This window comes from Ranitomeya imitator, chromosome 2 (genome assembly GCF_032444005.1).
Source record: "Ranitomeya imitator isolate aRanImi1 chromosome 2, aRanImi1.pri, whole genome shotgun sequence".
In the NCBI taxonomy this organism is placed as follows: Eukaryota; Metazoa; Chordata; class Amphibia; order Anura; family Dendrobatidae; genus Ranitomeya; species Ranitomeya imitator.
The window spans coordinates 43,135,410-43,196,357 of NC_091283.1; the positions used below are offsets into that span (position 1 = coordinate 43,135,410).

At 44.7% G+C, this 60,948-nt stretch overlaps 1 protein-coding gene across 2 annotated transcripts; it reads left to right on the forward strand.

The window, feature by feature from the left end:
• The first annotated feature begins 21,832 nt into the window (after nucleotides 1–21,832).
• Nucleotides 21,833–60,578, forward strand: LOC138661692 (calpain-1 catalytic subunit-like). 2 transcript variants are annotated; one of them, XM_069746545.1, is made up of 21 exons: nucleotides 21,833–21,947; nucleotides 23,596–23,757; nucleotides 24,735–24,804; nucleotides 25,422–25,540; nucleotides 25,616–25,773; nucleotides 25,854–26,025; nucleotides 26,902–26,973; nucleotides 29,445–29,530; nucleotides 29,618–29,689; nucleotides 30,905–31,071; nucleotides 31,443–31,603; nucleotides 33,690–33,898; nucleotides 34,666–34,702; nucleotides 35,442–35,504; nucleotides 37,349–37,409; nucleotides 39,361–39,419; nucleotides 41,174–41,242; nucleotides 48,234–48,312; nucleotides 55,444–55,560; nucleotides 59,279–59,337; nucleotides 59,947–60,578. In XM_069746545.1, exons 2-21 carry the CDS (start codon nucleotides 23,599–23,601, stop codon nucleotides 59,971–59,973), a joined length of 2,016 nt encoding a protein of 671 aa, XP_069602646.1. In that variant the 5' UTR covers nucleotides 21,833–21,947; nucleotides 23,596–23,598; the 3' UTR covers nucleotides 59,974–60,578. The 2 variants fall into 2 exon arrangements, with proteins under 2 accessions (XP_069602646.1, XP_069602647.1); XM_069746546.1 differs by having other exon boundaries at nucleotides 25,727–25,773; nucleotides 59,947–60,107.
• The last annotated feature ends 370 nt before the right edge of the window (nucleotides 60,579–60,948 follow it).

Below are 60,948 nucleotides of genomic sequence, written 5' to 3' on the forward strand. Positions count from 1 at the left end.
CGCAGACAGGCATCGAAGGCCTAAAATAATAACACATGGCTGTAGGCAATTTTAAATTGGTTACAGGGGTACACGGGCAGCAGTGGTGTGGTCAGTGGAGGCCTAGTGGAAGGAGTGACCGCAGACAGGCATCGAAGGCCTAAAATAATAACACATGGCTGTAGGCAATTTTAAATTGGTTCCAGGGGTACATGGGCAGCAGTGGTGTGGTCAGTGGAGGCCTAGTGGAAGGAGTCACCGCAGACAGGCATCGAAGGCCTAAAATAATAACACATGGCTGTAGGCAATTTTAAATTGGTTCCAGGGGTACACGGGCAGCAGTGGTGTGGTCAGTGGAGGCCTAGTGGAAGGAGTGACCGCAGACAGGCATCGAAGGCCTAAAATAATAACACATGGCTGTAGGCAATTTTAAATTGGTTCCAGGGGTACACGGGCAGCAGTGGTGTGGTCAGTGGAGGCCTAGTGGAAGGAGTGACCGCAGACAGGCATCGAAGGCCTAAAATAATAACACATGGCTGTAGGCAATTTTAAATTGGTTCCAGGGGTACACGGGCAGCAGTGGTGTGGTCAGTGGAGGCCTAGTGGAAGGAGTGACCGCAGACAGGCATCGAAGGCCTAAAATAATAACACATGGCTGTAGGCAATTTTAAATTGGTTCCAGGGGTACACGGGCAGCAGTGGTGTGGTCAGTGGAGGCCTAGTGGAAGAAGTGACCGCAGACAGGCATCGAAGGCCTAAAATAATAACACATGGCTGTAGGCAATTTTAAATTGGTTCCAGGGGTACACGGGCAGCAGTGGTGTGGTCAGTGGAGGCCTAGTGGAAGGAGTGACCGCAGACAGGCATCGAAGGCCTAAAATAATAACACATGGCTGTAGGCAATTTTAAATTGGTTACAGGGGTACACGGGCAGCAGTGGTGTGGTCAGTGGAGGCCTAGTGGAAGGAGTGACCACAGACAGGCATCGAAGGCCTAACATAACAAAAATGTCAATACAATGGTATTGTCAGTGGCAGGCATTGAAGGATGTCAGCGCATAGACTAAACATTGGTGGAGCTGTGAGATAATTTTGCAAGTGGTAGAGCACTGTTTGAGCTGGGGTGGGGGGAAACTGTCTTGTGGCCGGCGGTACAGGCCCAGGGCGCCTCATATTACAACGGTGTGTCTGACGTTGGGTGCGCACCACCACCGCCAGAGACACTTTATTGTACTAGGAGGGACCCAGTGGCAGTGCCGTCGACCAAAAGCGGGCTCACCCACCTCTTCAGACAAACAGTACTCTCACGGGTGCTGTCGCCAAGTGTCGATACCACGGCCCCGTGTGGGGAGTTTGGCCATTTAGTGAGGTGTAAACATGTCGTATGCTGGACAATCAGGTGCAGAAAATTACGAGATTGGAAAAGGCATTCAGAATAGTCCACAGGCAAGACCTTTTTATAGGAAAGCTAGGTGTCAGCCGGGCAAGGTGGGGCAAAAGATTTCGAAATCCAGTTGTGGTTCATTTTAATGAAGGTTAGATCATCTACATTTTGGGTAGCCAGACGAGTCCTTTTTTCTGTTAGTATTGAACCTGCAGCACTGAATACTCTTTCTGATAGGACACTAGCTGCCGGGCAAGCAAGCTCCTGCAATGCATATTCTGCCAATTCTGGCCAGGTGTCTAATTTTGATGCCCAGTAATCAAATGGGAATGACGGTTGAGGGAGAACATCGATAAGGGATGAAAAATAGTTTGTAACCATACTGGACAAATGTTGTCTCCTGTCACTTTGAATTGATGCTGCAGTACCTGTCCTGTCTGCGGTCATAGCAAAATCACTCCACAACCTGGTCAGAAAACCCCTCTGGCCAACGCCACTTCTGATTTCTGCCCCTCTAACTCCTCTGGTCTGCTGGCCCCTGCAGCTCGTGTGAGAACGATCACGGGCGCTGTGTGCAGGGAATGCCAGAAGCAAACGGTCAACAAGAGTTGATTGTTTGGTTGCTAATATTAGTTCCAAGTTCTCATGTGGCATTATATTTTGCAATTTGCCTTTATAGCGAGGATCAAGGAGGCAGGCCAACCAGTAATCGTCATCATTCATCATTTTAGTTATGCGTGTGTCCCTTTTGAGGATACGTAAGGCATAATCCGCCATGTGGGCCAAAGTTCCAGTTCTCAAATCTGCGGTTGTGCTTGCTTGAGGGGCAGTTTCAGGCAAATCCACGTCACTTGTGTCCCTCAAACAACCAGAACCCGGCCTTGCTGCGCCACCAATTTCCAGTGGCCCCGGAAAAGCTTCCTCATTAAAAATATAATCATCCCCATCATCCTCCTCGTCCTCCTCCTCCTCTTCACCCGCTACCTCGTCCTGTACACTGCCCTGGCCAGACAATGGCTGACTGTCATCAAGGCTTTCCTCTTCCTCAGCTGCAGACGCCTGATCCTTTATGTGCGTCAAACTTTGCATCAGCAGACGCATTAGGGGGATGCTCATGCTTATTATAGCGTTGTCTGCACTAACCAGCCGTGTGCATTCCTCAAAACACTGAAGGACTTGGCACATGTCTTGAATCTTCGACCACTGCACACCTGACAACTCCATGTCTGCCATCCTACTGCCTGCCCGTGTATGTGTATCCTCCCACAAAAACATAACAGCCCGCCTCTGTTCACACAGTCTCTGAAGCATGTGCAGTGTTGAGTTCCACCTTGTTGCAACGTCTATGATTAGGCGATGCTGGGGAAGGTTCAAAGAACGCTGATAGGTCTGCATACGGCTGGAGTGTACGGGCGAACGGCGGATATGTGAGCAAAGTCCACGCACTTTGAGGAGCAGGTCGGATAACCCCGGATAACTTTTCAGGAAGCACTGCACCACCAGGTTTAAGGTGTGAGCCAGGCAAGGAATGTGTTTCAGTTGGGAAAGGGAGATGGCAGCCATGAAATTCCTTTCGTTATCACTCACTACCTTGCCTGCCTCAAGATCTACAGTGCCCAGCCACGACTGCGTTTCTTTCTGCAAGAACTCGGACAGAACTTCCGCGGTGTGTCTGTTGTCGCCCAAACACTTCATAGCCAATACAGCCTGCTGACGTTTGCCAGTAGCTGCCCCATAATGGGAGACCTGGTGTGCAACAGTGGCAGCTGCGGATGGAGTGGTTGTGCGACTGCGGTCTGTGGACGAGCTCTCGCTTCTGCAGGAGGACGAAGAGGAGGAGGAGGGGGTGCGAACGGCTACAGCCAATTGTTTCCTAGACCGTGGGCTAGGCAGAACTGTCCCAAACTTGCTGTCCCCTGTGGACCCTGCATCCACCACATTTACCCAGTGTGCCGTGATGGACACGTAACGTCCCTGGCCATGCCTACTGGTCCATGCATCTGTTGTCAGGTGCACCTTTGTGCTCACAGATTGTCTGAGTGCATGGGCGATGCGCTCTTTAACATGCTGGTGGAGGGCTGGGATGGCTTTTCTGGAAAAAAAGTGTCGACTGGGTAGCTCGTAGCGTGGTACAGCGTAGTCCATCAGGGCTTTGAAAGCTTCGCTTTCAACTAACCGGTAGGGCATCATCTCTAACGAGATTAGTCTAGCTATGTGTGCGTTCAAACCCTGTGTACGCGGATGCGAGGCTAAGTACTTCCTTTTTCTAACCATAGTCTCATGTAGGGTGAGCTGGACTGGAGAGCTGGAGATCGTGGAACTAGCGGGGGTGCCGGTGGACATGGCAGACTGAGAGACGGTGGGAGATGGTATTGTTGCCGCCGGTGCTCTAGATGCAGTGTTTCCTACTACGAAACTGGTGATTCCCTGACCCTGACTGCTTTGGCCTGGCAAAGAAACCTGCACAGATACTGCAGGTGGTGCGGAAAATGGTGGCCCTACACTGCCGGAAGGGATGTTGCGTTGCTGACTAGCTTCATTGGCCGAGGGTGCTACAACCTTAAGGGATGTTTGGTAGTTAGTCCAGGCTTGCAAATGCATGGTGGTTAAATGTCTATGCATGCAACTTGTATTGAGACTTTTCAGATTCTGTCCTCTGCTTAAGGTAGTTGAACATTTTTGACAGATGACTTTGCGCTGATCAATTGGATGTTGTTTAAAAAAATGCCAGACTGCACTCTTTCTAGCATTGGATACCTTTTCAGGCATTGCAGACTGAGCTTTAACCGGATGGCCACGCTGTCCTCCAACAGGTTTTGGCTTTGCCACGCGTTTTGGGCAAGATACGGGCCCGGCAGATGGAACCTGTTGCGATGTTGATGCCTGCTGCGGCCCCTCCTCCTCCGCTTCAGAACTGCTGCCGCCTGCACCCTGTTCCCCCAATGGCTGCCAATCGGGGTCAAGAACTGGGTCATCTATTACCTCTTCTTGTAGCTCGTGTGCAACTTCGTCTGTGTCACCGTGTCGGTCGGTGGTATAGCGTTCGTGATGGGGCAACATAGTCTCATCAGGGTCTGATTCTTGATCAGCACCCTGCGAGGGCAATGTTGTGGTCTGAGTCAAAGGACCAGCATAGTAGTCTGGCTGTGGCTGTGCATCAGTGCACTCCATGTCAGATTCAACTTGTAATGGGCATGGACTGTTAACTGCTTCACTTTCTAAGCCAGGGACGGTATGTGTAAAGAGCTCCATGGAGTAACCCGTTGTGTCGCCTGCTGCATTCTTCTCTGTTGTTGTTTTTGCTGAAGAGGACAAGGAAGCGACTTGTCCCTGACCGTGAACATCCACTAACGACGCGCTGCTTTGACATTTACCAGTTTCACGAGAGGAGGCAAAAGAGCTAGAGGCTGAGTCAGCAAGATAAGCCAAAACTTGCTCTTGCTGCTCCGGCTTTAAAAGCGGTTTTCCTACTCCCAGAAAAGGGAGCGTTCGAGGCCTTGTGTAGCCAGACGACGAACCTGGCTCCACAGCTCCAGACTTAGGTGCAATATTTTTTTTCCCACGACCAGCTGATGCTCCACCACTACCACTACCCTCATTACCAGCTGACAATGAACGCCCCCGGCCACAACCTCTTCCACCATACTTCCTCATTGTTTTAAAAACGTAAACAAACTAACGGTATTTGTTGCTGTCACACAAATTACACGGTGAGCTATAACTTCAGTATGATTTAGCTACCCCTTTACAGGTGAGTGAGACCACAACGAAAATCAGGCACAATGTTACACACTCTGTTGTTGGTGGCAACAAATGAGAGAGATGCCACACACGCAGGACTGTCACTGAAGCACAAATGTAAATATTAATCTCCCACTGATTTGATTTTTTTTTTTTTTTAAGGGAGACTTTAGGAAAAAAAAAATAATAGAATAAAATGATTTTTTCAGGAAGAATTTAGAAACCAAAGAAAATAAATTGATTTTTTCAGGGAGAATTTAGAAAACAAATAAAACAAAAAAAGGCTTTCTATGGCCCACTGAGTGAGAGATGACGCACACAGGAGTCAGGAGTGGCACACAAGCCCAGAGGCCAATATTTATCTCCCACTGATTGATGTAGTGATTTTTTCAGGTAGATTTTGGAACCCAAATCAAGCTAAAAAAAATAATAGGCTTTCTATGGCCCACAATTGGAGAGAGAGAGAGAGATGGCACACCCAGGAGTCAAGACTGGCACACAAGCAGAAAGGGCAATATTAATCTCTCACTGATTTGTTTTTTTTTTTTTTTTTTTCAGGGAGACTTTAGGAAAAAAAAAATAGAATAAAATGATTTTTTGAGGAAGAATTTAGAAACCAAATAAAATAAAATGATTTTTTCAGGGAGAATTTAGAAAACAAATAAAACAAAAAAAGGCTTTCTATGGCCCACTGAGTGAGAGATGACGCACACAGGAGTCAGGAGTGGCACACAAGCCCAGAGGCCAATATTTATCTCCCACTGATTGATGTAGTGATTTTTTCAGGTAGATTTTGGAACCCAAATCAAGCTAAAAAAAATAATAGGCTTTCTATGGCCCACAATTGGAGAGAGAGAGAGAGATGGCACACCCAGGAGTCAAGACTGGCACACAAGCAGAAAGGGCAATATTAATCTCCCACTGATTTGTTTTTTTGTTTTTTTTTTCAGGGAGACTTTAGGAAAAAAAAAATAGAATAAAATGATTTTTTCAGGAAGAATTTAGAAACCAAATAAAATAAAATGATTTTTTCAGGGAGAATTTAGAAAACAAATAAAACAAAAAAAGGTTTTCTATGGCCCACTGAGTGAGAGATGACGCACACAGGAGTCAGGAGTGGCACACAAGCCCAGAGGCCAATATTTATCTCCCACTGATTGATGTAGTGATTTTTTCAGGTAGATTTTGGAACCCAAATCAAGCTAAAAAAATAATAGGCTTTCTATGGCCCACAATTGGAGAGAGAGAGAGAGAGATGGCACACCCAGGAGTCAAGACTGGCACACAAGCAGAAAGGGCAATATTAATCTCCCACTGATTTTTTTTTTTTTTTTTCAGGGAGACTTTAGGAAAAAAAAAATAGAATAAAATGATTTTTTCAGGAAGAATTTAGAAACCAAAGAAAATAAAATGATTTTTTCAGGGAGAATTTAGAAAACAAATAAAACAAAAAAAGGCTTTCTATGGCCCACTGAGTGAGAGATGACGCACACAGGAGTCAGGAGTGGCACACAAGCCCAGAGGCCAATATTTATCTCCCACTGATTGATGTAGTGATTTTTTCAGGTAGATTTTGGAACCCAAATCAAGCTAAAAAAAATAATAGGCTTTCTATGGCCCACAATTGGAGAGAGAGAGAGAGATGGCACACCCAGGAGTCAAGACTGGCACACAAGCAGAAAGGGCAATATTAATCTCCCACTGATTTGTTTTTTTGTTTTTTTTTTCAGGGAGACTTTAGGAAAAAAAAAATAGAATAAAATGATTTTTTCAGGAAGAATTTAGAAACCAAATAAAATAAAATGATTTTTTCAGGGAGAATTTAGAAAACAAATAAAACAAAAAAAGGTTTTCTATGGCCCACTGAGTGAGAGATGACGCACACAGGAGTCAGGAGTGGCACACAAGCCCAGAGGCCAATATTTATCTCCCACTGATTGATGTAGTGATTTTTTCAGGTAGATTTTGGAACCCAAATCAAGCTAAAAAAATAATAGGCTTTCTATGGCCCACAATTGGAGAGAGAGAGAGAGAGATGGCACACCCAGGAGTCAAGACTGGCACACAAGCAGAAAGGGCAATATTAATCTATCACTGATTTGTTTTTTTTTGTTTTTTTTTTCAGGGAGACTTTAGGAAAAAAAAAATAGAATAAAATGATTTTTTCAGGAAGAATTTAGAAACCAAAGAAAATAAAATGATTTTTTCAGGGAGAATTTAGAAAACAAATAAAACAAAAAAAGGCTTTCTATGGCCCACTGAGTGAGAGATGACGCACACAGGAGTCAGGAGTGGCACACAAGCCCAGAGGCCAATATTTATCTCCCACTTTTTTTTTTTTGTTCCAGGGAAAATTTATAAACCCAATAAAAAAAATAATAAATAGGCTTTCTATGGCCCACTATCTGAGAGACAGAGAGAGATGGCACGCTTAGGACTGGCACACAAGCCCAAAGGCCAATATTAATCTTCCTTTTTTTTTAAGGGAGAATTTATAAAACCAAAAAAAAATAAATAAATAGGCTTTCTATGGCCCACTATTTGTGAGAGAGATGGCACGCTCAGGACTGGCACACAAGCCCAGAGGCCAATATTAATCTCCCACTTTTTTTTTTTTTCCCAGGGAAAATTTATAAACCCATTAAAAAAAAATAAAAATAAATAGGCTTTCTATGGCCCACTATCTGAGAGAGAGAGATGGCACGCTTAGGACTGGCACACAAGCCCAAAGGCCAATATTAATCTCCCACTGATTGATTTATTGATTTTTTCAGGTAGAATTTAGAACCCAAATAAAGCAAAAAAAAAAAAAAAAAGGGCTTTCTATGGCCCACTGAGTGAGTGATGATGCACACAGGAGTCAGGAGTGGCACACAAGCCCTGAGGCCAATATTTTTCTCCCACTGATTGATGTTGTGATTTTTTCAGGTAGATTTTAGAACCCAAATCAAGCAAAAAAATAAATAGGCTTTCTATGGCCCACTGAGTGAGAGATGACACAGACAGGGATGGCACTCTAGCAGAAATGTCAATCTTAATCTCCCACAAAAAAAAAAAAAAATAGGGAGTGTCCTACAATTACTATCTCCCTGCAGTAATCTCAGCCAGGTATGGCAGGCAGCAATAAGGAGTGGACTGATGCACAAATTAAATAAAAAGTGTGTACAAACCAAAAAGATAGCTGTGCAGAAAGGAAGGAACAAGAGGATTTGTGCTTTGAAAAACGCAGTTGGTTTGCACAGCGGCGTACACACAGCAATGCAGCTATCAGGGAGCCTTCTAGGGCAGCCCAATGAGCTACAGCGCTGAGGGAAAAAAAGAAAAAAATGTAGCTTCCACTGTCCCTGCACACCGAAGGTGGTGTTGGACAGTGGAAATCGCTACAGCACAAGCGGTTTGGTGGTTAATGGACCCTGCCTAACGCTATCCCTGCTTCTGACGAAGCGGCAGCAACCTCTCCCTAAGCTCAGATCAGCAGCAGTAACATGGCGGTCGGCGGGAACACCCCTTTATAGCCCCTGTGACGCCGCAGACAGCAAGCCAATCACTGCAATGCCCTTCTCTAAGATGGTGGGGACCAGGACCTATGTCATCACGCTGCCCACACTCTGCGTTTACCTTCATTGGCTGAGAAATGGCTCTTTTCGCGTCATTGAAACGCGACTTTGGCGCGAAAGTCGCGTACCGCATGGCCGATCCCGCACAGGGGTCGGATCGGGTTTCATGAAACCCGACTTTGCCAAAAGTCGGCGACTTTTGAAAATGAACGACCCGTTTCGCTCAACCCTAGTGAGGACCTTACCGAGTTGCTCAGCAGGGAGGTACTACAACGCACGAGCGCTATAGGAAGGCTATTGAATTCCACCTGGATAAGGGGACTCTGGACTTGCCTTCAGATCGGCCGGACTCTGCCCACCCTGTAATCTGGTACTCTGTACTGTGGATGCTGAAGCCTTCAGTAAAGGTAAAGAGACTGCACCCTTTGTGTCCTCGTTATTCACCGCGCCTTACATCATCCACCATCACCATCTACACTTCTGGGAAGCCCTGGGGATACACTTCACCTGTGGGAAGGTATACCATCTAGCTGCCATCACATCACCCCAGTGGACCCCTAAGCAGTATCGGTCACCCTGACCGAATAACACAGGTGGCATCACGAACACTATCAATCCATCCAAACTCTGCCTTTTATTGGGCGCCCCTCATAGGGCCACGGGCCGGGTCGGGCCACTGTGACATCCCCGCTGAAGAACCGAAGGACCCGGTACCGAGTACCTCATTGCCCTTACGTGGGGGCGCTCCACATAGGCCTCATTGTTCCCCTCTGTGTTGGTGCATCTCCTTTTCCTGCAGGCATAGGCCTCAATGTTCCCCTCTGCATTGGTGCTTCTACTTTTTCCGCAGGCATTGGCCTCAATGTTCCCTTCTGCATTGGTGCTTCTCCTTTTCCTGCAGGCATGGGTCTCAATGTTCCCCTCTGCATTAGTGGGTCTCCCTCTTCTGCAGGCATAGTCCTCGTTGCTCCTCTCTGTATTGATGCTTCTCCTTCTCCCGTAGGCATAGACCTCAGTGTGGGCTTGTGGACTAGGAAATCTATGCCCAGTCATATTTGGAGGTCAGTATTGTGTGGCTACTGGACGGAAACCCTACAAACTGCCTTCTACCTACAACCTGCCTTCGAAAGCATCACCAAACCAGGGATTCAAGCTTCAGGAGGCTAATTTGCATATTCCAGGTGCCTTCTGGGAGAAGCGAAGTCTCCCTAAGCTAGAAGATCGTTGGGTACAGCCGGGACCAGCTGCTTGGAAAGAATCATCAAACCAGGGAATTTTTGCCTGTAGGACATTATTGCAAGAGAGCTTGGCTGAGTAGATTACACAAGAAGGAAAACACACAGCAAGTCAGCAGGATCTAGGAGCAACATGGCAGATGTGACAACCTACATGGTGAGCTGCAGCATGTGCTACATGTTCACAGATCGACCAGAAGAAGAATCCAATTTCACCTGTCAGAAGTGTAGACTAGTGGCCCTTTTAGAAGAAAAGGTGCGGGGTCTGGAAGAAAGAATAGCAACTTTGAAACTCATCAAAGAGAATGAAGACTTTCTAGACAGAACAGAAGCATCTCTACTGGTCACAGAAGGTGAAAAAAGTGTCAGAGAACCTCCAAAAGCAGATGAGTGGAAGCATGTGACCAAAAGAAGCAAGAAGACCATGGAGAAATCACCAACCACACAACTGAAGAACCGATATCAAATCTTTGTAGAGGATGAAGATGGCACACCTAAGAATGAAGCAATACCAGCAAGCAAAAAAGAAAAGGGCACACAGCAACAAGTGACAGCAAAAAGTACAGCCAAGAAGCAACGAAGAGTGGTGGTGGTGGGAGACTCACTACTGAGAGGCACAGAAGCAGCCATCTGCAGACCGGACATAACTGCAAGAGAAGTATGCTGCCTTCCAGGTGCGATGATCAAGGATGTGACCGATAGGATACCAAAGCTCTTCAGCTCCAAGGACGTCCACCCATTTCTTCTGATACATGTTGGCACCAATGACACGGCAAGGAAGGACCTACCGACAATCTGCAAGGACTTTGAAGAGTTGGGGAAGAAAGTAAAGGAACTGGATGCACAGGTAGTTTTTTCTTCTATCCTTCCAGTAGACGGGCATGGCACCAGGAGATGGAACAGGATCCTTGATGCAAACAACTGGCTAAGACGATGGTGCAGACAACAAGGATTCGGATTCCTGGACCACGGTGTGAATTACTGGTATGATGGACTCCTCGCCAGAGACGGACTACACCTCAACAAACCTGGGAAACACACATTCGCCAGAAGACTCGCTACACTCATCAGGAGGGCGTTAAACTAGAAGAAGAGGGGACGGGAAGAAAAACATTAGACTCGAACAAAGACGACCCAGGAAAACATACTCTGAAGGGAGGTAAGAACATTTCTAAAACAATCCACAGTGAGGAGATTGGAACAAAACAAAATCCTCTAAACTGCATGCTCGCAAACGCCAGAAGCCTGACAAACAAGATGGAAGAACTAGAAGCAGAAATATCTACAGGTAACTTTGACATAGTGGGAATAACCGAGACATGGTTAGATGAAAGCTATGACTGGGCAGTCAACTTACAGGGTTACAGTCTGTTTAGAAAGGATCGTAAAAATCGGAGAGGAGGAGGGGTTTGTCTCTATGTAAAGTCTTGTCTAAAGTCCACTTTAAGGGAGGATATTAGCGAAGGGAATGAGGATGTCGAGTCCATATGGGTTGAAATTCATGGAGGGAAAAATGGTAACAAAATTCTCATTGGGGTCTGTTACAAACCCCCAAATATAACAGAAAGCATGGAAAGTCTACTTCTAAAGCAGATAGATGAAGCTGCAACCCATAATGAGGTCCTGGTTATGGGGGACTTTAACTACCCGGATATTAACCCCTTCATGACCCAGCCTATTTTGACCTTAAAGACCTTGCCGTTTTTTGCAATTCTGACCAGTGTCCCTTCATGAGGTAATAACTCAGGAACGCTTCAATGGATCCTAGCGGTTCTGAGATTGTTTTTTCGTGACATATTGGGCTTCATGTTAGTGGTAAATTTAGGTCAATAAATTCTGTGTTTATTTGTGATAAAAACGGAAATTTGGCGAAAATTTTGAAAATTTCGCAATTTTCACATTTTGAATTTTTATTCTGTTAAACCAGAGAGTTATGTGACACAAAATAGTTAATAAATAACATTTCCCACACGTCTACTTTACATCAGCACAATTTTGGAAACAAAATTTTTTTTTGCTAGGAAGTTATAAGGGTTAAAATTTGACCAGCGATTTCTCATTTTTACAACGAAATTTACAAAACCATTTTTTTTAGGGACCACCTCACATTTGAAGTCAGTTTGAGGGGTCTATATGGCTGAAAATACCCAAAAGTGACACCATTCTAAAAACTGCACCCCTCAAGGTGCACAAAACCACATTCAAGAAGTTTATTAACCCTTCAGGTGCTTCACAGCAGCAGAAGCAACATGGAAGGAAAAAATGAACATTTAACTTTTTAGTCACAAAAATGATTTTTCAGCAACAATTTTTTTTATTTTCCCAATGGTAAAAGGAGAAACTGAACCACGTACGTTGTTGTCCAATTTGTCCTGAGTACGCTGATACCTCATATGTGGGGGTAAACCACTGTTTGGGCGCACGGCAGGGCTTGGAAGGGAAGGAGCGCCATTTGACTTTTTGAATGAAAAATTGGCTGCACTCTTTAGCGGACACCATGTCACATTTGGAGAGCCCCCGTGTGCCTAAAAATTGGAGCTCCCCCACAAGTGACCCCATTTTGGAAACTAGACGCCCCAAGGAACTTATCTAGATGCATAGTGAGCCCTTTAAACCCCCAGGTGCTTCACAAATTGATCCGTAAAAATGAAAAAGTACTTTTTTTTCACAAAAAAATTCTTTTAGCCTCAATTTTTTCATTTTCACATGGACAACAGGATAAAATGGATCCTAAAATTTGTTTGGCAATTTCTCCTGAGTACACCGATACTTCACATGTGGGGGTAAACCACTGTTTGGGCACATGGTAAGGCTCGGAAGGGAAGGAGCGCCATTTGACTTTTTGAATGAAAAATTATCTCCATCGATAGCGGACACCATGTCGCGTTTGGAGAGACCCTGTGTGCTTAAACATTGGAGCTCCCCCACAAGTGACCCCATTTTGGAAACTGGACCCCCCAAGGAACTTATCTAGATGCCTAGTGAGCACTTTAAACCCTCAGGTGCTTCACAAATTGATCCGTAAAAATGAAAAAGTACTTTTTTTTCACAAAAAATTTATTTTCGCCTCAATTTTTTCATTTTCACATGGGCAATAGGATAAAATGGATCCTAAAATTTGTTGAGCAATTTCTCCCGAGTACGCCGATACCTCATATGTGGGGGTAAACCACTGTTTGGGCACACGGCAGGGCTCGGAAGGGAAGGCGCGCCATTTAACTTTTTGAATGGAAAATTAGCTCCAATTGTTAGCGGACACCATGTCGCATTTGGAGAGCCCCTGTGTGCCTATGCAATGGAGCTCCCCCACAAGTGACCCCATTTTGGAAACTAGACCCCCCAAGGAACTTATCTAGATGCATACTGAGCACTTTAAACCCCCAGGTGCTTCACAGAAGTTTATAATGCAGAGCCATGAAAATAAAAAATAATTTTTCTTTTCTCAAAAATGATTTTTTAGCCTGGAATTTCCTATTTTGCCAATGGTAATAGGAGAAATTGGACCACAAATGTTGTTGTCCAGTTTGTCCTGAGTATGCAGATACCCCATATGTGGGGGTAAACCACTGTTTGGGCGCACGGCAGGGCTCAGAAGGGAAGGCACGCCATTTGGCTTTTTAAATGGAAAATTATCTCCAATCATTAGCGGACACCATGTCGCGTTTGGAGAGCCCCTGTGTGCCTAAACATTGGAGATCCCCCACAAATTACCCCATTTTGGAAACTAGACCCCCAAAGGAACTAATCTAGATGTGTAGTGAGCACTTTGAACCCTCAAGTGCTTCACAGAAGTTTATAACGCAGAGCCATGAAAATAAAAAAAAAAAATTATTTTCTCAAAAATGAATTTTAGCCCGCAATTTTTTATTTTCCCAAGGGTAACAGGAGAAATTTGACCCCAAAAGTTGTTGTCCAGTTTCTCCTGAGTACGCTGATACCCCATATGTGGGGGTAAACCACTGTTTAGGCACATGCTGGGGCTCGGAAGTGAAGTAGTGACGTTTTGAAATGCAGACTTTGATGGAATGCTCTGCGGGCGTCACGTTGCGTTTGCAGAGCCCCTGATGTGGCTAAACAGTAGAAACCCCCCACAAGTGACCCCATTTTGGAAACTAGACCCCGAAAGGAACTTATCTAGATGTGAGGTGAGCACTTTGAACCCCCAAGTGCTTCACAGAAGTTCATAACACAGAGCAGTGAAAATAATAAATACGTTTTCTTTCCTCAAAAATAATTTTTTAGCCCAGAATTTTTTATTTTCCCAAGGGTTACAGGAGAAATTGGACCACAAAAGTTGTTGTCCAGTTTCTCCTGAGTACGCTGATACCCCATGTGTGGGGGTAAACCACTGTTTGGGCACACGTGGGGGCTCAGAAGGGAAGTAGTGACTTTTGAAATGCAGACTTTGATGGAATGGTCTGCGGGCGTCACATTGCGTTTGCAGAGCCCCTGGTGTGCCTAAACAGTAGAAACCCCCCACAAGTGACCCCATTTTGGAAACTAGACCCCCAAAGGAACTTATCTAGATGTGTGGTGAGCACTTTCAACCCCCAAGTGCTTTACAGAAGTTTATGACGCAGAGCCGTGAAAATAATAAATACGTTTTCTTTCCTCAAAAATAATTTTTAGCCCAGAATTTTTTATTTTCCCAAGGGTTACAGGAGAAATTGGACCACAAAAGTTGTTGTTCAGTTTCTCCTGAGTACGCTGATGCCCCATGTGTGGGGGTAAACCACTGTTTGGGCACACGTGGGGGCTCAGAAGGGAAGTAGTGACTTTTGAAATGCAGACTTTGATGGAATGGTCTGCGGGCGTCACGTTGCGTTTGCAGAGCCCCTGGTGTGCCTAAACAGTAGAAACCCCCCACAAGTGACCCCATTTTGGAAACTAGACCCCCCAAGGAACTTATCTAGATATGTGGTGAGCACTTTGAACCCCCAAGTGCTTCACAGACGTTTACAACGCAGAGCCGTGAAAATAAAAAATCATTTTTCTTTCCTCAAAAATGATGTTTTAGCAAGCAATTTTTTATTTTCTCAAGGGTAACAGGAGAAATTGGACCCCAGTAATTGTTGCGCAGTTTGTCCTGAGTATGCTGGTACCCCATATGTGGGGGTAAACCACTGTTTGGGCACACGTCGGGGTTCGGAAGTGAGGGAGCACCATTTGAATTTTTGAATACAAGATTGGCTGGAATCAATGGTGGCGCCATGTTGCGTTTGGAGACCCCCTGAAGTGCCTAAACAGTGGAAACCCCTCAATTCTACCTCCAACACACCCCTAACCCTTATCCCAACTGTAGCCGTAACCCTAATCACAACCCTAACCCCAACACACCCCTAACCACAACCCTAACCCCAACACACCCCTAACCCTAACCACAACCCTAATTCCAACCCAACTCTAAGGCTATGTGCCAACGTTGCGGATTCGTATGAGATTTTTCAGCATCATTTTTGAAAAATCCGCGGGTAAAAGGCACTGCGTTTTACCTGTGGATTTACCGTGGATTTCCAGTGTTTTTTGTGCGGATTTCACCTGTGGATTCCTATTGAGGAACAGGTGTAAAACGCTGCGGAATCCGCACAAAGAATTGGCATGCTGCGGAAAATACAACGCAGCGTTCCCGCGCGGTATTTTCTGCACCATGGGCACAGCGGATTTGGTTTTCCATATGTTTACATGGTACTGTAAACCCGATGGAACACTGCTGCGGATCCGCAGCGGCCAATCCGCACCGTGTGCACATAGCCTAATTCTAAAGGTATGTGCACACGCTGCGGAAAACGCTGCGGATCCGCAGCAGTTTCCCATGAGTTTACAGTTCAATGTGAACCTATGGGAACCAAAAATCGCTGTACACATGCTGCGGAAAAACTGCACGGAAACGCAGCGGTTTACATTCCGCAGCATGTCACTTCTTTCTGCGGATTCCGCAGCGGTTTTAGAACTGCTCCAATAGAAAATCGCAGTTGTAAAACCGCAGTGAAATGCGCAGAAAAACCGCGGTAAATCCACGATAAATCGGCAGTGGTTTAGCACTGTGGATTTTTCAAATCCGCTGCGGAAAAATCCGCATAGGACCAGAATACGTGTGCACATACCGAAACCCTAACCCTAGCCCTAACCCTACCCCTAACCCTACCCCTAACCCTAGCCCTACCCCTAACCCTACCCCTAACCCTAACCCTACCCCTAACCCTAACCCTACCCCTAACCCTAACCCTACCCCTAACCCTACCCCTAACCCTAACCCTAGTTCTTACCCCAACCTTAGTGAAAAAAAAAAAAATTCTTTATTTTTTTTATTGTCCCTATCTATGGGGGTGACAAAGGGGGGGGGTCATTTACTATTTTTTTTATTTTGATCACTGAGATAGGATATATCTCAGTGATCAAAATTCACTCTGGAACGAATCTGCCGGCCGGAAGATTCGGCGGGCGCACTGCACATGCGCCCGCCATTTTGGAAGATGGCGGCGCCCAGGAAAGAAGACGGACGGACCTCGGGCGGCCAGGTAAGTATAAGGGGGGGGAGATCAGGGCACGGGGGGGGCGTCGGAGCACGGGGGGGTGGATCGGATCATGGGGGGGGTGGATCGGAACACGGGAGGGAGGATTGGAGCACGGGGAAGGATTGGAGCACGGGGTGAGGGATCGCTGTGCGGGGGGGGTGGATCGGAGCACGGGGGGGGGGTCGCTGTGTGCGGGGGGGGGATCGGAGTGCGGGGGGGTTTGATTGCAGCACAGGGGGTGTGATTGGTGCACGGGGAAGTGGACAGGAGGACGGGGGAGCGGAGCACAGGACGGAGGGGAGCGGACCACAGATCGGGGGGCTGGGGGGGCGATCGGAGGGGTGGGGTGGGTGCACATAAGTGTTTCCAGCCATGGCCGATGATATTGCAGCATCGGCCATGGCTGGATTGTAATATTTCACCAGTTTTTTAGGTGAAATATTACAAATCGCTCTGATTGGCAGTTTCACTTTCAACAGCCAATCAGAGCGATCGTAGCCACGAGGGGGTGAAGCCACCCCCCCTGGGCTAAACTACCACTCCCCCTGTCCCTGCAGATCGGGTGAAATGGGAGTTAACCCTTTCACCCGGCCTGCAGGGACGCGATCTTTCCATGACGCATATGCTGCGTCATGGGTCGGAATGGCACCGACTTTCATGACGCAGCGTATGCGTCAAAGGTCGGGAAGGGGTTAACTGGGAAACAGAAACCTGTGAAACCCATAAAGGCAACAGGTTTCTGCTAATAACCAAGAAAAATTATCTTTCACAATTGGTGCAGAATCCAACCAGAGGAGCAGCACTTTTAGACCTAATACTATCTAATAGACCTGACAGAATAACAAATCTGCAGGTGGTCGGGCATTTAGGAAATAGCGACCACAATATTGTGCAGTTTCACCTGTCTTTCACTAGGGGGACTTGTCAGGGAGTCACAAAAACATTGAACTTTAGGAAGGCAAAGTTTGAACAGCTTAGAGATGCCCTTAATCTGGTAGACTGGGACAATATCCTCAGAAATAAGAATACAGATAATAAATGGGAAATGTTTAAGAACATCCTAAATAGGCAGTGTAAGCGGTTTATACCTTGTGGGAATAAAAGGACTAGAAATAGGGAAAACCCAATGTGGCTAAACAAAGAAGTAAGACAGGCAATTAACAGTAAAAAGAAAGCATTTGCACTACTAAAGCAGGATGGCACCATTGAAGCTCTAAAAAACTATAGGGAGAAAAATACTTTATCTAAAAAACTAATTAAAGCTGCCAAAAAGGAAACAGAGAAGCACATTGCTAAGGAGAGTAAAACTAATCCCAAACTGTTCTTCAACTATATCAATAGTAAAAGAATAAAAACTGAAAATGTAGGCCCCTTAAAAAATAGTGAGGAAAGAATGGTTGTAGATGACGAGGAAAAAGCTAACATATTAAACACCTTCTTCTCCACGGTATTCACGGTGGAAAATGAAATGCTAGGTGAAATCCCAAGAAACAATGAAAACCCTATATTAAGGGTCACCAATCTAACCCAAGAAGAGGTGCGAAACCGGCTAAATAAGATTAAAATAGATAAATCTCCGGGTCCGGATGGCATACACCCACGAGTACTAAGAGAACTAAGTAATGTAATAGATAAACCATTATTTCTTATTTTTAGTGACTCTATAGCGACAGGGTCTGTTCCGCAGGACTGGCGCATAGCAAATGTGGTGCCAATATTCAAAAAGGGCTCTAAAAGTGAACCTGGAAATTATAGGCCAGTAAGTCTAACCTCTATTGTTGGTAAAATATTTGAAGGGTTTCTGAGGGATGTTATTCTGGATTATCTCAATGAGAATAACTGTTTAACTCCATATCAGCATGGGTTTATGAGAAATCGCTCCTGTCAAACCAATCTAATCAGTTTTTATGAAGAGGTAAGCTATAGGCTGGACCACGGTGAGTCATTGGACGTGGTATATCTCGATTTTTCCAAAGCGTTTGATACCGTGCCGCACAAGAGGTTGGTACACAAAATGAGAATGCTTGGTCTGGGGGAAAATGTGTGTAAATGGGTTAGTAACTGGCTTAGTGATAGAAAGCAGAGGGTGGTTATAAATGGTATAGTCTCTAACTGGGTCGCTGTGACCAGTGGGGTACCGCAGGGGTCAGTATTGGGACCTGTTCTCTTCAACATATTCATTAATGATCTGGTAGAAGGTTTACACAGTAAAATATCGATATTTGCAGATGATACAAAACTATGTAAAGCAGTTAATACAAGAGAAGATAGTATTCTGCTACAGATGGATCTGGATAAGTTGGAAACTTGGGCTGAAAGGTGGCAGATGAGGTTTAACAATGATAAATGTAAGGTTATACACATGGGAAGAAGGAATCAATATCACCATTACACACTGAACGGGAAACCACTGGGTAAATCTGACAGGGAGAAGGACTTGGGGATCCTAGTTAATGATAAACTTACCTGGAGCAGCCAGTGCCAGGCAGCAGCTGCCAAGGCAAACAGGATCATGGGGTGCATTAAAAGAGGTCTGGATACACATGATGAGAGCATTATACTGCCTCTGTACAAATCCCTAGTTAGACCGCACATGGAGTACTGTGTCCAGTTTTGGGCACCGGTGCTCAGGAAGGATATAATGGAACTAGAGAGAGTACAAAGGAGGGCAACAAAATTAATAAAGGGGATGGGAGAACTACAATACCCAGATAGATTAGCGAAATTAGGATTATTTAGTCTAGAAAAAAGACGACTGAGGGGCGATCTAATAACCATGTATAAGTATATAAGGGGACAATACAAATATCTCGCTGAGGATCTGTTTATACCAAGGAAGGTGACGGGCACAAGGGGGCATTCTTTGCGTCTGGAGGAGAGAAGGTTTTTCCACCAACATAGAAGAGGATTCTTTACTGTTAGGGCAGTGAGAATCTGGAATTGCTTGCCTGAGGAGGTGGTGATGGCGAACTCAGTCGAGGGGTTCAAGAGAGGCCTGGATGTCTTCCTGGAGCAGAACAATATTGTATCATACAATTATTAGGTTCTGTAGAAGGACGTAGATCTGGGTATTTATTATGATGGAATATAGGCTGAACTGGATGGACAAATGTCTTTTTTCGGCCTTACTAACTATGTTACTATGTTACTATGATACCTATGGCATCCACGGCTCCTGTTTTGGTGAGCTGATTTGCCAGGATGTTGTGTGTGCGACACGACAGGCCGACTAAGGTGCTATGGGCTCCTATCTCATCTAGCGGCAACAAAATACTGACCTGGCTAGTGAATCTGGCTTCTGCAAATCGATTCTCTCATCTCTACTATTGGACGATCCTTCATTAATTAAAGTTTTTGCTCTTCTTTTTTTCCTGCTGCTCCCGTTGAGTATTTTTCATGATTTTTTTTTTTTTAAATCCACCAAAAGTTTCCAGAGATACGGACATTTTTTTTTAATTAGTCCTATTTATTTATTTCCTTTACTAACAGGGCGTGGCTAAAAGGGTAATAATGCAGAATATCCTAAAAACACGCCCCTGAGGATCCTGCTAGCCACACCCCCATAGGATTAGCACTAAATAAAAAAAGCCCATATTTCTTGAACTGCATGAACTATTAACAGAAAAGGAATATTCAGGCAATCAACGGTATTAAAATAATAAAATATGACCAAATGTGGGCCATTTTTTACTTGGTTACTGGCCCTCTTTAACTCCTTTATGACATGTGACGTAAACTTACATCATATGCCAGCTCCCTGACTTTTATGCAGGCTCACACATCTAGCATACAAGACATCTTTCCTCACACATGGCAGCAGATTTAATCAGTCATCATGTGCCTCTAACAGCCACGGGTGGAGTGCAGCTCTGCCTACGGCTGTTAATCTGTTAAATCCTGCTGTCAATCTCTGACAGCGGCATTTCAGATGTGCCAGCTGGGCGAGCATTGCTCCATGCTCCCATCGGCGCCCCTATGATGTGAATGAGGGGCGCTGATGGGTTGTCTTGACAGCTGAGGGTCTGCTGAAAACCCATGTGCCTGTCATTACAGTCCTCTTGGGAAAGCCGGCTCGTGGCCGAAAATCATAGGAGAAGAAGCAGTGCGAAACGCGCGTCGGGGCAGAGGGACGCTGAGAGGATTCCACGTAGCTGCACATTAGGTATTGTAACAATTTGTTACTTATTATGGTTGAGCCCTTGTTATTGCATCACTGAGCACACACAGACACGTGGGATTAATATAGCCATATCCCTCCGTTTAGGGAATTCCAAGGAGGTTATTATAGGTTTATTACAGTTCAGTTAAATTTCCCATGTGAAAAAGTGTTTTTGCTCTAACATATAGGGAGTTGCACCACTATGTATACAGCTAATAGTTAGGAATACCCTATGGCATTGTAGTCCCTCATCAAAGGACCTTAGCACCCTTGTTTTGTTTTGTAATATTGTCTTTTAAAGGAAATTATTAATAAAAGTGATTTTATTTAAGTACTACTTGGGGATCTGTTCTTTATCATCAATTGATCACTAGAAGTGATAATATGTTTATTAAAAGCGATAGTATTATCGCAGCTTTAAGTCTATTAAATCCAGCAAAAAGTGAAAAAAAAAGTTTTAAAAAATATGAAAAAAACCCCCACAAATGTTTACATTACCCCTCTTTTGCCACATTCAAAATAAAACACCTATTTGGTATCGCTGCATTCGTAAAAGTCCGATCTATTAAAGTATGAAATAAATTAATCCGATCGGTAAATGGCGTAATGAAAAAAAGTCAAAACGCCAGAGTTACATTTTTTTGCCTACTGCAATATTTCAATAAAATATGATAAGAGATCAAAACATAATTTCTGCCCCAAAATGGTATCGGTAAAAACTTCACTTCAGGGCGCAAACAAAAAAAAACATCACCCGGCCCCATAACCGTTATGGGTCTCGTAAAATGTCGACAAAAGCAAAAATAATTTCTTATAAATTTACGAATTTTATTTCACCACTTAATTGAAAAAAACAAACCAAATCTTTACACGTTTGGTATCTGCGTACTCGTACTGACCTGGGAAATAATACTGCCCAGCCAGTTTTGCCGTATAGTGAATATAGTAAATAAAAAAGTAAAAAAAAAATAATTGTAGTTTTACACTTTTTTTTGCAATTTCAACGCAATTTGATTTTTTTTCCCCGGTTTCCAGTACACTATATGGTAAAATCAATGGTGTCATTCAAAAGTACAACTCATCCTGCAAAAAAAAAACTGTGGCCGCCAATCATAGATCGTTTTGTATAACTCATTAGCAGATAATCTGTGTAATTTAACACACAAAGAAATAATATAGCAATTAGGATCAGACATATCGGGGCAGGCAGTATGCAGCGAGAGGTGCTGCTGAGTAATTTGCAGGTTTTCCCAAGAGGCTTTGCAGGATACTGGTTCTCCAAGTTCTCAGTCACTTCCCTGTGCGGCGAGAGTGTGTGAATGTCTCAGTGCAGGACGGTCCCGGGACGTCTTGGGTTCCTGCCCTGTGACCTCCGCAGGTAAAGTGACATCTAGAGGTAGAAGAGACTGCTGGAGTTGGGGTGCACTTCATAGAGATCATGTTATGGGCAATGTGATTCATTTCCTGGCTCCTCCGCTGCTTGCGGTGTAACCGGAGACTGCACGGACAAGAGTCGTAATTGTGCACGTACCAGAGGAAAAGATGCAATCACTTCCATAACCCTTCATGTTCATTCTTGGCAAAGACTTCATTCAAATCCTGGTTTCTTTGTTTTTGTCTTAAAGAGGAATTGAATTTTTAAATATTTGTGAAGGCAAGACCTCCGGGCAAAAAAAAGAAGTGTGAATGTGTTTTGCATTACACCTGATTCCGTACAGAGCGGAATTGCTTTCTGCGCACCCCGTGAATGTCATAGTCATCCATTTGGCACACATGGTCATTGACATCTGACGTAGTCCTCCGCGGCAGTCGATACCAGGGTAGTCTTTACTTCTGTGCATGGCATCCTCGCAATATTATTATGTCTCAAAGACCTAATAAATGCTAGAGGTTCCCTAAGGGAAGAGTCAGACGTCGGTATAAATCGGACCACAATACTCAGACTGGCCAGCCCAAGCGTGCATAGAAATAATTGAAGCTGACTGACACTTTGGACGGTAGAGCCGCCAGCCAGTCCGACCATTGCGTTCCGATGTGTTTGACCGTCTGACTCTGCCCTAACAGTCGTGTATCTGCATAATCATCATATGGTCGGGTCAGATTTTCATCCTCTGGAATTAAACAAGGAGCTTTCCATACAATGACCGCAGGCAAAACATCAAAACAAGTTACACAAAAAAATGAGATTTAGCGGTTAAAATTGGAATACCCCTTTAATTCAAGCTGTAAAGTCAGCAAATAAAGTTTGTTTAAACTTACTGCTAAATGGAAACTGCCAACAAGCAGGATAGCCGCAGCTGACAGTTCATAAAAGAGTGGTCCAGCACTTTAATATTGATCATGTATTTTTAGGATAGGTCATCAATACTAGATCAGTAGGGGTACAACATCCGGCAGTCCAACATCCGGCAGTCCACCAGTACCGGCGGTGGCTGGATGTGCTTAGTAGTAGACCGAAATCACGCAGCACCATCAACGGTATAGTGGTCACAGCAGCATTCATCTGAATAGGTGCGGATGTGCAGTACCTGGCAGCAGCCACTAAATAGTTGGCGGAGCTGCGCTGTGTAGCTCTATAATTGATCACATCTGGCTGACACCAGGAAAAGCTGATTGGTGGGAGTATGTGGTGTCACACCTACGCCGCTGTTCTCCTGAATCCAGCGATGTCTTCATTTTGTTTCTGCTCCTCTCCTTCCCTGAGATATGGCCCTTTCTTCCCTGTATAAATCTAGTCTTTTTATCCAAGTGGGCATGGTCCACAAATATTCTCAGTGGGAATCTTCTTGAGGAAACATTCACAGTTGGCTAAAAAAAAACCTAAAAGTTACACACAGGTAAGAGGAGGCCATATCACAGGAACAGAGAAAAGCAGGAACAAAAGAAAAACATCGCCGGATTCAGAAGAACAGCGGCATCTACATCAGATAAGAAAATGACAAATTTGTGGTAAGTGACAGTTTCTTGTTAAAAGAGGTAAATACCGGAACTTAGAAGATTACATTCACTACTGTTGGTCATGGCAGGACATGGAACCTCCAGCCAAGCGGCTGAAACCTACAGTCTCACTAGATTATAATTTGGTTTCTCAAGCACCAGCCTCCTCCTCCTCACCTCTCTTTGAGGACATCACCTTCCCTCAAGATAAGGCGCTACAGAATGAAAGAATCAAGTGGAAGAGACCTAAGGTAATTAATGACACTTCTCATAAACCAGAGCCAAAGACCTTTCATCGCCCAGAACTAAGGTTCAGACTTCTGCCTCATCCCTGAAATTAAAAATCCCAAGCAAAGACAAAGTGGCTGGTCGGCACACCTTCTAGCACTTTGGGCAGATACCCTCCTGGCTCCTAACACTTTGGGTAGACATCCTCCTGGCTTATAACACTTTGCGTAGACATCCTCCTGGCTCCTAGCATTTTGGGTAGACATCCTCCTGGCTCCCAGAACTTTGGGTAGACACCCTCCTGGCTCCCAGCGCTTTGGGTAGACACCCTCCTGGTTCCCAGCGCTTTGGGTAGGCACCCTCCTGGTTCCCAGCGCTTTGGGTAGGCACCCTCCTGGTTCCCAGCGCTTTGGGTAGACACCCTCCTGGCTCCCAGCGCTTTGGGTAGACACCCTCCTGGCTCCCAGCGCTTTGGGTAGACACCCTCCTGGCTCCCAGAGCTTTGGGTAGACACCCTCCTGGCTCCCAGCGCTTTGGGTAGTCACCCTCCTGGCTCCCAGCGCTTTGGGTAGACACCCTCCTGGTTCCCAGCGCTTTGGGTAGGCACCCTCCTGGTTCCCAGCGCTTTGGGTAGGCACCCTCCTGGCTCCCAGCGCTTTGGGTAGACACCCTCCTGGCTCCCAGCGCTTTGGGTAGACACCCTCCTGGCTCCCAGCGCTTTGGGTAGACACCCTCCTGGCTCCCAGCGCTTTGGGTAGACACCCTCCTGGCTCCCAGCGCTTTGGGTAGACACCCTCCTGGCTCCCAGCGCTTTGGGTAGACACCCTCCTGGCTCCCAGCGCTTTGGGTAAACAACCTCCTGGCTCCCAGCGCTTTGGGTAGATACCCTGCTGGCTCCCAGCGCTTTGGGTAGACACCCTCCTGGCTCCCCCCAGATATGCCCTTGTCCTAACAATATTAAAAAACAATCTCACCACTTCACTCTGTCTTCTCCTTGTAGGAAATATGTGAATGTCCCCGCTTTATCGTAGATGGAGCTACCAGGATGGACGTGTGTCAGGGTAACCTGAGTAAGTATGAACCAGGCCTGTCTCAAGACTCATGCCAATGGATATTTCAGGATCCTTGGGTAGATTGTAATACTGGCTTAATTTGACATTCAAGACCCAACCCATGATTTTGCCTCCTTAGATTGAGATTACTCAATACTAGTGATGAGCGAATATACTAGTTACTCGAAATTTCTCGAGCACGCTCGGCGGTCCTCCGAGTATTTTTTTTTTTTAGTGCTCGTAGATTTAGTTTTTCTTGCTGCAGCTGAATGATATACATCTATTAGCCAGCATAAGTACACTACTCAATACCTGACTACTTTCCACATTTTGTGGAGTGGAGTGTGCAAGTGCGTTCGATTGAACCATTGTGTGTCAGATCCTTGACTCATCAGTACATTCTCTTGTAAGGTGATAAATTCCGACCTTTCTAACCTATGGTATATGCTTTAGAGACTTTTTACCCATAATCTCAAAGATGCTTGGTATAGCGGGCATTCCTACTTTCCTTGCGTCAACATTCAGATTGTTCGAAGATGTTGATTTTAGTTTTAGTTCGAATGCCAAACTGAATTGACTTGGCTGGGAAAGGGAGCTTGTGATGTGGGCTCATCAGGGACATCTCCATTTTACAGGTAACTGTTGGTTCCTCTCAGCTGTGGCTTGTCTTTCTCTGTACCCTCAGCTGCTGGAACAAGTGGTCCCCATTGATCAAGATTTTTGGAATGGCTACAATGGCAAATTTAGATTCCAGGTAAACATCATTCATACCAAATCACTGGACACCTATTGGAATAGCTATGTAATACTTATCATCTCTCTTTTATAGTTTTGGCAGTATGGGCGTTGGGTAGAGATTGTGGTCGATGACCTTCTGCCTACAGTCCCTGTCCAGAATAATGGAAAAACTCAATACGATTTACTTTTTGTGCACTCTAAGGACAAGGATGAGTTCTGGAGCTCACTTCTAGAGAAAGCCTATGCAAAGTGAGTGTCACATGAAACCAGTGGTAGACAATCTGAATTTACAATGGTTTGAGATCATCCCATAATGGTTCTTGTTACAGACTGAAAGGAGGTTACTCCACTCTTGAGATGGGATTTGCAGGAGAAGCACTGGAAGACATGACTGGTGGTGTGGTACAAAGCTGTGATACCAGTGGGCCAACTTCAGATTTATGGAGTCACCTCCATAATATGCTTCAGAGAGGAGCTCTTATCTGCTGTGGGAACACTCAGGTGAGAGTTTCCATCGTTCTTCCTAGACATACACTACCTCCAAAAAAAACACTTGACTTGTAGAAAAGCAGCATCAGGTGAACAGGGCTGTGCTTCAAGGGCTATTCCCAACCTGGAAAGTCATCACCAATCCACACGGTAGTTCCAATCAATGGAGCCCATTCTTGGAATTGGTGGAGTCCTCAGGGTAGTTCCAATCAATGGAGCCCATTCTTGGAATTGGTGGAGTCCTCAGGGTAGTTCCAATCAATGGAGCCCATTCTTAGAATTGGTGGAGGTCTCGGCAGTCAGACCCAACAAATCCAAAGAACGTTTCTCTGAAATTCCCCGGAGGCTGTGCTTGTGCTCCACCGTTCCATTATTTCTCTATGAGACTGCTGGACATAGCCAAGTTGGCTTTCTCCAGCAGTTCCATAGAGAATGAATGGAGCAATGGTGACCGCTCTAGTCAAACAGGACATTTCATAGCCCCTCTATTGGGATCCTTGGGGGTCCCAGTGTTTGATCCTCCACCTGTACAGGACTTTTTATTGACACCTCCATTTACAATGTACCATTTAATCCCCAAATAATACAGTCACATAGCTCCCAAATAATAATGCCCAACCATTGCCCAAATTAACATGCACATTGGTAGTAGTAAAAGGTGAAAGACCCCATACAACCACACAGGTTGCACACCCCACTTGCAAGCCCTTATTAGACTTCACCCACTATCGAAAGATCCTGAGGAAATCCAGTATAAATCCCTGTGCCATGTGCCGCTCTGGCAGGCCCTGCTCATAGAACAGTGTAATAAAAACTCAAAAGTTCTTCTGAATTTGTGTGCTCTTTACAAATTTATTTATAATACATTTTTTCCTTTTTGTCCTGTAGGGAGAGATTGAAACATCGAATCTGATGGGGATTCTCAGCTACCACATGTACTCAGTGACCGGGACAAAAGAAGTAAGTGTATGGGAGAGTAATATTGGACATAGCACGGTGTATAGACTCTGCCCAAAGTGACTAGGAGCAGAGCTGCAGTACCTGAGAACGGCCACTACATGGTGTGTGACACTGTAATCTCCAGGCTCCATATACTGATTACATTTAGCTGCTGGCGGAGCTACTTATAGCTGATCGGCAAGGGTGGCAGGTGTCTGATATTGATGGGCCATCAGTTCCTTAATAGTGGCCATCTTTTTTAACAGTGGCAATTAGACTGTATGGCAATGGAGAGGAACATGGCAAAGGTACATGTAATACCCCAGGTAGCCGGTTGTTACAGTGATGTTGCCTTCCTTTCGGGGGGGCGATATCATGCTTGGAGGCAAGGAGGATTCTCTTTACCAGGTAACGCACCCACATTCAACACATTCGGTATCCAGGCCAGAAGGGGGAGCTCTGAACCCGGATTCAGGGGAGCTTCCCCAGCTTTGTGTTCTGGTCTGGAGGAGGAGTTAGATCACTCTGCAGCAGACAGTGAAGAGAGAGAAGTGGAGAGCAGACAACGGAGCCGTTCAGCCAGGACTGAGCTGCAGCTCCAGGAAAGGAAGTGAGTCCGAGGGGTTGAAAGTGGTGGAGCTACTGAGAAAAGGAGCACAGTGGAGAAGGAAAGGGGCGCAGAGGGGAACTGTGACCGGGCACCCTCAGAGCCGAAGCGCAGCAACCGGGAGCCCGAGGCTGTGTTGTACTCCAGGACACACGGCAGAATCGGAGGGCATAGAACTGTATGTGATTTGCCCACACTACACCTGAAGGTGAAGCAGCACCTGAAGAGCCCAGGTCATGATAGAGACCCTATAAAAAGGTACCTCGCACACAAGCGCGAGTAGGACGGCTTATGGACCTCACCTGGTAGAGGGATTCACTATTGCCTCCAGGCCAGCCGGGCCATTCCATCACTTGTTCCTGGTACCCTGGACTGTGGACTGCTACTGTCAGTAAACCAGGTAAAGACGTTACAACTTTGTGTCCTCCACTTATTTGCCAGCATACACCATCCTTGCCCATACACCTTGGGAGACCTTGGGACCCCGCTTCATCTGTGGGAAGCATCACCATCTTGCTGCAACAACATCACCCCAGAGGACACCTTTAAGCAGTGTAGGACCCCTCTGACCGAGAGCCACAGGTGGTGTCACGAACACAAACTTTAATACAAAACCCTTTAAAAGACTTTCCCCTTTAATTGGGTGCCCAGGGCCACGGACCGGGTCGCAGCCACCGTGACATTACCTTTAAGTGCGATCGGACCCGGTACTGAGTACCCCACTGCCCAGGCGGGCGACTCCTACATGTTGGAAAATCCTTTGCGTAGCTCTGATGTAATGTGAATTGACCATAAACTTGTCTATGATAATAATGAGGCCACAAATAAGTGATCTCTGCAGAAGAGGAAGCGTCAGCCTATCACAAGGCTCCATGACCAGAGCAAAAACTGCAAGATTTTCAAATTTAATATTCAAATTTAAAACAAATTGTCCCCCAATTATTTTTTTAAAATGTTTTATAATTTAAAAGTTGAGCGAAAAGAGGGTTGTCTAATTTTCTATTTTCAGGAGCGTACCGCTCTTCTGCCTCATGTCTTCCTGCTTGCTGAAGAGCGGTGTGCTCCTAAAGATTGATAGTGCGCTCTGCCAAAGGTAGGAGGAGTGCAAGAGTAGTGAAGCTGGCCGGATCAATCTATCCAGCCACCTTCAGAAGAGCACCTTGCAAGCACTCACCCCTTGTCTAAGAAACCGTCCACCATCGATAGACTGCAGAGGAGGCCGGTAACTGAGGCAATGGTCAGTAGACAATAGACTTAAATATTTTTCCTTTCTTGATTTTTACGAAGAGATAAAATGCAAAGATGCTCGTTTTTACAAGCAATTTGCAAGTTTTAGCCATTTAATAATTTGAGGCGTCCCCTTTAAACAATAGGTGTTTTCCTGATTAGCCAGCAGGGTAGGAGAAAGAAGTTGTTCAACCACCTTCGTACATGTCATCCCCACCCGGTGATGAGCCGATATCGCCCCTTTCTTTTTCGGCAGTTCTCGGCTCAGCGTTTTTCCAGAAACGATCCGGCCACGTTCCTCCCTGTGTGTGACAACCTAGTAGATCATCAGTGACGGATCATCGCTCCTAGTTCTGCTAATTATAGACAATTTGATGAATTGAATGGAACAAAAACAATTAGAATCAAATACAACAAATGTGTGAACCTCCTCAGCTCTCGGGAACAATGGATGACAACGTCTGAGTCACAATTTGCCGTATTGCCCGCTCCATGCTGGAAATACTATTTCTGCTTTTTGCCTTGCAGCTGTATTATAGCGAGCGGCGGTTTGCCTGTCCGCTGCACATTGTTTGGCGGTGATATGAGGACTCTGTCATTCTAGAATCGTCTCTCTGTAAAGTTTTAACCCTCTTTAGACACCTATCTCTTCCCGCAGGTTCAGACATTACATGGCTCCGTGTCTCTGCTGAGAGTCCGTAACCCCTGGGGGCACACGGAGTGGATCGGGCCGTGGAGAGACGGGTAGGAGGATTTATTTCTGGTTCAGGTAATAATGAGCTGTCACACACCGATGAAATCTTCACGTACAATATGTTTCTGTTTCCTCAGGGGACCTGAATGGCAGAGTGTAAAAGACCCCGAGGAGTCAGAAAATGTGATATTAGAGGATGGAGAATTCTGGTAAAAAAAAATTAAAACAAATTGTAACAGTGAAAAACAAAAAGAAAAAACATTGTAAAATGTAAATCTGACTCTTTACATGCAATGGAGAGATGCTAAGCACTTCTTGGTTATTTCCATGAAGATGCTCCAGAAATATTGCTTACGCCTTATGGATCTTCTCAAGGAGAACCAGAACCAGAACTTTCCAAGATTATTCTCATTAGTGAGACATATGTGTTAGAGCTCAAGCAAATCTCCATTTTTTTTTTTTTATCAACAAGTGCTATCCATGATTTTCACAGATGGCACTTATACCTCTGATACTCTGTGGGGCCTTAACATATGTGGTTTGTTTACAACTGGTTGCCTTGGAGTCCGACCATCGTTGCTGGATAACAGAATATGCTCAGTGCTTACAAGCTTTTTTTCTATTGAGCTTGTAAGCACTGTTTTCAAGTGGTCTGGATCGTTGGAGAGTGTGGTAACCTCCTAATCCCAGCCAGTTTATAAGCTAGTCAGCAGCCGTGGTCAGTCAAAGTGACCTTCACATACATGGCTGTGGGTAAACAGATGGTAAATGGTGGTAACAAACAGTCTGTTCCTCTCACACTCCTCTTTTTCACTGCTGTGCTCTCACACAGTATCTGTAATAGTTATTTAGTGTTTTATGGCTTTCTCTCCTTATCTCTATGGCTAAGCTGTGAGCTGTGACGTCTTTTCACTTTCCAGATTCACCATAAAAATGGCCACTACATTTCCTGCTTCAGCTTTTATACAGGCTATGATTGTCACTCCTGCTGTTCTATGTGATATAATGGCTGAAAGGCTTTATGGAGGAGCCCGCTCTCATGTGCCAGTGGTTATGTGAATCTTCTCTGCTTGACGCAATCTTTTGCGATGTGCAAAATGATGGCTAATATTTTAGGCGACTCGAACAAAGCGCAAATTGGGTACAGCAAATTGCTAAAAATTCTGCACAAATTTTATTAGAGGATAGGTGAGAGGCTCCTGATCAAGGGATCCCAATAGCGGGAGGTAAAAAAAAATGGGTGAAAAGACGCATGTCATTGGGTATATTGAAGAACCATAAGGTGATGAGTTATATATGGATTAGTTTCAGGGTTAGATGATCGATAGAGAATGAAATAATAGGCCGGTATATGGGAAGGACTAAGGAGAGGATGAAATGTACATTCGCTATATATATTCAGCATTGTCTTCCTCTTTATGTAGGATGGCAGTTGACGACTTCCAAAAAAATTTCCACTTTCTGGAAATTTGTCACCTGGGGCCACAGAGTATTGTGAAAATCGGTGCAGCAGCTAAACCTTGGGAATATGTTACCTATGAAGGACGCTGGGTGAAAGGACTGTCCGCAGGGGGCAGCCTGACCAGCAGCGGTAAGATAAAAGGTCCATGTAATATACTGCTGCTTTATGTTGGTTGGTTGGTCTTCTCTTCTTGGCTTGTCATTGGACTGGTCAACTTCATCTTTTTTTACCAAATTCTACATGAAAATCCAAAATGTAGACTTAAAACAAAAAAAAAAAATATTGTAGTTGCATTCGAGACGATCCCGTTGGTGAAGTCCATGGTCAACCTATGGACAATCTTTGATTTCTACAAAGCTTAAACCCCTTTGACTGCAATGCATCGGTCAGCTTACCTACTGGAAATCACACACCTGTTTTTACTCACTGTCTCCAATAAACCAGGTGTATAGGTGTAAAAAAAAAAAACTTTAACCCCCCCCAAATTCTCTGCTTTACAGATTACTACTGGCTGAACCCCCAATTTTCCCTCACTTTGGAGAATAATAACAAAGACAACTCTGAACCCCAAACATTATGCAGCTTTATTGTGTCCGTCATGCAGAAGCATCAGAGGCTACGGAGGACGGGGCACATCCGTGTAGCATGCCATATATTCCAGGTAATATAAATATACAGGACCATGTCAACCTCCAGTACATGTAGACTAAAATGCTTGGGTTTGGACCCTCACAGATACCGGAGCCCAACTGTGACTGTGACTCTGCACCTCCTAGTGCAACTAGTACAGATATTTCAATGGCTGCAAAAGTTTTCTGATTTTGCAATGCAAATGGTCCCTTTTTGCAATCATGTTAAAGGGGTTGTCCAGTCTCGGGGAACAAGTCTGCAGTCACTCCATGTGCTTGCAGACTTGTGAATACTCACAGTGTATGCACTTCATGCTTTCAGGATTCTCCGCTGCCCTGTCTGGGAGCGGGCGGGTGCATAACTGCAAATATGCCATTTGTTGCATCCATGCTGTCAAGTGCCGACTAGACTTGTGTGGCCTCACTGAATATAAGTGAATTGAGCGAAAGCCGGACGAGTCTAGTCGGAATGTGGCTGGAAGTATGCTCGCTTTGAGGATTCACAAACCTGCAGCCACATAGAGTGGACAACCCCTTTTAAAGGGACTCTGTCACCTGAATTTGGCGGGACTGGTTTTGGGTCATATGGGCGGAGTTTTCGGGTGTTTGATTCACCCTTTCCTTACCCGCTGGCTGCAATATTGGATTGAAGTTCATTCTCTGTCCTCCATAGTACACGCCTCCGCAAAGCAATCTTGCCTTGCGCAGGTGTGTTCTACGGAGGACAGAGAATGAACTTCAATCCAATATTGCAGCCAGCATGCAGCCAGCGGGTAAGGAAAGGGTGAATCAAACACCCGAAAACTCCGCCCATATGACCCAAAACCAGTCCCGCCAAATTCAGGTGACAGAGTCCCTTTAAAGGGCTATCAGGTTCGCGAAAAAAATGATTAATCATGAAAACTTTTTTTTTGCATGGATAAGGCCCAATGAGGCCCCTAATTTAGTGCATAAGGCATGCATACACGTGCACTTTTCATCTGCATTTTTCCATACAGAACAAAGTGTTGCCCAAATAATACAGTACTGCCATAATCAGAAAAAAAAATGTCCAAGCTTCTACTAATTCTTAAACAGTAAAAACTACAGGTTGCACCCTGGTGAAACTAGGCTGTCCCATTTTTCTCCTTTTTTTTTTTTTCACGGACTCACTGATTTGAAGGAGTGAGCTTGAATCGTGGCTCTTATTCTCAGGATCCATTTTAAAGGGACCCTGAGCAATCGCTGGGTTTGCTTGATTAAAAGTGAGAAAAAAACACTCTAATAAAAATTCAGTAATTTTATTAATTATAATCCAAAAGATAATAAAGCATAACTACAAAATGATGACACAGACTTCAGACATGATGCTTATACAGACAGATTAAGGCGACTGTAGTAACACACGGGGAAGATAAATCAGGTACCCGTACCCCCCGAGGAAGCCCAACGCGAAACGCGCGTCGGGGCTGCTGCAGGAGACAGGCACTGGCACATGGGTAAGATAAGCGGCGCACTGGGCATTTACCTATATTCTTCGGTCCCGTAGGTTATACAGTGTGTATTGTATTATGCTCCCCAAATTGGGATATAGTTATATATTTCTTTAAGCACTTTAGATTGCACTAAGCACCTTTCCAGTACATGCTGTACCATATATAATACGGGTACCTGATTTATCTTCCCCGTGTGTTACTACAGTCGCCTTAATCTGTCTGTATAAGCATCATGTCTGAAGTCTGTGTCATCATTTTGTAGTTATGCTTTATTATCTTTTGGATTATAATTAATAAAATTACTGAATTTTTATTAGAGTGTTTTGGACTTTGTACTCCATGGAGTTTTTGTAGGATATATGCTTTTGGAGTGTCCTGGTTATTATGTCCTAATTGATATGGGATGTTTTCCCGGAGTATTTATCTGAATTATGTATCAATGGTATTGGTTTTTTGATTAAAAGTGAGGTCCAACTAAAGCGGCATCTACTTTTCCTGACGATGTGTTGACCACTCCAGGTCAAGTATTTTATCTCGACCGATTGGATCACGTTATTCCGCAAGCTCCATATTGGGGTAAGCTGGATCTCAGATGGTTATTTCATTCTTTGACAAGAGACTATGTTTTTATGTATTTAATCAGGGAGATGATACCCATGTGTATATATTCCAAGATGCCCTCCGCTCCTTTCAGCCTCTTCTTAGTGCTGGGCCGTGTGATAATCACCGGGAGGTTGTCCTCTGCTCCAGCCTTCCACCGGGACGCTACATAATCATCCCATCCTTAGAGAAGGAGTCTGATGAGGGAGAGTTTCTGATCCGAATACTAACAGAGAAGGGATGCAATAACAGGTAACAAATGGAGAAACAGTAGAAAAGTAAGGCCCACTAATGGGGGAGCCCCCAAGATTGGATTACCCTTCCTTAGGACTAATGTCTCCAGTGGTGGCCACCCGGCAGAGGAATTTACTAAAGCACTTTGAAGGGGTCTTCAGAGATCACTGATCTGGCCGCTGGACTCGATTTGCACCAAGTCTACCCATACTCTAGATATTTGGGCTTGAGGAGAAGAGTGAACACAAGGATGGGGGTGAAGAAGTACTAAGCTCTGGGGTCCCCATTGTATGAATATGACATGGTGTGAAAATGGTCCCATGTTGGGTTTTGCTATGGGCTCTTTCTGCTTTATACATCACAGGTAGTACATCATGTTGGCTCTAAAGTTCCACTGAGGGCCCTCAAAGGTCCCCAAGAAAATGTTCTGAATGTATATTAGTTGTGCCTCTGAGTTAGGCCGGAGTCACACTACAGCGAGATACGGCAGAGTCTCGCTGGTTAAAAGCAAGCTCTGGCACCGGTACTACGGAGCGGAGCGTGCAGCTCCATGTATTGCTATGCGGCCGCACGCTCCGCTCTGGAGTGCCGGTGCCAGAGCTTGGTTTTAACCTGCGAGACTCGGCCGTATCTCGCTGTGTGTGATCCCGGCCTAAGAATCACTCTAAATCCCACTGTATACTGTATATGAGGATGCAGGCTTCATAGGACTTATAGCCTTGTTACTGCAGTGATCTTTATCACTTCCAATCAATATATCGTAATTGTCCTTTTGTTAATCTTAGGCCACTGGAAATGAATGCGAAGTGTGCTGAAATTCCGGTAAGTGTCATACAATCATAACTCCGTGGCATCAGACATGGGACACAACCACAAAAGCTTTCTGATGTGAGAGGCCGTTTTCCCAATTCCTTTACTGAAAGGGAATGTGTCATCAGAAAAGTAATTAGTAAATTGGGTCTGTAATTTAAAACTATTAAAAATTATTAATGTACTATTTAATGTTCTATAATTTTCTTGTACAAAGACTGATAACCCCTCCATATACAGTAGAAAATATATCCAGCACAATAGGTGATATCACAGCTCACCTCCTCCCCCTGTACAATGACTGATAACACCTCTATATACAGTAGATAACACAGGATCCACCATTCACAATAGGTGATGTCACAGCTCACCTCCTCCTGTAAAATGACTGATAATACCTCTATATACAGTAGATAACACAGGATCCACCATTCACAATAGGTGATATCACAGCTCACCTCCTCCTCCTGTACAATGACTGATAACACCTCCACATACAGTAGATAACACAGGATCTGCCATTCACAATAGGTGATGTCACAGCTCACCTCCCCCCTCCTGTACAATGACTGATAACACCTCTATATACAGTAGATAACACAGCATCCAGCATAGGTGATGTCACAGCTCACCTTTTAAAGTTATGTTGTCTGATGCTCTTATACACAAGTTAATAAACTATTATTGGAACATGTCCATCTTATAAAGTAGACATGTGTAGTGGGGTACATTTCTTGTTTCTGCATTACAGGCACTTTCTCCATTCCCCTCAGAGGACCATTGTATGAGGCGGTTTTTACAGTTTGCAAATCAGGTACATTTTATAGAGATAAATAAAAGGGATAACTTTAAAGGGATTGTGAGGATTGCCCGGAAGATGATCTTGTGCTCATTTACATAAGACATGGGGAAATTTTTTTTATGTGGCTTATAAAAGGTATGGGGCATGGCATTATTATCCTGTTAACTGGGAACACCAGTGTTTCATTTACGTGGCATATATGGGTGCCCAAATGTCCTTGACGCGTCCCTTTTTAGGGTATGTGCACACGTTAGGATTTTCATCATGTGCACAAAAATTGCAGAATGCATTCTAAATGATAGGATGCATATGTCTGCAGTTTGTAATGCGTTTTTATCGTGAAAAAAACGCAAAAAAAAAAAAACGCCAAAAAACCTGAACGTGTGCACATACCCTCAATACTAAAATCTGCTTTCTGTCAGCCACCAGTATGTGGAGTTTTGGGCTTACTGCATAGTGTTAATACAAAAAACCCAATAATAAAGCATAATGCAGCATGTACCTAAACTTTAGGGGAAGCTGCTCTGAAAATCCCAGTGATCGTGGAGGTGAATCCACACCCAACCACAGATTCTTCCTGCAGTGGCCCCTAGTGGGGAAATGAAGAACCTGTTTATGAAAATTTAAAGGGACACTGTCACCTGAATTTGGAGGGAACAATCTTCAGCCATGGAGGCGGGGTTTTCGGGTGTTTGATTCACCCTTTCCTTACCCGCTGGCTGCAATATTGGATTGAAGTTCATTCTCTGTCCTACATAGTACTCGCCTGCGCAAGGCAAGATTGCACCTTGCGCAGGCATGTACTACGGAGGACAGAGAATGAAATTCAATCCAATATTGCAGCCAGCATGCAGCCAGCAGGTAAGGAAAGGGTGAATCAAACACCCCAAAACCCCGCCTCCATGGCTGAAGATTGTTCCCTCCAAATTCAGGTGACAGTGTCCCTTTAAAGTCTACCAAAGTGGAAGCATCTCTTTCTTAGCCGCTCTCTTTTCTGCGAAAATATGAGGTCTTTAGTAAAGTTCCCACCTCTATGACATCCATATGCCTTAAAAAAAAAAAAGTCTAGATTTTTGCCAACACACATTACCATAATGAAGGTCAAACCTGCTGACATACGGATGGCCCAGCTGAACATGTAATGTATCTCCTCAACTCGAATGTTTGGGGATAGAAGGATCAGGCATATTGGGATTTAACATGCCCAATCCTTTTGTTCTATGGGGAGTAAAACCACTTCCATAGTGTCTATTTTGATATTCCCATACAGAACACGTATGCGTTCAGCCGAGCATGTGTGTGTGTTTATGTAGGGGAAGAGGAAGTGATACCGGTCATCTCATATGGCCTACGTGTACCCAATCCTCATGTTGGCCATACACACGAGATACCTATTGGCTGAGCGTTTATTCGGCAGACAGTCTCTTTTGACCCTTCCTTGCACACTGGTACTTGTCTCTGGCAAGTGCTCATGTGTTTTCAATTTTGGAGAGAAGAAAAAGTCACTGTCAGACTCTCCTGGCAGCGGCTTATCTCCCCTGTGAACTAAGGAATTGGGCATTAAAATTCCACTTGGCGGATCCTTCTCTTTTCCAAAATCATTTGTTGGCGGGGAGAGTCGAGAGGCCTAAATACACATCTGATAGTCCTCCCGTCCTGTCAAAACTTGTCTGACTTGCACCTAGTGTGAATGGGACCTTTAAAAGTTTCCTCTTTGCACAAGAAGAAGCAAAATCCGGGCTCTCTCATCTTCTCCTCTGCTCCTCTGCATCCGCTCTCCGCAATGCTAACCCAATGTATCCTTCATGTCCATCCATCCCCTTTAATTATAATCCCACCCCTTTGTCTGATTACAGGAGGGCCGAGTCAATAGCGTACAACTTCACAAACTTTTGGCTTGGTTACTGACGGAGTTTGGTGAGTAAATGAAACCGTCAAGAGACCCGGGACGGAATAGTTCCGGCAGTCAGCGCTGCAGATTCCCGACCCGCAGCGCGGAATAGTTTAAAAAGCAAACTGTGCAGAAAAGTAAATGATTGCAAAAGTATTCATCCCCCTTTAAATCCTTCTTTTATGGGCATACACAGCGAGCTGAACCCATTCTTTCATTACACGCGCAGTCTTGACCTCCCTGCCCATTCACCCAAGCAGTAAATGATACAGTGTATGTCCCACACGATCTCGCCCACATACGCCCGCAATTTACAGGTGTCAATCTGGTATGAAGGCGCTGTATTAGCAAAGCTCCATCACATGTGGATGTTTATGATGCCGCTCCTGCTTGTAGATGCTTCAGTGCATGACAAACATCCCTTTCCACACCTACTAAATCCCTAATCAAACACCATGGGGCTCGGATGACGTGACGTGACTCTGAGTCATCCATCTTGCGCTACAAGTCGGATTATATTTAGGTAAAAAAAAAAAAAATATGGGTGAGAATCCAACCAATGCGGAAAAAGGAAATCAGGAAGGAAATTGACACATGAGGCTATTTTTTATTTTTTTAATTTTTTTTGCAATGCATAAGGTGAAATTTTCATCAAAATCTGATATTTTTTTTAGGCAGTGCCCTTCCCTGGATCTTGGAGGCAGTATTTTGGCAAATAAGACGCTCGTGCTCCACCGATGACTAGAAATTGTGGTATTTTGTGAATTTGACTATTTCCAATGGTTGCATTCATTTCTAAGGTCAACCCATGAAACAGTTATCCTTGGGGGGGCTTGGACCTTTAAAGTGACTACACACCTTTTCAAATAGCTGTCGTTTGGCTGTTAACGATTTCTTCCCAATCCGAATTAGGGGAAAAGTTATATTTAATGAAAAGTAGCTGCTGCCACACACCAAAGATGGGGCATGTTGGAATGCGACATGCGCTACCATTCCGAACCTCAATATCTGGCGTTGAGTGAGATTTGGGCAACCCGCGCTAGGCTGTTGGCCAACAATCCAGATGTAAGGCATCTAGGCTCCTTTACTTATCATACCTTTACGACCTTCCTAATTGGTCTCAAGATGGAAGCGTTTGCATTAAAGGAGCACTAAACAGAGAAAATATTTAAAAAAAAATGAGCTCTCAATCTCTAACTTTTCTGTCTAATATTACAATTAATACCAAAAGTATATAAAGAAATCTTCCCTGTGACTCAATAAACAAACCATTTCCCCGCCTCTTCCTCACTGTTTTCTATATTGTTGTAACAACTGTCTGCAGCAGGAGCCTCCCCCCAATGCATTTTGTGCAGCAAACAATACGACTTTTCACCACCTACGTGACTATGGTGCATGTCTTTTAGATGGCCTCCAGCCAACAACAGAACTGATAAAAATTAACGGATTTCTGCAAAGTCGGAATGTTACGATGGTGCTTATAGATTAGACTGCGATCCTACACACCAAGCCTGCGCAAAGTGTGGCCTGGGAGCCTCTTCCAGATCTCTGACTGTTCCTACAAGACCTGTTGATGGGGCAACTAAAGAGATGGTGTTGGCAGCGGGGAACTTTTTAGCACAGCGTGAACCCGACCTGCGTAGAATGCCATGGCGCTCCTGGCTTCCCACCTTGCTGCCGCAGCACACCAAAACAATTCACCCCACTGCTGCCTCCCAACCCAAAAAAATCTATTAAAGGCCTCTGCTTCCATGGCAAGCATCCATTTAAAGTTTATATTGAATGTTCCAAATATCTTTTCACCCCACCCAAAGTGTGTGGAGTCCACAAAGAAGAGCAAAAAGTGTCAACACCCTTGTTGTAATCTTAGAACTTGAAATTCTTGAAACAAAATTTTTCAGTCTTGATACGATGGATGGACGCGTTTTCGACTTCCCGTCCTCTGACGTTGTCAACTGTTTTTCTGTATCTTTGCAGATCCCCATTTGCCAAAGTTCACCTTGGAGATTTGCCGCTCACTAATGGCCTCAATGGATGTATCCTTTATGTGTTAATACGAAGGCTCATTTGTTGGGTTTATGACCCAAAGTCTAGTAAAGATCTAGAAAAAGGAAAAGGAATGAAGAAAGCTCACCATGCTAACATGTGAATGAGAGCAGGGGATGGTGAGTAGGTGGGCGACGAATCCTGATGAGGCACAGCAAACGTGAAAATCTGGAAAAGAAGCTCGGCACAACCATCAGCTTAAAAATAGAAATCCACACGACGCGTTTCTGGCATGACAAACTCCCTCCATTATAGTATAAAAAAACGAAACGTGTCAGTGTGGCGCCCCAAGGTTCTAGTCATCACAGTAATGTCGCTCTCTTCACGGGGAGAGTGATGCTACGTTTGGAGGCAAGAAGGGATAACTGTAACCAGGTACCACAAACATGCAACACATTCACACTCCAGGCCACCAGGGGGAGCTCTTGATCCTATTTCTTAGGTGACTCTCTCTCTCTATATATATCTATCTATCTATCGATCTATCTATATATATATATCTATATATATATATATATATATATATATATATATATAGATATATATATATATCTGGCAGTCTGTAGAGAAAGAGAGAGAGAAAGTTCCAGACAGCCGTCTGAGGAGGACAAAGGGTTTACGGTGGTGTGCATGCTCCCAGAGCTGCAGCTCCCAGAATGAGACGTTTTAGAAAGCAGAATTGATTGCAGTGAGCGTGCAGGAGAAGAAGCACAGGAGAAGATACCAGAAGGGGACCAGCCCCAAGCAGGCTGCCTCCTTCTGAGGCGCAGAACACCGGTAACCCGAACACCGAGGTTGTAAGGACCTCCATGCCTTACATCAGAGACCGGCAGGACAGCTATTTGTACGTTACCTGTCCGACCCAACACCTAGGAGGTGACACCCCGCAGAGCCGGGTCATCTTAGAGACCCTATAAGCAGGCTTAAGTCTCCAGTCATAAGGGTTTTTTCCTATCCTAACCGGGGGACAGAGAGAGAAAGAGATAACATCTGTGAGGACCCTATGTGAAGCTTCTAGCAGTAAGGGACTACACCACTACAGCGCAAAGGAAGGTTTTTACTTTCCACCTGGATAAGGGGACTCTGGACTTGCCTCCAAACCGGCCAGACTCTGCCTACCCTGTGATCCAGTGCCCGGACTGTGGCTGCTGAAGACTTCAGTAAATGAGGTAAAGAGACTGCAAACCTGTGTCTTCGTTCCTTACTGCACCTCTCACCATACCACCGTCTTCACACCGGAAGCCTTGGGGACACACTTCGCCTGTGGGAAGATATACCATCTAGCTGCCATAACATCACCCCAGAGGACCCCTTGAGGCAGCGTCGGTCACCCTGACCGAATACCACAGGTGGCGTCACGAACATATACTTTAGTCCCTTTAAAAGCATCTTTCCCTTTTACACGGACGTCCCAGGGTCACAGACCGGGTCGCAGCCACCGTGACATCCCCCTGTGAACACCGGACCCGGTACAGAGTACACAACGGCCCTGGCGGGCAACTCATCTGTATTTACATTTCTCATATGGATCTACTCGTTTTAATGGATTTTGATCACCAGATTTCCATTTTTAACCTCGTAGTTGTGCCGAGCTTCTTTTCCATTTTTTCGTAAAGATCTAGATGTTTGAGGTCATCTAGCCTACAGTAGGTGATATATAGCTAGCCCACGTTGGCGCCCTTCACATCTCGCTCCGTCATCTCATTTCTCACTCTGTACGTTATGATGATGTGACTCTGGACAGATATCGGCTGCTGGATCCCTGGACTCGGGGCAGTTTTGCATACTTTGGAAGAAAATCACAGCTGGAACGGTGCGTTTATCACTTTTTATGTACTTTTGTTGGGAATCAATTCTAGCTCGTACCTTGTGGTTTCACCAATATGCATCAATGTTGAATATTTTCTCTAGGTTCTTGTCTCATGTGAATGGGACAAGCTGCAGTACCAGGTAGGGGAACCCTTATGCGTTGCATCACTCGCAGAAATTTAGGGTTCCATTCATTCACCTGGGTAGCTGGGTTCCTAGATGAAGACCTCAACTGATCATTAATGGTCTGTCCTATGGTTGGAGCTAGGGTTGAGCGAAACGTGTCGAACATTTTCAAAAGTCGCCGACTTTTGACAAAGTCGGGTTTCATGAAACCCGATCCGACCCCTGTGCGGGGTCGGCCATGCGGTACGCGACTTTCGCGCCAAAGTCGCGTTTCAATGACGCGAAAAGCGCCATTTCTCAGCCAATGAAGGTAAACGCAGAGTGTGGGCATCGTGATGACATAGGTCCTGGTCCCCACCATCTTAGAGAAGGGCATTGCAGTGATTGGCTTGCTGTCCGCGGCGTCACAGGGGCTATAAAGGGGCGTTCCCGCCGACCGCCATGTTACTGCTGCTGATCTGAGCTTAGGGAGAGGTTGCTGCCGCTTCGTCAGAAGCAGGGATAGCGTTAGGCAGGGTCCATTAACCACCAAACCGCTTGTGCTGTAGCGATTTCCACTGTCCAACACCACCTTCGGTGTGCAGGGACAGTGGAAGCTACATTTTTTTTTTTTCCCCTCAGCGCTGTAGCTCATTGGGCTGCCCTAGAAGGCTCCCTGATAGCTGCATTGCTGTGTGTACGCCGCTGTGCAAACCAACTGCTTTTTTCAAAGCACAAATCCTCTTGTTCCTTCCTTTCTGCACAGCTATCTTTTTTGTTTGTCCACACTTTTTATTTAATTTGTGCATCAGTCCACTCCTTATTGCTGCCTGCCATACCTGGCTGAGATTACTGCAGGGAGATAGTAATTGAAGGACAGTTCCTTTTTTTTTTTTTTTTTGTGGGAGATTAAGATTGACATTTCTGCTAGAGTGCCATCCCTGTCTGTGTCATCTCTCACAAATAGTGGGCCATAGAAAGCTTATTAATTTTTTTGCTTGATTTGGGTTCTAAATTCTACCTGAAAAAATCAATAAATCAATCAGTGGGAGATTAATATTGGCCTTTGGGCTTGTGTGCCAGTCCTAAGCGTGCCATCTCTCTCTCTCAGATAGTGGGCCATAGAAAGCCTATTCATTATTTTTTTTATTGGGTTTATAAATTTTCCCTGGAAAAAAAAAAAAAAAGTGGGAGATTAATATTGGCCTCTGGGCTTGTGTGCCACTCCTGACTCCTGTGTGCGTCCTCTCTCACTCAGTGGGCCCTAGAAAGCCTATTTTTTGTTTTATTTGTTTCCTAAAGTCTCCCTGAAAAAAAAAAAAAAAAAAAAAAAATCAAATCAGTGGGAGATTAATATTGCCCTTTCTGCTTGTGTGCCAGTCTTGACTCCTGGGTGTACCATCTCTCTCTCTCCAATTGTGGGCCATAGAAAGCCTAGGCAGGCAGTAGGATGGCAGACATGGAGTTGTCAGGTGTGCAGTGGTCGAAGATTCAAGACATGTGTCAAGTCCTGGTTAGTGCAGACAACGCCATAATAAGCATGAGCATCCCCCTAATGCGTCTGCTGATGCAAAGTTTGACGCACATAAAGGATCAGGCGTCTGCAGCTGAGGAAGAGGAAAGCCTTGATGACAGTCAGCCATTGTCTGGCCAGGGCAGTGTACAGGACGAGGTAGCGGGCGAAGAGGAGGAGGAGGACGAGGAGGATGATGGGGATGATTATATTTTTAATGAGGAAGCTTTTCCGGGGCCACTGGAAATTGGTGGCGCGGCAAGGCCGGGTTCTGGTTTTTTGAGGGACACAAGTGACGTGGATTTGCCTGAAACTGCCCCTCAACCAAGCACAACCGCAGATTTGAGAACTGGAACTTTGGCCCACATGGCGGATTATGCCTTACGTATCCTCAAAAGGGACACACGCATAACTAAAATGATGAATGATGACGATTACTGGTTGGCCTGCCTCCTTGATCCTCGCTATAAAGGCAAATTGCAAAATATAATGCCACATGAGAACTTGGAACTAATATTAGCAACCAAACAATCAACTCTTGTTGACCGTTTGCTTCTGGCATTCCCTGCACACAGCGCCCGTGATCGTTCTCACACGAGCTGCAGGGGCCAGCAGACCAGAGGAGTTAGAGGGGCAGAAATCAGAAGTGGCGTTGGCCAGAGGGGTTTTCTGACCAGGTTGTGGAGTGATTTTGCTATGACCGCAGACAGGACAGGTACTGCAGTATCAATTCAAAGTGACAGGAGACAACATTTGTCCAGTATGGTTACTAACTATTTTTCATCCCTTATCGACATTCTCCCTCAACCGTCATTCCCATTTGATTACTGGGCATCAAAATTAGACACCTGGCCAGAATTGGCAGAATATGCATTGCAGGAGCTTGCTTGCCCGGCAGCTAGTGTCCTATCAGAAAGAGTATTCAGTGCTGCAGGTTCAATACTAACAGAAAAAAGGACTCGTCTGGCTACCCAAAATGTAGATGATCTAACCTTCATTAAAATGAACCACAACTGGATTTCGAAATCTTTTGCCCCACCTTGCCCGGCTGACACCTAGCTTTCCTATGAAAAGGTCTTGCCTGTGGACTATTCTGAATGACTTTTCCAATCTCGTAATTTGCAGCACCTGATTGTCCAGCATCCGACATGTTAACACCTCCCTAAATGGCCAAAGTCCCCACACGGGGCTGTGGTATCGCCACTTGGCGCCAGCACCCGTGAGAGTACTGTTTGTCTGAAGAGGTGGGTGTGCCCGCTTTTGGTCAACGGCACTGCCACTAGGTCCCTCATAATACAATAAAGTGTCTGGCGGTGGTGGTGTGCACCCAACGTCAGACACACCGTTGTAATATGAGGGGCCCTGGGCCTGTACCGCCGGCCACAAGACAGTCCCCCCCCCCCCCCCAGGTCAAACAGTGCTCTACCACTTGCAAAATTTTCTCTCACAGCTCCACCAATGTTTAGTCTATGCGCTGACATCCTTCAATGCCTGCCACTGACAATACCATTGTATTGACATTTTTCTTATGTTAGGCCTTCGAAGCCTGTCTGTGGTCACTCCTTCCACTAGGCCTCCACTGACCTGTCTACTGCTGCCCGTGTTCCCCTGGAACCAATTTTAAATTGCCTACAGCCCAATTTTTGTTATGTTAGGCCTTCGAAGCCTGTCTGCGGCCCGTTCTTTCCACTATTACTACACTGACCTGGCTACTGCCGCCCGTGTTCCCCTGGAACCAATTTTAAATTGCCTACAGCCAGCCCAATTTATTATGTTAGGGCTTCGAAGCCTGTCTGCGGTCCCTCCTTCCACTAGGCCTCCACTGACCTGTCTACTGCTGCCCGTGTTCCCCTGGAACCAACATCAGAAAATATAAAAATAAGTATTTTGCTTATAAAAAAGAAAATACTGGAGAGATATCAAATGCAGACATTTTAACATTAAAAACAAACACATGCAACAAAAATCTGGTACAGTACTAAAAATGGCCACCAGCTACAATAACTTTCTCCTGCAAGTAGTTAACTGAAAGGTTTTTTCAATTTAAAACACAGATATGGCATCCACCGAGTGTTGTCCTGTCGCGTCTTCTTTATATTATTGCCAAGAAGATGCAAAACAATGAAAATAATAAAATCATTATTTACCAAAAAAATAGAGTAAGTCAAAACCACATTGCAAATAAACATTCATTACAAATAAAGAAGCAGGGCGCGTCCGATGGTGAGTATATACCTAATAAGAATATAATCACCCTCGGACGCGCCCTGCTTCTTTCCGACAGCCTTCCTTCCTAAGAATCAGCCCTTCCGTGGTGTAGAGAGAGGGTTTGTTACACTCCAAGGTGTTCCCCAGGTTGCCTTTCCTGAGCTTCGATCTTCATGCTCTCGTTTAGTAGTTGTCGGAAAGTACGCTGCATTAGGCCTACAAATTGGGTATGGGGTGGAGAGAGATGGTGTGTTACACTCCAAGGTGTTCCCCAGGTTTCCTTGCGATTGCTTCGGTCTTCCGACTCTCGTTTAGTAGTTGTAGAAAACTACACTGCATTAGGCCTACAACATGGGTATAGGGTGGAGAGAGATGGTGTGTTCCACTCCAAGGTGTTCTCCAGGTTGCCTTTCCAGAGCTTCGATCTTAATACTCTCGTTTAGTAGTTGTTGGAAACTACACTGCATTAGGCCTCCAAATTGGCTATGGGGTGGAGAGAGATGGTGTGTTATACTCCAAGGTGTTCTCCAGGTTTCCTCGCCATTGCTTCGATCTTCAGACTCTCGTTTAGTAGTTGTAGAAAACTACACTGCATTAGGCCTACAAAATGGGTATCGGGTGGAGAGAGATGGTGTGTTACACTCCAAGGTGTTCCCCAGGTTTCCTTGCCATTGCTTCGGTCTTCCGACTCTCGTTTAGTAGTTGTAGAAAACTACACTGCATTAGGCCTACAACATGGGTATGGGGTGGAGAGAGATGGTGTGTTCCACTCCAAGGTGTTCTCCAGGTTGCCTTTCCTGAGCTTCTATCTTCAGGCTCTCGTTAAATTGTGGTTAAATGGAACAACTGCATTTGGCGTACTAGTTGGTTTGGGGCCTACTAACAGTGTCTGCCGCTCCTTGCTGTTCTCCTGGTTTCCTGTCCTGAAATTCCGTTTTCAGGCGCTCGTTAAGTAGTTGTTAATGTTAGACTGCATTTGGCCTACTAGTTGGGTTGGGGCCTACTATCGGTGTCTGCCACTCCTTGCTGTTCTCCTCCACTGAACAAAGCTGTGCCGCCTGTTTACTACGGTTGCCAATTTTGAACTGCATTTCGACTACTTACTGATTTGGGCCTACTCTCTGTGTCAGCCTCTCATTCCAGTTGTCCTCCACTGCAATGCCCCCTGGTTATTCCTGTGTTATTATAATTTACGTATACTCATCCATTATCTTTTTTTTTTTTTTTTTTTTTTTTTTTTTGGCTTGTGGTGCCCAACATCTTGCACCACGCATTCTAAGAGGTTTCTGTGGTGTCTTATACTATCGACCACGTATCATTATACTTGCCAGAGTGTTCTGCCTATTTACTCTCTAGCTCACATTAGAGGCCAGAGTTTATCAATTTTGCATTTTGTTTTTAGTGCATCTTTAGCCAGAATTTAGCAGCATTTTTAATTTAACACTTTTTTTCTTGTTTTGTTTTGGTGGTGTTATTGTTGGTGGTGGCTTTTTTTTGAGGGATTCCTTTTTAGGGACTTTAGGGACAGTCTACGTTGAGCGGGGGCGCCATATCGTATCCCAGGGTGCCAACCTCCGCTGTCAGGAAGGGAATTTAGTAGGGATAGGCACATCTATCTTCCCTAGCCCTTTCCCATATATTTGTATTTATATTTTTTCTGGCATTTTTTATACCAGAGTACCCTATTTTCCCGTAGGATCCCTCCTATTGGTCTTTTTGATATTTTTGTCATTTTTTTCTTTTTAATTATTATATTAAAATATATTGTTTTAGGTCTTGCGTTAGTTTTTTGGTTTTTTTCTTATTCCTGTGTTACCAATTTTGAACTGCATTTAGCCAACTTTATTCTTTGGGCCTATATCTGTGTTTCCTCCTCATCCTGCCCATTGCCCAGCCAGTGATAGATGAGTCTGCTGGTACATTGACCCATAACGCAACATTCCCCGTGCACGCTACACAACAACATTGTGACCCTGCTGAAAGTCAGGTTGCTCTTCCCGCATACCATACCACCTTACACGGGGACAAAGAGGAAGGTGCAGATGAAAGTGCAGGTTCCTTCATCAGGTGGGGGGAGGAATACTAGTTGGCGACGTCACTGGCACAGGGCCTCTCATAGTACGCAAAAGTGTTGCTGCCGGTGGGAGGCGCCCCCGCCGTGCAAACACACCGCTGTACTTTGAGGGGCCCTGTGCCAGTGCCAATGCCAACGAGTGGGCCCCCCCTGCTTGCTCAGGTTCACAGCACTTGCAAAGTTGAAATACTTACCTCTCCCTGCTCCACTGCCGTGACGCGGTCCAGATTTCCTGGGCCCACTAATTACTTGAACCAGCCCTACCCACCACAACTTTAGCCAAATGACCCCCAATTTCAAATGCCTTCCAATTATTATAAGGTAAATTACGCTTGACAAGCTTCATTAAGAAGAATGGATGGTTTTGACATTAAAATGGGCACTCTAGGTGTTTTCCTGGCCCCCACTCACTGCCGACTATGCTGCCCCATTGACTTGCATTGGGTTTCGTGTTTCGGTCGATCCCGACTTTACGTCATAATCGGCCGATTTCACTCGACCCGACTTTTGAGATAGTCGGGTTTCGCGAAACCTGGCTCGACTCTAAAAAGGTCAAGGTCGCTCAACTCTAGTTGGAGCATTAAGTATCTCAGTTCAGGACGACCCTTTTAATGACACATGCTTATGATAGGTTACCAGCATCAGAACAGTGGGGGTCCAGGACCTGGCAACCTCACCAATCTGTTCATAACTGGTATCAATGGGAGAAGATCTGTAGTTACCAAAAATTGCCACTACGTAGCGAACAGATGCGTAAAAATGTCTCAAAATTTGTGGGCAATTGTGAAGTTGGCAAACACTAGAAAACTTGCAAGAACTGCTTGATGAATCGGGCTTGTTTTACCATGTTCTGGTGTTTCAGAGAAGATAAGCTTTGGAGATTCGGCTGGGCACCATAGCCGGAGATGAGACTTGGCCGGCTCCACCCCTGGCCGGCTCTTCCCAGCGCCACTGCAGGTAATTGACAGGTTTCTCTCTTGCGTGTACATAGGGAGAGATCTGTCAATCACCTGCAGCTTGATCATGCTCTATAATACCAGAGTCTGGCCGTTGGAGGCATCTACAGATATAACAATGATCTGCTTTTTTCTGCAGTGTATATTTGCTAATTTGCACAAAGACAAGACTGACAGAATTTCCGGTGATCAGCTCGTAGCGGCTCTCCAGTCAGCAGGTAACAGCATGACCTAGATAGACTCGCTCAGTATGCAAGGATTGCAGCAATCGGACATCTCTTATTTAACCCACAGTGAATATATATTTGCTGAAGCTGAAATCTTTACTAAAGCCGCATTACAGGATGGGGATCCCTGCACACTGGCTACAACTAACCGTGCAAACAAAATATGGACTTGATTATGTAATATTTCCACCACGATAAAAAAAATGAATCCTAAATCCTTGACTTATCATTGCCTGAAGAACCTAAAGTTCTTTTGACAAGCCAGGTGGGCACCGTTATGGAGTCATCAGAGTCAGCTGTCGGTGGTCTAACGATATTGGGAGCAGGGCTGCAATCGCACCCGAGCTCTGGAGCCTAAGGGGGCCCAAAAGGAAACCAAAAGTATTAAAGGGTTGTGGTAGTTGGTGGCCCTGTTGGAGATTTGGCATTGCGTTCCACAAGCTTTAGAATTATGCTGATGTCAACTGTCCACTTTTGCAAACAGAGGGGATTTAAAATGTAAGACCCTCATCCTCAAAATGAAGACAATATGGAAACTGCCTTTTGTGGTGATACCGGTAGTAAATGAGCAGTGTTATAGAGGTTTGCTATTGTCACTCACTATATAGAAACGGTGGCACATAGTGCTGCAAGAAAGGAGGAATTAAGGATCACACCCACTTGGCTCCAAAGACTAGATTAACATTCATGAAGGCGGACGTATCTAATTTATGACAAGTTGTTACGCACTTGTCCTAGATCCGGGCCGTTCTCCTCTTCCTCAGGTCAGCTGAACTCTGGTGTACTACATGTCGGGCTTTGCCTGTCATTATCCCATGTGATCATCTACCTAGGCCTTACCTACCAAAACACACACCTGTGTCTTGGTATTCAGACTTTCTGATTACTCGGGAATTCTGTCTGCTACCTGTTCCCAGTCTTCTAGGACCTCTCCTACGTTTAAAACACCAGCGGCTTCCAAGACATCTGGCCGCCTGTGGCTTTCAGGACCTCTGCAACATGTCCGTCTGCAGCTTCAAGAATGTCTCCTGTCCATATGCGGCTTTCAGGACCTCTGCAACATGTCCGCCTGCAGCTTCAAGAATGTCTCCTGTCCATATGCGGCTTCCAGGACATTTGCTACATGTCTGCCTGCAGTGTCCAGGGCGTCTCCTGTCTGCCTTGGCTTCCAGTACCTCTACTACCTGTTCCCAGCCTTCTAGGACCTTTCCTATGTGTCTTCCTGCAGCTTCCAGGGCATCTCCTGTCTGCCTGCGACTTCCAGGATCTGTACTACCTGTCTGCCTGCAGCTTCCAGGGCATCTCCTGTCTGCCTGCAGCTTCCAGGACATCTCCTGTCCGCCTGTGGCTTCCAGTTCCTCTGCTACCTGTTCCCAGTCTCCCGGGATCTCTGCTGCCTGTTTCCCAAGTGCCTGCCTGCTGCACCAACACCCAGACCTTGGGCTTTGTGGGTCCACTTCACGTAGCGGGTCTAACACAAGTGACAGGTCCTCTTAAAGCTTCTTTAAATGTACTGCTTGTGGGACCTCCAGTGATAAGTGCTGACCTATGGAGGAACCTGGCAGCAAGTGATCTTTCCCTCCAGATCCAGGGGAAATTACAACATTCCCAATTGAAATCAATGGGCTGACCATATAATGCACAGACGAGAGTGAGGGATTAACATTGGAGCCTCTTTCTGTGCTATGGCTAATATAAAAGATTCAGTTAAAGGGGACCTCCATCTGTTAATGCAGAGTTCTTTAGGTATCTGAAAATTTTATTTTCTACCAGGCAATTCTTTTGCTTTCTGATATCTAGCGTTTTACACCTAAAAGTGATGTTCTGGGCAGTTTAATGAATGTTGTAAATCAGCAGAAGTACAGAACTTGCTGATTAATGCTTAGACAACATGGGAAGATGCTGATGTGTGCATTCACATGATCACACATATATTTGCAAAGATAAAACAGTTGATGACCCAAATAAAGGGTCAAGTGATTCAAGTATATTCCATTCCTATCCCCCAGGCGGTAAACCTCTGCCCTTTCCTGTCTCATTGTCTTCTTTTACTTGCCCGCCAAAATTTTATTGGCACTGATACATATACAGTGGGGCAAAAAAGTATTTAGTCAGTCAGCAATAGTGCAAGTTCCACCACTTAAAAAGATGAGAGGCGTCTGTAATTTACATCATAGGTAGACCTCAACTATGGGAGACAAACTGAGAATAAAAAATCCAGAAAATCACATTGTCTGTTTTTTTATCATTTTTTTTGCATATTATGGTGGAAAATAAGTATTTGGTCAGAAACAAACAATCAAGATTTCTGGCTCTCACAGACCTGTAACTTCTTCTTTAAGAGTCTCCTCTTTCCTCCACTCATTACCTGTAGTAATGGCACCTGTTTAAACTTGTTATCAGTATAAAAAGACACCTGTGCACACCCTCAAACAGTCTGACTCCAAACTCCACTATGGTGAAGACCAAAGAGCTGTCAAAGGACACCAGAAACAAAATTGTAGCCCTGCACCAGGCTGGGAAGACTGAATCTGCAATAGCCAACCAGCTTGGAGTGAAGAAATCAACAGTGGGAGCAATAATTAGAAAATGGAAGACATACAAGACCACTGATAATCTCCCTCGATCTGGGGCTCCACGCAAAATCCCACCCCGTGGGGTCAGAATGATCACAAGAACGGTGAGCAAAAATCCCAGAACCACGCGGGGGGACCTAGTGAGTGAACTGCAGAGAGCTGGGACCAATGTAACAAGGCCTACCATAAGTAACACACTACACCACCATGGACTCAGATCCTGCAGTGCAAGACGTGTCCCACTGCTTAAGCCAGTACATGTCCGGGCCCGTCTGAAGTTTGCTAGAGAGCATTTGGATGATCCAGAGGAGTTTTGGGAGAATGTCCTATGGTCTGATGAAACCAAACTGGAACTGTTTGGTAGAAACACAACTTGTCGTGTTTGGAGGAAAAAGAATACTGAGTTGCATCCATCAAACACCATACCTACTGTAAAGCATGGTGGTGGAAACATCATGCTTTGGGGCTGTTTCTCTGCAAAGGGGCCAGGACGACTGATCCGGGTACATGAAAGAATGAATGGGGCCATGTATCATGAGATTTTGAGTGCAAACCTCCTTCCATCAGCAAGGGCATTGAAGATGAAACGTGGCTGGGTCTTTCAACATGACAATGATCCAAAGCACACCGCCAGGGCAACAAAGGAGTGGCTTCGTAAGAAGCATTTCAAGGTCCTGGAGTGGCCTAGCCAGTCTCCAGATCTCAACCCTATAGAAAACCTTTGGAGGGAGTTGAAAGTCCGTGTTGCCAAGCGAAAAGCCAAAAACATCACTGCTCTAGAGGAGATCTGCATGGAGGAATGGGCCAACATACCAACAACAGTGTGTGGCAACCTTGTGAAGACTTACAGAAAACGTTTGACCTCTGTCATTGCCAACAAAGGATATATTACAAAGTATTGAGATGAAATTTTGTTTCTGACCAAATACTTATTTTCCACCATAATATGCAAATAAAATGTTAAAAAAAACAGACAATGTGATTTTCTGGATTTTTTTTTTCTCAGTTTGTCTCCCATAGTTGAGGTCTACCTATGATGTAAATTACAGACGCCTCTCATCTTATTAAGTGGTGGAACTTGCACTATTGCTGACTGACTAAATACTTTTTTGCCCCACTGTACATCTCACTTTGTCCAACGTGACAAAGATGTCTTCAAGGGTCAATACTTGGTGTCTATGTATTGGTTCCAATAAAGTTAGGTTATTTGTTGTGAATTCTGCTCTTGGGTTCCCTCCAGTGGTTGTAGGTAGGAATGCAGTTGTCTCTGAGTCACAGTCCTGGCCAGGTGTATCTACTGATTGCAGTTCTGACTGGGATATTTAAAGGGAACCTGTCACCCCGTTTTTTGAGATTGAGCTATAAATACTGTTAAATAGGGCCTGCGCTGTGTGTTCCTATAGTGTATGTAGTGTACCCCGATTCCCCATGTATGCTGAGAAATAACTTACCAAAGTCGCCGTTTTCGCCTGTCAATCAGGCTGGTCAGGTCGGGAGGGCGTGGTGACATCGCTGGTTCTTCCTCAGCTTTACGTTGGTGGCGTAGTGGCGTAGTGGTGAAGACACAGCGCGCGATCTGCGCTGTCATCCCTTTCGTCGGTGGGGGCGGCCATCTTCCTGGGGCCGCGCGTGCGCAGATCGAGTGCTCTGCTGCACGGGGCTTCAGGAAAATGGCCGCGGGATGCCGCGCGTGCGCATTAGAGATCGCGGCGGCCATTTTCCCAAAGCCGAGTTTGCATCTCGGCTTTGGGAAAATGGCCGCCGCGATCTCTAATGCGCACGCGCGGCATCCCGCGGCCATTTTCCTGAAGCCCCGTGCAGCAGAGCACTCGATCTGCGCACGCGCGGCCCCAGGAAGATGGCCGCCCCCACCGACGAAAGGGATGACAGCGCAGATCGCGCGCTGCTTGTTCACCACTACGCCACTACGCCACCAACGTAAAGCTGAGGAAGAACCAGCGATGTCACCACGCCCTCCCGACCTGACCAGCCTGATTGACAGGCGAAAACGGCGACTTTGGTAAGTTATTTCTCAGCATACATGGGGAATCGGGGTACACTACATACACTATAGGAACACACAGCGCAGGCCCTATTTAACAGTATTTATAGCTCAATCTCAAAAAACGGGGTGACAGGTTCCCTTTAAGTGTGCAGGATTCATTAGCCCTTGCCAGTTGTCAATGTTTCTTCTGAAGTGTTGGATCACGTTCTGGCTTCTCCTGCTTAGCTGCCAATTGAGCAAAGATAAGTGTCTGTTTTTTGTTTCTGTGGCACACATGCAGTGTGCCTTATATTCTGTGCTATTCATTTGTTTTTCTCTTGTCCAGCTTAGACTGTGTCAGTGTTTTCTCTGTCTTGTTGGATTCTCTGGAGATGCAGATATACGCTCCACATCTTTAGTTAGATGGTGGAGTTTTTGTATTTTCTACTGTGGATATTTTTGGAAGGATTTTTAATACTGACCGCTTAGTATCCTGTATTATCCTTTCCTATTTAGCTAGTGTGTGCCTTATTTGCTAAACCCTGTTTTCTGCCTACGTGTGTCTTTTCCTCTACTACTCAAAGTCAATATTTGTGGGGGGCTGCCTATTCTTTGGGGTTCTGCTCTGAGGCAAGGTAGAAATTCCTATTTCCATCTATAGGGGTATTTAGTCCTCCGGCTGTGTCGAGGTGTCTAGGTTTTGTTAGGTACACCCCACGGCTACTTCTAGTTGCGGTGATAAGATCAGGGTTTGCGGTCAGTATAGTTACCACCTACTCCAGTGAAAGTTTTCATGCTGCTCCAAGGTCACCTGATCATAACAGTTATTACATGTTGGCATAGCCCTTTTCACTTGGATGACTAGAAGCCGAAAGGAAAGGCTCCGACCGACTGCTGGTAACAGCCATTGCCTCCTTTTACTGGTCATTTTTACCTATCTATGTTTAATCATCTTGTTTTTGTTACTGCTGGAGAAAGTACAACGCCCGGCTAATTCCAGTAGTCCTACTGACAAGGAATTGAGGTTGTGCATGTTCACCTCCGCTCCTCCTGAAGATGGAGCTACAGGGCCACATTCTCAAGATTGCCGGACGTCCCAGTGGTTGGACCTCCAGCGATCATCCGATGGAAAGGGATAGCTTGTTATTTTGGCGATAGTTGGTCATTCTCGCCCAAATCTGTTCTCCACCAGCCACATGTCTGTAGCCGGGAGATGTTGAATTGAGCTTCAAGCTGTGCATGTTCTCCCCCCTCCCGTTCCTTTTATTGTCTCCTATAGCAAAGTTCATCAGTGCCGGGGTTGATATTTTTTTTTTCGTTGATCCTATTCAACTTCTTTTGGTTACAGCCTCTCATTGTTAGGAAAGGCCAGGTGATGCAAGTTTTCCAGCTTTATAAAAACCCAGCCTCCTCTAACCTTGTGCCAAAAAAACAGCAGTCACGGGTTTTTCTAAGCAGCTGTCTAGCACTCTGAAAATGGTGGAAGCCCGCAAAAGAAGGAAAAGTTTATAAGAAGATAGCAAAGTGTTTTCAAGTTGTCTTTTCCTCAGTTCAAAATGTAATTAAGAAATGAGTTACCAGGAACAGTGGAGGTCAAGACAAGGTCAGGAAGACCAAGCAAAATTTCAGTGAGAGCTGCTCATAGGATTGCTAGAGAGGCAAATCAGAACCCCTGCTTGACTACAAAACATCTTCAGAAAGATTTAGCAGACTTTGAAGTTGTTGTACATTGTTCTACTGTTCAGAGACACCTGCACAAATATGGCCTTTATGGAAGAGTCATCAGAAGAAAACCTCTCCTGTCTCCTCACCATAAAATTCAGCGCCAGAAATATGCAAAAGAACATCTAAACGAGCCTGATGCATTTTGGAAACAAGTCCTATGGACCGATGAGGCTAGAATAGAACTCTTTGGCCACAATGATCAAAGGTATGTGTGAAGAAAAAAGGCGCAACATTTCAGGAAAAGAACATGTCACCAACCATTAAGCATGAGGGAGGATCAATCATGCTTTGGGGTTGTGTTGCAGCCAATGGCACGAGGAACATTTCATGGGTTGAGGGAAGAAAGGATTCAATGAAATTTCAACAAATTCTTGATGGCAACATAACACCATCTGTAAAAAGTTGAAGTTGAAAAGAGGATGGCTTCTACAAATGGATCATGATCCTAAACTTACGTCAAAATCCACAATAGACGACCTCAAAAAGGTGCAAACTGAAGGTTTTACAATGGCCCTCACGTTAACAAGGTGTGATACTTTCAAAAAGGGGTGCTACTAAGTACAAACCTCATGCAGGGTGCCCAAACTTTTGCATCTGCCCATTTTTCCTTTTTGTAATTTTTAAAATGTAAAAGATGAAAATATATATATTTTCCCCTAAAATACAAAGGAAATGTGTCATCTTTAACTTTAGGTCTTTTAGCGATCATTTCATCTTTAACTTGCTCAACTGTTCACAAAAATAGTAATTTTTCATCGGGGGTGCCCAAACTTTTACATGCCACTGTAACATACATTTTTCATGCAGTGATGAGCACATTATCTTTCTATCTGATAGGTCTTCCTGCTGATGATTTTTTGGTCCGTTTGGCTCAAGTGAGATATGGAGATCCAGATGGTTTGCTCAGTTATCCTGATTATATTTGCTGCCTCCTGAAACTTCAGAGTCTGACAGGTAAACGTGTGCTAAAAATTAAAAGCTTCGTGATAGAAACGTAATCCTTCGTGGTGCTCCTCCATTCTTACTAATTGCGGATATAAAGGGTGCATCGAGCTCTTGTGCTAGGTTTGAACAGTCATTCTGTGCTGACAGACACCCTTTATAAGCTGTGTCACCCGATTGTAATAGATTGTAATGGTCTTTTTACCCAAGATGGAGGATTATGGCTTGAGGACCTGATTTTCATATGTGTTTTATGGCCCCTTTTTCAACATATTTATGTCTACACTAATCAAATATAATTTGCAAAAACATCTGCCACGAACCTGCCGCGTCTGAATGACGATCTGAATGGTGCCTGCTTAGTTTTATTTTTTTTAATGTGTTCTCATGCTTTTAGTTTTAGACATGTCGCCTTTACTGAAGAGGAAATATTTGGTTCCTCTTCTATTGTATCTCACGTGCTTTCATATGTAATTCTGTTTCTCAATTCCTCATTTCTCATTGTATTGTATGAGCTACATCCTCATATTTCCATTATTGATAGTAAACTGTAAGAGTTTACCATGGCCCCACGCCATGTAAAATGTCGTTTAATATGGCAGATTGATCTGTGGGGGTGGGCACTTCAGCCTTCATAGCCACGCCCCTGCTTAGTCTATTAAAAAGCAAATCTATCACAATTTACATTATCCAGGATATGTGAGGAGGGGGGTCGGTGCAATGATCATTTGGAGGCATATACCAACATCGGGCCTTTCTTGTGTCACGCTGCAGCTATGCAGGTAACTGCAACTTCCACTAGATGGCAACAGAGTGGAAGGATAGAAACAAGTCTGCAAGGGCAGACCTACAGTGCTGCAGCGAAGCTACCACCAGGTGGCAGCAGAATAGTCAAACAAGCCGAGTCAAAACCTAGCCTGTCATGCAGTACAAAGGAAAAAAACAAGCACAGAGTCAGTGGAGAGCCAGATGGTCAATACCAGACAAAGTCAAGGTCAGAGTCAAAGCTGAGTCCAACACAAGGAAATCCAAAAGCAATCAGGAAACCCTAAGACGGGATGGGCAGATAAGGAGGAAGGTCAGAAAGCGCAGCAGAACCAATCAGGATACTCACCCGAGTCAGATACTCACGCCGAAGGCAGAAAATATAACTGACACTGCCTGCAGGATGCAGCGGCGCTAAATAGCAAACCTGAACCCAGAATGAGGCAGAGCAAAGTTAACCCTTGCCATGATCAGCCTAGCAAAAGGGCAGACAAGACTCAAAACCCGGACTGGATAATGACATCTTGTGTGTTTAGGCTCTATAATTGCGGCCAAGGAGCAGCAAAATGGATGAAATTTCAGCATGTTTCCTATGTAGATAGATCACAGATCCCCTCCCCCCTAAATTCAATAGAGAGGGGATAAAATTTGCATCAAGTTACAATTATTACCAATTTTGTTGCAAATTATTTGTGGATTAAGTTTCATTAAATAAAGTTTAAAAACTTTAAAATAAAACACTAAATTTCCCCTGCCTGGCACACGTCTTCGGTGTGCTCGAGTACTATGTTCTAGTCCCCGCAGTTACATGTCTCACTGCTGTTCCACAGACGCAACACATGCAGGGATTGTGTAACAAACAGCAATTCCTGCATGTTTTGCGGCTGTCGAACAGCCACGAGACATGCAACTGCGGGGACTAGAACATAGTATTTGAGCATGCTGGAGATACTGTGTTAGCACCCGAGCATGCTCAGATAACACCTTATCTGAGCACGTTCGCTCATCACCAGTCAGGACTAAATTGCAAAGTTTAGTTAAGGAGCTTTGGTTTCGTTCCAAAATTTAGGAAAACCTGCACCAGCACCTGGCGTGGACCCACCAGGCCTGGGGGAGCCTGGAAAAATATATACTCCACTTGGCACAAATGGAGGCCGGACTTTTTTTTGATACTGCAAATACATCTGAATCCGGCCCTGCTACTAAGATTTGTTTTCTCTATTTTCTATTGCTGCATTAATCAGATTTTTTTTTCATAAAATATATTTTTTTCCTTGCAGAGACACTCGCCTTATTACCGTGGTACGTCTTCTCTTTTCTCTCCTAGTCGAGAAGCCTGGGGATCGTTGTCGGGCTGATTCCATTACACATTTACACTTCTCCCGTTTTTGTTAGTTTAATTGGTGAATTTATTGTAGTTTTCGGCAGTGTCTCCGCTGTAAACGTCCACATTTCGAGTGAGCAGCAGCTGTTCTACCGCTGTTTTTTTTTTTTTTTTTTTTTTTTTAAGCCGCCGTCTCGGCCATAGAACAGAAGGGAACGAAATTCTATCCCCTAGGATGGAAACGCAGGAACTGTTACATCTTGTTTAAGGAATTTGGCACATACAGGTTATATTTTACTGAGAGTAGCAGGCGGTGCTTGAACACTGTTAATTCATCATAACAATGCTGACTATTGTGCTCATGGTACAGATCAGGGCTCAGCTCCCAGTTTGTCTTAATAGACCACATTACATTGCAAAGCCATGATACTACGCCCACTAGCCCCCCATCCAATGTGAAATCCCACCCGGGGGGCTTAAACCTTACGCTATGTGCAAATTGCTGCCTCCTGATCAAAATTTTATGGCGTATTTTGGTACCTTTACTACATTATCTCTGTGCAGGAGTTTAAAGAATTATCCCCCCCCCCCCCCCCAAAAAAAAAAAAAAAGAAACTGGAAAGTGAAAAGTTTGTTAATATGTGGGGTCCGGCCACCACTATGCAAGATGTGGCCGTGTTCTCAAGTGTCCATAGCCCTGGTCTTGTGGTTGGACCCCAGCGATCAGCAAGTTGTCTGCCATCCTGATGATAGGAGATAACTTTTTTTTTTTTTTAATAATCCTGTAAGGGGAATCTGAGAGAAGCATGATGTGGGGCCTGAGAACCTGATTCCAACGATGTATCACTTACTTTACTGCTTGGTGTAGCTTTGATAAAATCACTATTTTTGTTGCCGTAGATGTAGCAGTGCTCTGAATGCTGAGCTGTGTGTAATCCCGCCCACAGTGCTGATTGGCAGCTTCCTGTGTACATTGTCAGCAAGCTGCCAATCAGTGATGGGGGCGGGGTTATACAGCCTGATACGTGACACCTAGTCCTGCAGTGATAACCTCCTGCTGATAAAACACTGATTGTATTGAAACAACAGCAAACTGCTGAGAAAGTGACAAATCCCTGGAATCGGGGTTTCTGTTTACATTATGCTAATCTAGGATTAAATAGCAAGAAACTGCTGACAGATTCCCTTTTAATGATACAATTGTTATCCTTGCAGCAGCCACCACTAAGGCAGAGCTTAATATTTCACTGCGTGCTGTTTTATTATTGCGCTCAGTATATAACCTGTATGCGCAGTGAAGCACAGATCGCTGCCTATAGGTAGTTAATAAAATACTTGCATTTTTTTCCCAAACTGTCGTCAGGTTGGAGGGACATGTCAGTAGTAGGGATCCAGGCGTTACGACATCCACTAATTGCTGAAACAAAAAGGGCAAAAAATGCTCCGCCAAGCGTTGCATTCCTCTAGACGGTCAGATAGACTTTCATGAGCCTTCTTTATCCAATCGTCGGCTCTGCTCCTTCAGTTTGGAGGGTAATGGGGGTCTCAGCACCTGCATATATCAACACATTTGGATCTGTAACTAACTGCTGATTCATTTCTAGAAGTTCAATAAACTAGGATTTTCTTAATTTTCTGCAGAAAAATTCCAGGCTGCCGACCCCTCTGGTTCTGGTGAAGTGACTCTAAACTATCGTCAGGTTTGTATCTGTAAAGAGTTAGTAAAATAAGTGGTGTATTACACGCGAACCTTAACCCATTTTCCCCACGTTGCTGACGTAACTATGCGACCTATATGTATTGTTACACTTTGGTAGTAAAAAGCCTGGGAGGAGGGAGATGAAGCTGCAGGTTCTCTGTGTTTTTATATATGAAGTAGCAACAGAATTGGAAAGATATGATTGACTCCTTTCTAAGAATTGCACGTAATAAACTAGACTATTCAGTCTGACGATGTACAAAATGGTTGGCTTCTTTTGAGCCCGTAGTTTTCATCAAATTTTTTTTTGTGCAATTTTGGCAGATATTGATTCATTTCAAATGGGAAATAAAGAAATGTCTAAAACACATAAATGTGATTCAAGACATCTACATCAGTTTTTTCAGAGCAGAATTTTGGCACATGTAGCCTAGTAAATCTCCCCTATAGTGCTATATACTACATTATTGGAATGTTGACAGAGGGAAGCAACACCGAAGCAAGAGCAGACTATATATATATATATATATATATATATATATATATATATATATATATATATATATATACATATATATATATATAATTTTAATATGTGTTCTCTCAACAGTGGCTGCTGCTGGCCGTGTTCAGCTGATGGGAAAAACTCAGACGAGACAACTTGAAGAATCAATCAGACAGATCTGAGAAGTCTGAATTTGATCTCCATATCCCACCATTGACAAAGTATGGAAGATTACCTTCCAAAGGAGAATTAAAGGGTTTATTCTCATTAAAAATATATATTACCTATCCACAGGTTAGATGATAAATGTTTATGGCTGCTAAGACCCAACTAATCACGAGTTAGAGGGTCGCAATGTCCACTTGTGAATGGAGCAGTACTGAGCATGTGCGACCACCACTCCTCTAGTGGTCGCACATGCTCACAACCACTCAATCCACACAGAGGACTTTGGGAGCCACTCTCTTGTGAACGCTGGGGGTCTAAGTGATCATACCCCCTAGCAATCATTGATTACCTATCCTGTGAAGAGGTGATACCTGACAACCATAAGAAGATGGAAGACCACGGCTTCGGGAGCAATCCTACCTCATAACCTGCATTTCATCCACATTCCCCTATTTATTTTTGTTACATATGTATCTGATTTCATGAACGATCTTCATCACTTTTCTGCAGCTGCCACAAGATGGAATCTGTAAAAAAAAAATCTCCCAATAAATCACGTCTTAATTGTGTCTTTTTTTTTTTAGAAGACAAAGTGACAAAATATTTTTCCACGAGTGTGGCGAGTTTATGCAGAAGCACAATATGGATGTTGCTGGTAATGATGTAAACACTTCTGCGGATTTGTTCACAGGGGAAGGTTAAAAGGAACAGTAAACCAGTGCGCTCATTAGCGGGAGCCAAAACGGAGAAAGAAAACTGCTTCACACGCTGAAAGGATCCACGGAGGTTCCGTCCATGGTTGTAATGCTGAATTCCCGGGAGGAACCGGCAGCTTTCATTACTAATGTTCATCTAGAAATCTGTATTGTGTAACTGGAGCAGTGGCCTCCAGACTGTCGCTCTACAAGTTTAGCAGCATGTCCCCTGCCTGTCAGGGCA

Coding starts and splice junctions, on each gene's coding strand:
- LOC138661692 (XM_069746545.1), top strand. CDS start 23,599: ATGGAACCTCCAGCCAAGCGGCTGAAACCTACAGTCTCACTAGATTAT. Junction 41,243..48,233: donor AGAAAATCACAGCTGGAACG/GTGCGTTTATCA, acceptor TTTTTTCTGCAG/TGTATATTTGCTAATTTGCA. Junction 48,313..55,443: donor AGCGGCTCTCCAGTCAGCAG/GTAACAGCATGA, acceptor TCTATCTGATAG/GTCTTCCTGCTGATGATTTT.